This window comes from Trichechus manatus, unplaced genomic scaffold (genome assembly GCF_000243295.1).
Source record: "Trichechus manatus latirostris isolate Lorelei unplaced genomic scaffold, TriManLat1.0 scaffold00007, whole genome shotgun sequence".
NCBI classification, from domain to species: Eukaryota; Metazoa; Chordata; class Mammalia; order Sirenia; family Trichechidae; genus Trichechus; species Trichechus manatus.
Window position 1 is genome coordinate 15,699,473 of NW_004443943.1, and position 70,725 is coordinate 15,770,197.

At 39.1% G+C, this 70,725-nt stretch overlaps 1 protein-coding gene across 3 annotated transcripts; it reads left to right on the forward strand.

Annotated features, from left to right (window-relative positions):
- Positions 1–10,987: 10,987 nt before the first annotated feature.
- Positions 10,988–60,734, forward strand: FAS (Fas cell surface death receptor). Of its 3 annotated transcripts, XM_023739854.1 has the most exons (9): positions 10,988–11,208; positions 31,446–31,614; positions 52,267–52,404; positions 53,173–53,281; positions 54,840–54,901; positions 55,050–55,115; positions 57,055–57,110; positions 58,045–58,069; positions 59,981–60,734. In XM_023739854.1, exons 1-9 carry the CDS (start codon positions 11,179–11,181, stop codon positions 60,304–60,306), a joined length of 981 nt encoding a protein of 326 aa, XP_023595622.1. In that variant the 5' UTR covers positions 10,988–11,178; the 3' UTR covers positions 60,307–60,734. The 3 variants fall into 3 exon arrangements, with proteins under 3 accessions (XP_023595622.1, XP_023595624.1, XP_023595625.1); XM_023739856.1 differs by lacking the exon at positions 55,050–55,115; XM_023739857.1 differs by lacking the exon at positions 57,055–57,110 and having other exon boundaries at positions 59,981–60,118.
- Positions 60,735–70,725: the final 9,991 nt, after the last annotated feature.

A 70,725-nucleotide genomic window follows, 5' to 3' on the forward strand; every position in this document is an offset into this window, starting at 1 on the left:
GAGCAGGAGAAAAATGTAAAACAAAATTCAAATTCACAAACCAGACTTACTGATCTGACAGACTGGAGGGACCCCTGAGACTATGGCCCCCAGATACCATGATAATCAGAGCTGAAGCCATTCCCGAAGTCCACCTTTCAGCCAAAGATCAAACAGGGCTTTAAAACAAACAATAACAACATGAGGAACATGCTTCTTAGTTCAGTCAAGTATACAGACCAAATGGGCAACATCTGCCCAAAAGCAACAAAGAGAAGGCAGGAAGAGACAGGAAAAGTGGATGAATGGACACTGAGAACCCAGTGTGGAAAGGGAAAGGGGGACAGTGCTGACACAGTGCGGGCATTGCAACTAACGTCCCCAAACAATTCGTGGATAAAATTTTTTGAATGAGAACATAATTTGCACTGTAAACTTTCACCTAAAACACAAAAAAATTTTTAAAAAAAGAAAACAAACCCACTGTGTGGAATCAATTCCAACTCCTACCAACCCTATAGGACAGAGTAGAACTGCCTCATAGGGTTTCCAAGGCTGTAAATCTTTATGGAAGCCAACTGCCACATCTTTCTCCCAGAGAGCAGCTGGTGGGCTCCAACTGCGGACCTTTTGGGTTGCAACCGAGTGCTTTAACCACTGTACCACCAGAGCTCCTCTCCACTCTTTACTGGAGGAAAAGTAGGGTTATAAGATGTAGAAAGAAAGGAGGAGCAAAGATTAAATGTGCATCAAAATCTAGTCATTGGTGATAAATTCAACTCCTTTTTGTTTTATGTTTAGAAGCATTGTCTACTGCCCAAAACACTGAAAGACAGAGGGACGGAAAGCACAATTCAAATTATAGGTTCTTTAGCTGCTATTAAGATGACTCTAATGGGCTATGAGAGCCCTGGCGGCACAGTGGGGAAGAACTCGGCTGCTAACCAAAAGATCAGCAGTTGGATTTCACCAGCTGCTCCTTGGAAACCCGATGAGGCAGTTCTACTCTGTCCCATAGGATCGTTATGAGTCGGAATCGACTTGAAGCCAACAGGTTTTTTTTTTGGTTTTGGGAATGGGCTATAAGCCCTGTTAGTGCAGTTGTTAATCACTGGCTGCAAACCAGTGGTCAGTGGTTCAAACCCACCAGCCACTCTGCAGGAGAAAGATGTGGCAGTCTGCTTCTGTAAAGATTTACAGCCTTGAAAACCCTATGGTGCAGTTCTACTCTGCCCCACAGGGTCGCTACGAGTCAGAATTCGACTTGAGGGCAATAGGTTTGGTTTGGTTTGGAACAGGCTACACTGTTGGGGGAGCCCTGGTGGCACAGTTGTTAAGAGCTTGGCTGCTAATCAAAAGGTCGGCAGTTCAAATCCACCAGCCGCTCCTTGGAAACCCTACGGGGCAGTTCTACTCTGTCTTATAGGGTTGCTATGAGTCGGAATTGACTGGAGGGCAAAGGGTTCGAGTTCATTTGGTACATTGCTGAGGGAGGGGCAGAGGAGGAATGTGAGAGCTGAAACAAAGGGAAGGAAAAAATGGGTCAGTGAGTTTCCAGGCTCTACAGCAGGGCGCTTTGCCAGTCTTGGCTCCTAGGAAAGGAGCCTTGTGATTCATTACAGACCAGATTCCTGCTGACTTCAAAGAGATACGTTCACAAAGAGAAGATGCCAGCACTTAGGAGAGATGAGCATCTGGCTAAATAATCATCAGGAACCCTTCAAATGTAGGCTACGAATCTTTGGATAATATTAAACTCTGGCAAGTGTAGGCAGCAATAACCTTAACAATAAAGTTTGAGGAAAGAAAACATGGTGGCCTAAAATGAGACTGATTTGCCTTCCTTCCTTTCCTCCCTCCTTCCTTCTTCTTTCCTTAGTTCTTTCCTTCCTTTCTTTCTTCCCCCCAGTTCCTTCCTTCTTTAGCTCTTTTCTTGTTGTTGCTTTTATTAACCTGTCTGCTAACCCTAAGAGATGGAGGAAAGACAACACAAATGCAATTGTTTTCATATTTCTATCAAAAAGTAGGACAAAATTCAAGACCAAATCAATAGGAAAAGGTTAAAAGTGCTTGATTATATACTTTGCTAGCCCTCAAGTTCTGAACTCACTATCAAATGCCAGGTGGATTCAAGAGCAACAGCAAAGGACATGTCAAATGTCTGCATCCTCATTACACTCTTTCTCAAACATGTATAAAGTGCCTGTAAGGCTTTGGGGTGGGCCCTTGTGACATGGAATAGTAGAAGACACAGTTTCTGTTTTCAAGGAGCTTCCAATCTAATTATGGAGATTGACCGACACAGAAAAGGCAAAGCTCAGTTACAAAGTGGCCCGAAGACTGAACTGGGCTTCTTTCCACTTGAAATTTTTATTTTATTTTATTTTTTTAACCAGTTTCATGGCTTCCAAGCTCCTCGCCCTTCTGGTCTTGATGGAAAGAAATTAAAGAGGTCTGTTTTAGGCACCTTAAGAGTTTGGTGTGATGAGTGGGAAATGGGCACAAATTAAAAATAATGCACTTGAAATGTAGAGCTAAGAAGTCAGAGCAAGCCGTATAGGTGTGAAAGTCATCTGGGAAGAGGTGATGGTTGAAGATTTAGGGCATTTTTGAAAGAGTAAGTTGAACAGACTCCTTGGGTGGCACAAACAGCTAAGCACTTAACTACTAGCCTAAAGGTGGGTGGTTCAAACCCACCCAGAGGCATCTTGGAAAACAGGTCTGGTGATCTGCTTCTGAAAGGTCACAGCCTTGAAAACCCTATGGAGCAGTGCTACCGTGTACACATGGGGTCTTCACGAGTGAGAATCGACTCAATGGCGACTAACAACAAAGGCGAACAGAGGCTTGAGGACAATGCTTTAGTGAGCCTAGGATGCTGACCATGACCAGTGTGAGGGCAGCAAGGAAGCAAATGCCAGGGAAGAATGAGACCTAGGACAGTGGTGTCTGGTAAACCAAGGAAGAGAGGCATTTTGGGAGGCAAAGAGAGGTTAGGGATGACTATCATAATCATTAGTTTCATGCATGGTCCCCACTCATTTGTAAAGTCCATGAACGCAGGGACTGGGCATCCTGTTCACAGCTATTCCCCAGGGTCTAGCACAGTCTCTGGTCTATCTAGCACAGTCCATGGCACAGAGTTGGTACTCATAAATATTTGTTCTATTAAGGAATGACTGTTGGGAGGCCGACTTAAACTTGAAGTCCCCATTCTGGCTAAGAGTATGTTTCATGCAATTTAAAGTCAAGAACAGTTCGAAGGCAATGCATAAGTAAGAGCATGATAGATCAATTCCAAATGGATTTGGATTTACCTCAAGTATAAAATTTAAAAAGAGAACTTTCACATATTCCAAATATGTGCAAGATCCTTCACCACTCTGGGCCTTAGTTTCTTCATCTATATAGTGGGCATTATAAGAGGACCTATCTCATAGAATTTTTATAAGCATTAAATAAAATTGTATTTCAAAGCACTTAGAATAATCTCTTGTTCATAGTAAGTGCCTTAAACATGTTAGGTATTATTATTTTAAAAAATCAAAAGCTGCATGTATATTAAGTTAATAGCTTTCAACATAAAAGACAATAGATTATAAGATGAGAGATCTCATTGAGCTTAAATTTTTTTTTTTTTTGAGTAGAGAAAAATTAAGACATAAAAGGCAGAGTATGTGGCACAGAACTGTACCATACATGTCCCCACGACAGAAATTTAAAAAAAAAAAGGCAGAGATTCAGAGGGGGAAATTCATGGACATTTATGGTCACATTATTCTGATTGGCTGAGGGAATCAGCAGGCCTCCAGCCAATTTTCTTTCTCGTCCCGGAAATAAATGCTAAGTGTTTGAAAATGAACTAGGTTTTGCTTCAGGAGGGTGGCTCTTTTCCTTGATAGGAAGAATTTATTTATGTAATCTAAGCAGATTTGTTTCTACCACATGAAAGTTTGGCCTAAGTAGTATAATATTAAGCTAAATAGAAACTGGAAAAAATATATTTATTATGAGATTAGTTTTTTTATTTTCCTACATTTTCCATCTAATATCACTAAAGAGATGCTTAAATAATACTAATACAACTGGCCAAATATTAAAAGTTGAGTCAGCTTGTTTTCATCTGTATGATATCAAGCCACTGAATTGATGGATTGCTTTCCCAAGCTGACAAGACTTGTCACCTCAAGTGTCCTTTCCAATGGTGGCATCGGCATCACCCATGAGCTTGTTAGACAAACAGAATCTCAAGCCCCTTCTCAGATCTACTGAATCAGAATCTGGATTTTAACCACTTCCCCAAGTGATTTATATGCATGTTAAGTTTGGAAAAGCACAGAGTTAGAGTTTGGACTTTTGAGCACACAATCTTACTTCAATCCAATCCAATTTCCATGGGTAAGAGCTATGATTCTTAGAAGAGGAAATGGCAAAATTTCTTTCTTGATGGAATTAGTGCAATAAAAAAAATCCCCTTAGCCCAATATAGTAAGATTTTAGTACATAAAGTCTGAACTTTATGGTAATAAGAAGACAAAAGTATGCTGTTAATCAACAGGAAACCATGCACTCAACAGAACAACCAAAACAACTGGGTTTGTACTTCCTTGAGGAGAGTTTACTTCTTAATTGTCTGGCCATTGATGTAACTTTTTTTGCAGAGGAAGTGGATTCAGCACGAACGTTAGGCCTCTGCCAACTAGTAACCACGTGACCTTGGTCAAGTTGCTGCAATTTTCTCATCTGTGAAATGGAGATGGAACAGGACCTACTTCATGGGGTAGTTAGTTGTGTAGCTTGGATGAGTTAACAGATATGCAAAGAACACACAGCTATCCCTAGCATTGTTGCTGTTGGGTGCCTAGTCCAGTGGATTCCGACTCATCCCATACCCACAACCCCGTGTGACAGAGTAGAACTGCCCTAAAGGATTTTCTTGGCTGTATCTTTACATGAACAAATCACCAGGTCTTTAATACCATGAAGAGGCTAGGTGGGTTCTAACCACCAACCTTTAGGTTCGTAGCCAAGTACTTAACCATTGTGACACCAGGGCTCCTCATATATAAGCATTGGATATTATTAATGATACCTTATGTTTGTTTGATTTAAAATTCATCACTCCTTAAGCTATTCCTCCTAACATATTTACATGGTTTCAATAAAAATAAATTTAAAGACATTAAAAAAAAAAGTTGATAAACGCTTTGGACGACTTGGAAGTTCCTAGGGGATTTCAAAGCCTGGTGAGGAATGCCTGCTCAGTATCATTCTTCAATGTGGAGGTTGCTGTATAAGTCTCAATGTCCTCCTCAGTTTACTACGACTAGAGAGTCGGACTGCCTAGATATCCCTTCTGCTTGGATAAATGATAAGATTGCAGGTTTGTGAAGAGATTGTGGGAAAGTTTTGGATGGCAAAATGCCTCTTCCTACCTTGGGCGAGGAGAGGGTTACTATCACCCTTTTCCATGCAGTGATTCTAGTCTGTTTATAAGTAGTGTTCTTGTCAAATTACAGGAAATTATCAGGTCAGTGAGAATGTCTAACTATTGGAAGCTGTTCTAAAGTGGAATGAACCTCCTCATGAGGTAGTGGGAGCCAGGTGCTGGAAGGTTTCAACTGAGGTTGGTGCTTGCTCTTAAGGATATTGCAGAGGAAGGTCTAGTTGAAAGTGGGAGGTGTTAATCTGATGTCCTCAAAGGTCTCTCTGTGACTGTAGGTTGGAGGCTATTAGGAGTGTGTGGGAATAGCCCAGGCCCCTAATGAGATTCTACATTGAACTTGTATTTATTAAAAGCTTCAACTTGTTAAAAAGAAACATTTAAGACTCTGCACAGTTTTTGCCAACCTATTTTGGTATTTGTGTTGATTTTTCTTTTGCTTTAATATACTAAAAGAACTTCAAAAGATGTAGCCCAGTCTCCCCCAGCCAGGTCTCTCTTGACCTCCAACAGCTCTTGTTCTAAGTGTACATGAATCTCTGGGGTCCACTGTCCCCTTGCTCCATGCTTCTTTTTTGGCACTTTCCAAAAGAAATCCAATCCAACCAGCATATTATGATGGTGCACAGGGAGAGGACTCATCAAACAGGGAACCGCAAAGAGCATTTCCTTGGGGGAAAAAAAATCCCATCAGACAGGTTTTTTACCAAGCTCTTCCTCTTGACCCCACATTGGCCTCACTTCCCTGGATCCTACCTCACCCCACTCATACCTCATCAAAGATCCTCACCCCGACTCTAAACCTCACACCCGTTTCTTAGGCAGGGCAATTTTGCTCAGTCTCAGCCTCTCCAAGCCAGCAGAGTCAGACCCACTGTGGTACTCAGGAGAGTCATCCTACTTAGAAGGCAGTGTGGGTATGGGAGGAGGGTTGTCAGAAATTTTAACCCATTTTGAATTAATACACACCACTTTTTTTTTTTTTGGCATTTCCCATTATGGTTTTAGGCTACTTTATAATCATTTAGGCACATCACAAAGTAGGTCATTGGGATCATTGTTCTTTTCTTTTTCAGACAAGACTGTCTATTTAGTGGCGTAGAACCAATAAATGAACCACAGACATAGCACAACCTGGGCCTGCAGTTTGCATTTAGTTATTCGTGAATCCATGGAGTATCTGTCTAAATGGCCAACTTATACACAAAGAGAGAAACGTCTCTCTGTCTTCAGACCTGACTCTGATCAGAGGTGACAACAAACCACTATCAGGTCAGGAAGCAAAGAGTCTGATCCAAGATTCCTTTTTAGTTCTTTTTCAGAAAGTTTTTTAAAATACAATTTTCTTCCTGAAGAAACCAAGACGACGGGCTGCAGGCAATGCTACGCGGTCTACCTAGTAAGGAGGAGAGCAGTTCAGGTAAATAACAGGCACTGAGATTGGTGACTGTGGGCAAGGCCTATGCAAGTTGTCACCTATAAAAGATGTTGGTGATCAACATGGTCATGAGAGGACCCTTTGCAAACTACAAAAACAGAAGAAAATACAATTACAAAATGCAAGACAAACTCCCAGACAAACCATTATTGCTGAAAGAGTTCATGTTTACCAGACCCCTAATTATTTGTAATTTGTTTCAAAGCTTATCTTGAATCTTAAGATCAAGATCAATACCTTGTTAAAACCAAAACCAGCTGCCATTGAGTCAATTCTGACTCATGGCGACCCCATGTGTGTCACAGTAGAACTGTGCTTCATAGGATTTTCAATGGCTGTTTTTTTTCAGAAGTAGATCACCAGGCCTTTCTTCCGAGGTGCCTTTGGCTGGACTCAAACCAACAACCTTTCAGTTAGCAGCCAAGTGCGTTAACCGTTAGCACCACCCAGGGACTCCAATGTCGCAGTAGGGTTTATAAAAGCAATTAAGTCTGATTATTTCACTTAATTAAGACGACAAAGTTGAAACGTCCATATATTGCATTGAGGTTAAAATACAGATTGGGACAGACTTGGGAGCAATCCTCAGTTCTACTGCTTCCCAGCCACGTGAATGGGGCAGGCCACCTAACTTTTCTGAGTCTCAGATTTCTCATCTTAGACAGGGCCTGGTGCATTATAAAGACTCAGTAAATGAGTACTAACTGAGGGAGCAGTAGTAGGTTGTGAATCTAAAGAGAGGTGTGGAAAACAAGGTGGTCTCCCCACACTCGGCAACAGAAGATGGTGGTCGTTTGGTGTCCCGGCCAGAAACACTGAAACAACAAAGCCTGTGGAGTCAGTCGGCTCACCTGCTGTTCATGGCATCCTGAACCCTGATTTGGATTCCATTTCTCTGGGCACATCTTTCCTAAGAAAGAGGCCCATCAAGGGCCTGCCCTGGACATCTTTCTCAAGCCTGTTGGAGGGCAGGCCTCGTGCTGGGTACTTAGCGAACCAGTCCTCCAGCACTGGATGAGGCTTGGAAAGTTACAACAACTGCCCTCCACCCAGTGCTGCTCTGATACCTTCTCTTGCTATTTCTCATCTCCTCCCTTCCAGTCTCCTGGGGAAGCGCTGAGGCCCAGATTTATTAGTCTTTTCTCTAGTGGTCACTGGAGGACAGACAGCAGGGTTACTCTTACAGGAGAGAAGAGAGACCACCATGCCTTAAGTCAAACTTCCCAAAAGTAAAGTACTTTAACACTGGTGGTTTGGGAAACAGTTTTTGACAGTATGCAGGCAAATATTTTGTTTCAATAGTTGTGTATCGATTTTTATAGATACCTTCTATGTTTGGCAAGGAATGCTGATTTTCCATTTATGGTTATAATGTAATGTTTCATTTGAAAATAAAATTAAGAAACAAAGTGAGTTGATTTAAAAATATGTATTAATTAAATGAAAGTACAAGTAGAACACAGAAATGGCAAAAGGGTGGGATGTGAATGGTTGAGATTCAAAAAATAATACTTTAAACCAAGCCCCCATCCCCTACCCCCACCCCTCAAAAAACAAAACAAAACCAGTTGCCGTCGAGTTGATTCTGACTCCTAGTGACCCTATAGTACACAGCAGAACCGCCTCATAAGGTTTCCAAGGCTGTAATCTTTACAGAGGCAGACTGCAACATGTTTCTTCCACGGAGTGCTGGTGGGTTCGAACCACTGACCTTTCAGTTCGCAGCTGAGCACTTAACCACTGTATCAACAGGGATCCTTAAACCAAGCCCACCCAGAGCCAGATCTCATCTATCCCAGATGAGCACCTCTTGAAAAGTGGTCCCTAGCTTTCTATGTGCTGAACGCCTGCTGGGAGGCACGCTTATCAAGTGTGGATTCCTAGAATATCTATGCTTTTAGGGCACCCCGAGATACAGAAAATTGGATTATTAATCCAGGGCCTGCAGAACAGCTGATTTTTCTGTGCACTTACTGCCCTACATGCTCTCTGGATCCTAGATGCTACAGTTTAAACTTTCTTTAATGCATTGTCTTTTCTAGGTTACTATACCATTTTTACAGTGGGAGAGACTGAAAGATTTAATAACTTGCTCCACATCTCAGATGAAGAATGGTCAAAATTTCTAGCCTGATCAGCCAGGCTGCAAAGCACATTTGCTTGGGCTGAGTTGCTCTGGCCTTCAGGCCCAAGAACAGGCACATACAGGAAGTAGTATAGGAAAGAAGGTTGTAAGCTACTTGCCTTTCTTTCCATCTGAACCGTGGCCACAAATTAGCATTTTGTGCCTGTGAAGGAAGAGCAATGTAAAAGTAGTAACTAGGTATTCATTGAGGGTGCTAGGTGCTTTGCATACATCATTTCTTTGACCCTGTAAGAATTAATATAATCTCAAAACCAAACCAAACCCGTTGCCATCGAGTGGAGTCTGACTCATAGCGACCCTATAGGACAGAGTAGAACTGCCCCATAGGGTTTTCAAGGAGTAACTGGTGGATTCAAACTGCCGACCTTTTGGTTAGCAGACGAACTCTTAACCACTGCATCACCACGGCTCCATATAATCTCAAGGAGATGAAGATGTTTATATGATCAGGTTCACAGGTTATTTATCCAAATCAAACTCTCCCTCTTCTCTCTTCCCTTCTCCAAGAACCCATATTCCCATTAACTGTTTAAAAACAAAATTCAATCTGCTTAGTCACTTGGCTGGAGTCTGCTGGCGCAGTGGTTAAAAGTTTGGCTGCTAACCAAAAGGTCAGCAGTTCGAATCCACCAGCCGCTCGTTGGGAATGCTATGGAGTAGTTCTACTGTGTACTATAGGGTCGCTGTGAGTCAGAATGGACTCCACAGCTACAGGTTTTTCACTTGGCTGATGCAGGCTCTGACGCCCTCTACTGATAGAAAGTCTTTGGTAAAAGTAACGTCCCTGGATCTTCAGCCATCACCACAGGATTGTTTAGGCAATTATCCTTACATGAGCCTGGTATTGTAATTGCTAATTTGTAACATAGGAACCCTGTTGGTGCAAAGGTTAAGTGCTTGGCTGCTAACTTAAAGGTTGGTGGTTGGAATCCACCCATCTGCTTCCATTTTGCCCACTCTACAAACTGCTTCCAGACTTAAGTACATTAACATTGTCATTATACTAACGTTCCTTCTGTAAAAATCATGCAGAATTATTTAAGCAGATATCTACTTTTCCAAAACAATAGTAACTTTAAATGGTGTTAACCAGACCGCTAAAGAGTTATAAGAATTTTTTTTTTTTTTTTAAGGAAACTGGCCAGGAAATGAGTAACAAAGGAGAGGAAGTAATTGTGAACAAATGTTACAGCTGGAGCTGTGTGACTTGTCATAGTAGTTAACTTTGTTCTCTTGAGAAATGAAAGTTAAGGGTCCCTCCTTCCTCAGAATCCCACAGCACAATTTCTGAAAATCTTTTCACATAATGTAGTTAGATTGGGACTCACAGCGATCCTATAGGATAGAGTATAACTGCCCCATAGGGTTTCCTATGCTGTAATCTTTATGGGAGCAGATCGTCAGGTCTTTTCTCCCCCGGAGCTGCTTGGTGGGTTCAAAGCGACAACCTTTGGGTTAGCAGCTGAGCGCTTAATCATTGCGCAACCAGGACTCCATTTTCGGTAAAATAGTTACCAGTTCATGCACCGTTTATGGGTTCCTGCAAACGCCTCATATCGCATACACAATTACGAGAGTTGAGTGACAGCCAGGTTTTCCCCTTTGATTCTCCCCAGCGATTAGCCAAGGATCTCCTGCACCCAAGTAGGACGTGTGTTCTTTGCGCTCCGGTCTCGGTTCATAGCTCTCCCCAAATTTTCTATTTTGAATTCCAGCAGAAGGGTTGAGGATGGGCAGCTTGTGCCCTCTCAGGGTCTTCACCTGAACCGAGCGCGCCAGCGGACCCGGAAACGCCCCGGAACGGGGAATGCCTATTTGTGCTCTTTCCCCGCCCCACCTCCCGGTCGCGCACAGACCGAATTGCTGATTCAAAGGAGCCCTGCCCCGATAGGGCAGTCCCCGGCAAAGTTTGTCCCCACCCCCCCACCACCTCCCGCTCTCCCCAGGAGGCGTTTTTTAAGTTGTCTCTCGGAAGAGGAACACACAGATGCTTAGAGACGCTTCTGGGGAGAGAGAAGTAAGCAGCCTGGAGTTACTGTGTCCGAGCGCGGGCAGCGGAGCCTGGCCGGGAACAACCTCCCAGGCCGGGGCTGGGCGGGACTGTCACTTCTCGAGAATCTGCTCTGAATTCGAGAGGCCCTTTCACTTCGACAGGCGGATTGCTCCACTGCCATGCCGGGGCTCTGGGTCCTCCTGTCTCTGGTGAGTCCTCCCGCCCGGGTGGGGAGTTCTGCCGGCTCGGAACAGGGACGGGCGGGCGCCGTACGCCCTCCGGGGCAATGGCCTCGGCGGATGCGCGCGTGCGGATCGGGGCTGAGGCCCGCATTTGACAGACAGGCTCCCCGGGGCGGCTAGCACTTTCTCTCCCGCCGGGGTGATCTGGAAGCGGGGAAATTCCCTTTCTGGGGGCTTGATGGAAATGTGGACCCCGCGGGGCAGGCGGAGCAGCTCTGGGCGCTACCTCGGTGGGCTGTCCGCGCCACAGAGAAGAGGTGGGCGCGGGGGGAGTGGGGCTGGCAGGGCCTGGGCGGTTTGGGGGTTTCTGGAGGGAGATACTGGCCGGGGAGAGGAGGGCATCTGCTAGACCAGTCCTTACTTGTCAAATCGAAGGGGTAGGTGTGTGCGCGGAGAAGCCAGCGAGCGTTGAGACAGCCTGCGTTCTTGGGCGTTTCTGACTGTTCTCAAAGTTAGGGAATCAGTCAGCACGGAGGCGATGGTTAAAGCTGAGGCTTCAGAAGGCACCGTTTTCTTCTTGAAAAAGTTATCTTGGGGCTAAATACGCCTCAGGAGGCTTGTTTACCTTCTATTACAAAAGAGAAAAAGAAACTTTTTTTTTTTCCTTCCGGGAATCACTCTCCCTAAGACTGTGAGTCACTGTGGCAGGGTTTTTTTTTTTTTTTTTTTTTTTTTTTTTAATTCTTATTCTTCTTTTTCTTTCATCCTTTCTTAGCTTGCACTCCCACGGTGGTTTCTGAAACCTGTGATGGGAGAAAGCCTTGGCCTCCCTCCTTTGGTGTACCTATACCTACTGCGCATGCTCGCAGGCGGCCGTACAAACTGAAGGTTTATGGCAATTTGAAGCCATTTTTCCAACCGCACGTGCTCACTTCTGTCTCTGTGTCACATTTTGGTAATTCTCGTAATATTTCAAAATTATTTCAAAAATAATTTTCATTATTATTTTATCTGTTATGGTGATATGTGTTCAGTGATCTTTCATGTTACTATAGTAATTGTTTAGGGGCGCCACAAACCGCGCCCATATAAGATGGCGAGCTTAATGGATAAATGTTGTGTGTGTTGTAAAATCGGCTGTTCCCCTGTCTGTCTCCCTTTCCTCAGGCCTCCCTATTTCCCTGAGACAGACAATATTGAAATTAGGCCAAGTAATAACCCTAAAATGGCCTCTAAGTGTTCAAGTGAAAGGAAATGTCATACTTCTCTCACTTTAAATCAAAAGCTAGAAATAATTAATCTTAGTGAGTAAGGTAGGTCGAAGGCTGACACAGGCTGAAAGCTAGGCCTCTTGCATCAAACAGCCAAGTTGTGAATGCAAAGGAAAAGTTCTTGAAGGAAATTAAAAATGCGACTCCAGTGAACATACCAATGATAAGAAAGAGAAAAAGCCTTATGGCTGATATGGAGAAAGTTTTAGCGGTCTGGATAGAAGATCAAACCAGCCACAGCATTCCTTTAAGCCAAAGCCTAATCTGGAATAAGACCCTAACTCTCTTCAATTCTATAAAGGCTAAGAGAGGTGAGGAGGCTGCAGAAGGAAAGTTTGAAGCTAGCAGAGGTTGGTTCATGAGGTTTAAAGAGAGAAGCCATCTCCATGACATAAAATTGCAAAGTGAAGCAGCAAGTGCTAATGTAGAAGCTGCAGCAAGTTACCCAGAAGATCTAGCTAAGATAATTGATGAAGGTGGCTACACTAAACAACAGATTTTCAATGTAGATGAAACAGCCTTATATTGGAAGAAGATGCCATCTAGGACTTTCATAGCTAGAGAGGAGAAGTCAATGCCTGGCTTCAAAATTTCAAAAGACAGGCTGACTCTCTTGTTATGGGCTAATGTAGCTTGTGACTTTAAGTCGAAGCCAATGCTTATTTACCATTCAGAAAATTGTAGGACTCTTAAGCATTATGCTACATCTACTCTGCCTGTGCTCTATAAATGGAATAACAAAGCCTGGGTGACAGCACATCTGTTTACAAAATGTTTTACTGAATATTTTAAGACCACTGTTGAGACCTACTGCTCAGAAAAAAAGATTTCTTTCAAAATATTATCACTCGTTGACAATGCACCTAGTTACCCAAGAGTTCTGATGGAGATGTACAAGGCGATTAATGCTGTTTTCATGCCTGCTAACACAACATCCGTTCTGCGTGGATCAAGGAGTAATTATGACTTTGAAGTCTTATTATTTAAGAAATACATTTCATAAGTCTATAGCTGCTATAAATAGTGATTTGTAAAATTTACTGTATAGACAGTAAATTGAAAACCTTCTGAGAAGGATTCACGATTCTAGATGCCGTTAAGAACATTTGTCATTCATGGGAGGAGGTCAAAATATTAACAGGAGTTTGGAAGAAGTTGGTTCCAGCCCCCATGTATGACGTTGAGGAGTTCAAGATTTTAGTGGAGGAAGTAACTGCAGATGTGTGGAAATAGCAAAAGAACTAGAATTAGAAGTGGAACTTCAACATGACCGATTTGCTGCAATCTCATGATAAAACTTTAACAGATGAGGAGTTGCTTCTTACGGATGACCAGAGAAAGAGGTTTCTCGAGATGGAATCTACTGGTGAAGATGCTGTGAACATTGTTGAAATGATAAGAAAAGATTTAGAATATTACATAAACTTAGTTGATAAAGCAGCAACAAGGTTGGAGAGGATTGACTCCAATTTTGAACGAACTTCTGCTGTGGGTAAAATGCTATCAAACAGCATCACATGCTACAGAGAAATCTTTCATGAAAGGAAGAGTCAATTGATGCAGCAAACTTCATTGTTGTCTTATTTTAAGAAATTGCCACAGTCATCCCAACCTTCAGCAACCACCACCTGATCACTCAGCAGCCGTCAACATCGAGGCAAGACCCTCCACCAGCAAAAAGATTATGACTTGCTGAAGGCTCAGATGATGGTTAGCATTTTTTAGCAATTAAGTATTTTTTAATTAAGGTATGTACATTTTTAGGCATAATGCTATTGCACATTTAATAGACTACAGTGTAATGTAACCATAACTTTTCTATGCACTGGGAAACCAAAAAATTCGTGCAACTTGCTTTATTGTGATATTTGGTTTATTGCAGTGGTCTGGCCCCAAACCTGCAGTATCTCTGGTGATATATAGGCACATAGCCCTATTCTTTACCGTTATGTTTCTCTTGCCATCTCTCTTCCCTGCTGGAGTTAGTTTTCTCTTCCCTAGTTTCCGGGCATTATTTCTCTGGCACCTAACAATAAATAAATTTGAAATCCCAAAACATTAACAAAGTTCTAAAGAAGACAGAAGAGTCAAACGTACTTTAGGAATTTGTGTGAGAAAGTTATAGGTACTGCTTTTACTTTTTTAATAACACATGGCCCACTATAAGGGTTGCTGTTGTTGTTGCTAGATGCCATCAATTTCATTCCAACTCATAGTGACCCTGTGTACAACACAACAAAACACTGTCCAGTCCTGCACCATCCTCACAATCGTTGCTATGTTTGAGCCCATTGTTGCAGCCACTGTGTCAATCCATCTTGTCAAGGGTCTTCCTCTTTTTTGCTGACTCTCTGCTTTACCAAGTATGATGTCCTTCTCCAGGGACTGGTCCCACCTGATAACATGTCTAAAGTACATGAGACAAAGTATCACCATCCTCACTTCTAAGGAGCATTCTGGCTTCTTCCAAGACAGATTTGTTCATTCTTCTGGCAGCCCATGGTATATTCAATATTCCTTGCCAACACCCTAATTCAAAGGCATCAATTCTTCTTCGGTCTTCCTTATTCATTGTCAAGCTTTCGCATGCATATGAGGCAACTGAAAATACCATGGCTTGAGTTGGGTGCACTTTAGTCATCAAAGTGATATCTTTGCTTTTCAACACTTCAGAGAGGTCTTTCACAGCAGATTTGCCCAATGCAATGCATCATTTGATTTCTTGATTGCTGCTTCCATGTGTGTTGATTGTGGATTCAAGTAAAATGAAATCCTTGACAACTTCAATATTTTCTCCGTTTATCATAATGTTGCCTATCAGTCCGGTTGTGAGGATTTTTGTTTTCTTCATATAAAGGTGTAACTCATACTGAAGGCTGTAGTATTTGATCTTCATCAGTAAGTGCTTCAAGTCTTCTTCACTTTTAGCAAGCAGGATTGTGTCATCTGCATACCGCAGATTGCTAATGAGCCTTTCTCCAATCCTGGTGTCTCATTCTTCTTCATATAGTCCAGCTACTTGGATTATTTGCTCAGCATACAGATTGAATAAGTGTGGTGAAAGGATACAACCCTGACACACACCTTTCCCCTTGTTCTGTTTAAATGACTGCCTCTTGATCTATGTACAGGTTCCTCATGAGCACAATTACGTGTTCTGGAATTCCCATTATTCGCAATGTTATTCATCATGTGTTATGATCCACACAGTTGAATGCCTTTGCATAGTCAATAAAACACAAGTAAACATCTTTCTGGAAGTCTCTGCTTTCAGCCAAGATCCGTCTGATATCAGCAGTGTCATCCCTCACTCCACGTCCTCTTCTGAATACAACTTGAATTTCTGGTAGTTCCTTGTCAATGTACTGCTGCTATCGTTTTTTAATTATTTTTAGCAAAATTTTACTTGCATCTAATATTAATGATATTGTTTGATAATTTCTGCATTCTGTTGGATCACTTTTCTTTGGAATGGGCCCAAATGTGGGTCTCTTCCAGTCAGTTGACCAGGTAGCTGTCTTCCAAATTTCTTGGCATAGATGAGTGAGTGCTTCCAGTGTTCCATCTGTTTGTTGAAACATCTCAATTGGTATTTTGTCAATTCCTGGAGCCTTGTTTTTCATCAATGCCTTCAGTGCAGCTTGGATTTCTTCCTTCAGTACCATTAGTGCTTGATCATATGCTACCTCCTGAAATGGTTGAATGTTGACGTATTCTTTTTGATACAGTGACTCTGTGAATTCCTTCAATCTTCTTTCCATGCTTCCTGTTTCATTCAATATTTTCCCCATGGAATCCTTCAATATTGCAACTCGAGGCTTGAATTTTTCCTTCAGTTCTTTCAGCTTGAGAAATGCTGAGTGTGTTCTTTCATTTTGGGTTTCTAACTTCAGGTCTTTTACACATTTCATTACAATCTTTTACTTTGTCTTCTCGAACTGCCGCCCTTTGAAATCTTCTTTTCACCTCTTTTACTTCATCATTTCTTCTGTTTGCTTTAGCTACTTGATGTTCAAGAGCAAGTTTCAGAGTCTCTTCTAACATCTATTTTGGTCTTTTCTTTCTTTCCTGTCGTTTTAATGATCTTTTGCTTTCTTCATGTATGATGTCCTTGATGTTATCCCACAGCTCATCTGATCTTTGGTCATTAGTGTTCCATGCATCAAATTTATTCTTGAGATCGTCTCTAAATTGAGGTGGGATATACTCAAGGTCATACTTTCACTCTTGTGAGCTTGTTTTAATTTTCTTCAGCTTCAACTTTAACTTGCATATGAACAATTGATTGTCTATTCTGCAGTTGGCCCCTGGCCTTGTTCTAACAGATGATATTGAGGTCCTCCATAGTCTCTTTCCAAAGATAAAGTCAATGTGAAATACTGGTGGCATAGCTTCCAGCATCACAGCAACATGCAAGCCACCACAGTACAACAAACTGACAGATGAGTGGTGGCCTAAAAGGGTAGTCCTAGCCTGTCTAGGACTAAGGCCAGGCAACCACTAGCAGTTAGCTTTGTCTCCTACATTTCTTAGAGCTGTTGTCTTAAAACAATGTTTGAGAGAGAAGAGAGAGTGTTTGGAAAAGAAACCAAGGTATTTAAAAGGTATAGTTGGGAGAGAAAATAAAGAACAATTATTTAATATGTAGGTTGCTGGGTTGTACAAACGGTTTGTGCTTGGCAAATAACTGAAAGGTTGGTGGTTTGAACCCACCCAGCAGCACTGCAGAAAAAAGGCCTGGTGATGTGCTTCCATAAAGATCACAGCCAAGAAAACCCATGGAACAGTTCTACTTTGTAATACATAGGGTCTCCATGAGTCAGAATCAACCCAAAGGCAACAGGCTGTAAAGGTTAAATGTCTAATTTAATCATTTTCCTTACATCAATATAAGAAACATAAAATGGGGTTACAGTGTGTTTCTATTTATTTTTGTTTTTAAATGGGCTTTACTTATCACAAATGACTTGAGAAATTTTATGAACACAATAAAATTATGAAATGTAAATTAAAACATTAACAACCAGGATGGAAAAACACAAATGATGGCAAAATTTTGAAGCAAAAAATAAATTGATGCACAGAGACCATTGGGGTGTCCACTACTAGCTACAGGTTAGATGAATGAAAAGTCTTCAATTTTTCACATCCACAACACAATTACTGTTCTTAGTGGCAAACTAGAGTTTTATTTGGAAGAAGAAATTTTATTTCTTGCACTGAGTTGTGGGGGAATGGGGAGGTGAAATAGAGTCAAAAAGGAACTGGGATTTAGATGTTGCCTCTTACTAAGTCTCTTTGGGACATTAGACAAGTAATTTACTTCTAAATAACTCTTAGAGTGGAAGTGTCATTATTTTAAAGGAATCTCTCTGAAGGCTACTAGAATGCTTTAAGGAAACCAGATTACTTAGTAACCTGTACAACTGGCAGTTGGAGAGAATTTCTAAGAGATGGTCAGAAACCTGAATAAGGAAATCCCCCCCTTGAAAGCCCCTAGTGAGTTAAGTGCCTTTTGGTGATTTATCTTGAGTCTCCAAAAAGTCCCTTAAAGAGCACATTTTGTAACCCATTACAAAATCATAAGATTATTTGCTTATGATTAAAAATAATAATAATAAAGAATGGAAGGGCATAATTTAAAACTTGATCCATAAGATAAAAGGCAAGCTGAAACCAAACTTAAAACTGTAAATCTATATTTCTTCTTTTTTAAACATCCAAATTATAGAAAAACTGAACACATGATGTGAAAACAAAAAGTAAAACTAATAAGGAAAAAATAAAGTCACTAATGATTCCATTTTTAGTTTTACTTATAACCTCCTAACCTTGCCTACACACATACATCATTGCATGTTTCATCAGTGCTATTTATAGTCTGCTTTTATTTATTTATTTATTTTTTAATATTAGTCGCCACTATTTAAATGTTGGAGTCCCTGGGTGGTATAAATGATTAACATGCTCAGCTGCTAACTGAAAGGTTGGAGATTTGAGTCCACCCAGAAGTGCCTCAAAAAAAAGGCCTGGTGATCTGCTTCCAAAAAATCAGTCACTGATCTTCAACAAAGGCCCAAAGTCCATTAAATGGGGGAAAAGACAGTCTTTTTAACAAATGGTACTGGCAAAACTGGATGTCCATCTGCAAAAAAATGAAACAGGATCCATCCCTCATATCAAACACAAAAACTAATTCAAAATGGATATAGATCTAAATATAAAACCAAAAACTATAAAGATCATACAAGAAAAAATAGGGTCAACATTAGAGGCCCTAATACATAGCATAAACAGGATACAAACCATAACTAACAAAATACAAACAACAGAAGATAACCTAGATAATGATCTTCTAAAAATTGAACACTTATCAAAAGACTTCACCAAAAGAGTAAAAAGAGAACCTACAGACTGGAAAAAAAATTTTGTCTATGACAAATCCAACAAAGGTCTAATCTCTAAAATCTATAGAATACTTCAGCACCTCTACAACAAAAAGACAAATAATCCAATTAAAAAATGGGCAAAGGATATGAACAGACACTTCACCAAAGAAAATATTCAGGCGGCTAACAGACACAAATTCTCGTGATTGCTAGCCATTGGAGAATTGCAAATCAAAACTACAATGAGATACCATCTCACCCCAACATTACTGACACAAATCAAAAAAACAGAAAATAACAAATGCTGGAGAGGCTGCAGGGAGACTGGAACTCTTATGCACTGCTAGTGGGAATGCAAAATGGTACAACCATTTTGGAAAACGATACGGCACTTCCTTAAAAAGCTAGAAATAGAAGTACCATACAATCCAGCAATCCCACTCCTGGGATCTGTCACACGAATAGACATATGCACACCCATGTTCATTGCAGCATTACTCACAATAGTGAAAAGATGGAAACAACCTGAGTGCCCATCAACAGATGAATGGATAAACAAACTATGGTACCTACACACAATGGAATACTAAGCAATGATAAAGAACAATGATGAATCTGTGAAACATCTCACAACATTGAAGAATCTGGAGGGTACTATGCTGAGTGAAATAAGTCAGTCTCAAAAGGACAAATATTGTGTGAGACCACTATCATAAAAACTCATGAAAAGGTTTACACACAGAAAGAAACAGTCTTTGATGGTTACAAGGGAGAGGAGGGGTGGGGACAGAAATACACTAAACTGACAACAGATAAATGGTAACTTTGGTGAAGGGTAAGGCAGTGCACAGTACTGGGGAAGCCAGCACAACTTGATCAAGACAAGGTCACAGAAGCTTCAAAAACACATCCAAACTCCCTGAGGGACCAAATTAGTGGGCCAAGGGTTGGGGACCATGGTCTTCGGGGTCATCTAGCTCAACTGGGATAACAAAGTTTATAAAGAAAATGTTCTACATCCTACTTTGATGAGTAGTATCTGGGATCTTAAAAGCTTGTGTGCAGCCATCTAAGATACTCCACCGGTCCCACCCCACCTGGAGCAAAGGAGAATGAAGAAAATCAAAGACACAAGGGAAGGATTAGTACGAAGGACTAATGGACCACAACTACCACAGCCTTCACCAGACTGAGTCCAGCACAACTAGATGGTGCCCGGCTAACACCACCAACTGCTCTGACAGGGATCACAAGAGGGTCCCGTACAGAGCTGGAGATAAATGTAAAACAAAATTCCAACTCACAAAAAAAGACAGACTTACTGGTCTGACACAGTCAGGAGAAACCCCAAGAGTATGGCCCCCAGAAACCCTTTTAACTCAGTACTGAAGTCACTCCTGAGGTTCACCCTTCAACCAAAGATTAAACAGGCCCATTAAACAAAACGAGACTAAATGAGCACACTAACCAAGGGGCAAGAACGAGAAGGCAAGAGGGGACAGGAGAGCTGGCAATGGGGAACCCAAGGTCGAGAAGCGGAGAGTGTTGACATGTCGTGGGGTTGGCAACCAATCTCACAAAACAACATGTGTATTAACTGCTTAATGAGAAACTAGTTTGCTCTGTAAACCTTCATCTGAAGCACAAAAAAAGAAAAAGAAAAAAAAATCAGTCACTGAAAACCCTAGAGCACAATAGAGCACAGTTCTACTCACACACATGAGGGCTCCATGAATTAGAATTGATTCATGGGCAACTGTTTTTTTATTTAAACGTTGGGAGATTTTGGTTTCTCTTTTTAAAAAAAGGACGATCTGGGCCCACACCTTGCAAGGCCCCTACTCCAATGGAGCTCATGACTGCCCCTTTGGTCCACGCAGGCACACTCCAGTTAATTCGCCCCTTCCACTCTTCATTGTATATTACACCTGGCTGCTTTACTGTTATTACCTAAGTGGCCCCTCAGGGCCTTTAAAGGCTCTAGGATTGTAGTTTAGGATGTGGTGGCCCTCAGATTACCAGTTTGCAAAGATGACTTTTCTTCTTTTTAGGTTTATTTTGGAAGCCTTACGGTTTCCCCATGAAAAGTAAAATTCTGATTTGCCAAGTACAGAACACTGATGCTGTTAGTCTATAAAACTCTTCTCTTCTAGTGTATAAAGGTAGTAGCCTGCTAATCTCAGGTTTTGCTTCCTCTAGCCCAGTTTTTCTCCAACTGTGGTAAGCATCAAAATCACAGGGAGGCGCTTGTTAAAGAACCCACTCTCAGAATCCTAATTCATTAGGTCTGTGAGGGACCTAAGTATCTACTGTGTTGTTGTTGTTGCAAGGATCCCTTCATGATTCTGGTACCTGTCAGAGTTTTGAGAACTATTTTTCTAATTCCAGCACTAAGCTTAAAATTGAACCCCAGGTAGACTTTTCTAGGGTCTTTCATTTTATGTATTGCTTGGTCAGTCACAGGCCTCACCAGTCCCTTATTCCCACTGCCTCAAGTATCTCTCTTCTGGTCTTTCCAAAAGTTGGCCTTCAGGAAGAGAGAGGACATCACTGGAATAAGAAACTTCGTGAATTTTTATTTACACACTTGGAAAAAAAAAAAAACGAATGAATTTTCACTTATCTCTTTCATGTAGAAAATTATTTTGCTTTATTTTTATTTCAGTTTTTCCATAAGTACCTATTATAAAATATCATTACTATTGCCCTAATTTTTGCACAAATATATTAAAGATGTGTTATATAATTGGAAATTATGAACTATTATAACAGTCTTTTTAAAATTTCTTTTTCCTCGAGTGTTGATAAATAATAAAAAGTCTGAAAAGCAAGAAATGAGCAGAATTAGTCAGCTGAACTTCATTTCTTGCTCCATTTCTTGTCCTCAGCAGCAGAAGACCATGAGATTTCAACCCAGCCTAGCAGGGGCCATTAAGAGCGGGAAGAAGCAGTTCTGGCCCATATGGATACATTGATGATCCCAGTTCTAAAAATCCTTGGAAATGTCCTGTCTATTTAGCTCAGTGATGGTTGACGATGAGAAATCCTCCTTGGGTCAGCTCTAAGAGAGCCCAGATGCATATGCATCACTGCTGTCCTTCAAATCAAGACTGTGAGGGAATCAAGAGGCTCTAGTTCTGGGCCTAAATCTCTTGAACTAGCTGTGTGACTGCAGGCAAGTCACTTTGCCAGTTTAGGGTATAGCTTCCTCCATCAGATAAGGGGATTGGGTTGGGTCATCTCTAAAACACTTTCTGCTCTAAAAATGTGATTATAATGAGACATCATATTTCAGTTTAAATGTGTGAGGTCTTAGGAATTAACTGGAGACTTTGTTGGTGTCAACACCTTTGTTTTTTAAAATCCTCACTCTTGTTTCTACCATCCTCCCAGCTCCCACACTGCCTCCTGTTACTCTTAGCTGAATTCTGAGAGATTTGTGTGCTTGGGGAGGGGAACTTTTTTCTCCAAACCCATAGTCCATCCATTCTCATCAATGTACTGCAGTTAAGCACCAGGGGTTTAAATTTCTACTTTACTATCTGAGATGTCTTTCATATCTCTATATCAACATGCATTTTGAAGTGAAATTTTAAGTATTTTATTTTATTGTACTTGTATAATAGTATAGGTATTATACTTGTATAATAAGATACAATTTTTAAAATACCAGCTGAAAATATAAAATAATATGCCTAAAATTTTAAAACCAACTTTCAAAAACTCATACATTCAAATGAATGTCTTTTTTCCCCACAGGGTAGTCTCCATGGGTGACTAAGCAATCAGTCTGCATTACTGGAATTTTTCAGTCAGTTTGTAAGCCACACAAGAAAGTCAGCCTATGTGCTTTGTAGATGTGTACAAATGAATGCTAATCTAAGAAATATATCTATTTACTCACAGTTCGGTAATAGCACAATGAAATGCTAAATTCTGAGATTCATTTTGTTTGTCTTATCATCTCATAACAGCCCAAGAACTCAAGTGTTGTTATTTTCTCCATAGAAATCTATCAGGTCTCGTGAGTATTCTTTAAGAAAAACAAGATTAAATGCGAGATAGAATTTACTGCAAACTATAGTTACCAGTTTGTGCTGATTTGTACAATGTGCTTTTGATTTCATAAATTAAAAAGATAAATTCCCGTTAGTGTGACACATCTCTTTGTTCAAAGATTTTACTTCAAAAAGAAAATGGAATTTTCTTCAAAAACAACATTGCTATTATGAATGGTGATATACTTCATCTCAGTGGGCCAAACATAAATAAGATAGCCCTAGTAATAATAGGTGAAAGAAATAGCCAATTAAACAACGGTTAATGTTTATTATGAAGTTCAATTTAGTAAAATTATAAGACCACTAAAAAAACCTAGAAGAGCGAAAAGATTTATATGAAAGGGTAAATGATAATTTAAAGACTAAAAAAATTCACTTTCCAAATGCTAGGTAAGCTATTGTGAATTCGCTACCATTATTACCCATTATTTTTCTAATCTCATTAAAAAAGAATAACACGAATGATAAATCAACATAGATTTACATAGGCTTAACACAGTCCTGCCACCTCTAAATTTGCCCCATTGATTATTTTTATCATACAACTAACACATGTGCATTGTAGAAAAACCAGATGAGCTACACAAAATGAAGAAAAAAAGTCACTCATAGTATTGCCAACTAGAAATGAATACTAGGAACATTTTGATGAGTTAAAAATAATTTTGGCTCAATGTTTTTTCCTTGAAATTTTCCTCTTTTGCTCCTTTTCCTTTCACTTTCTTAAACCCTAACCCCCAGTGTTGAATTGTCTGGTGCATTTTTCTGCAGTAGCTGAGCACAATTGTCACCTTGAATAAACTCCCTTCTGAGCTTTGATTAGAAGTAAAATACTTCACAGTGATGACTGTAGAGCTAATTGCTGTCACGATAACGTGTTAATCCATTTGCAATCTCCTGTCTGTGCTGAGTATTGAAAAATCTCACTGACTATTCCTGTTCCAGTCATCTGTCGACTCAGTCTTTTTTTTTTTTTTAATTTTATTGTGTTTTAGGTGAAAGTTCACAGCACAAATTAGTTTTTCATTCAAAAAATTTGGGACATTAATTGCAATCTCTGAAATATGTCAGCACTCTCCCCGTTTCCCTTTCCACTGTGGGTTCTTGGTGTTGATTCATCCAGTTTTCATGTCCCTTCCTGCCGTCTTCTTTTTGATTATAGGCAGGTGTTGCCCATTTAGTCTCATATACTTGATTGAACCAAGAAGCATGTTCCTCATGCATGTTATTGTTTGTTTTATAGGCCTGTCTAATCTTTGGGTAAGGGGTGAACTTTGGGAGTGGCTTCAGCTCTGACTTAGCAGGGTATCTGGGGGCCCTAGTCTCAGGGGTTTCTCCAATCACCATCAGACCAGTAAGTCTAGTCTTTTTTTTGAATATGAATTTTGTTCTACATTTTTCTCCTGTTCTGCCCAGTACCCTCTATTGTGACCTCTCTCAGAACAATCTGTAATGATAGCCAGGCACCATCTAGTTCTTCTGGGCTCAGGCTGGGGGAAGCTGTAGTTCATGAGTCTATCAGCCCTTTGGACTAATATTTTATTTGTGTCTTTGGTTTTTTTCATTACCCTTTTCTCTGAATATGCTGGGATCAATAGATGTATCTTAGATGGCTGCTCACAAGCTTTTAAGACCCAGATGCTACTCAACCAAAGTAGAAGGTAGAACATTTTCTTTCTGAACAATATTATGCCAATTGACCTAAATGCCCCCTGAGACAATGGTCCCCAGCCCTCAGCCCCAGTAACTCGGTCCCTCAAGGTGTTTGGATGTGTCTAGGAAGCTTCTATGACTTTGCCTTGGTCAAGTTGTGCTGACTTCCCATATATTGTGTGTCTTCCCCTTCACCAAAGTTACCACTTGCCTACTATCTAGTTAGTGATTTCCTCTCCCTACCCCTCCCTGCCTTGTAACCATCAAAGATTGTTTTTTTCTGTGTGTAAACCTTTTCTTAAGAAGCCCTGGTGGCGCAGTGGTTAAAGCGATCGACTGCTAACCAAAAGGTCGGTGGTTCGAAACTACCAGTGGCTCCGTGGAAGAAAGATATGGTCGTCTGCTTCCATAGAGATTTACAGCCTTGGAAATGCTATGGGGCCACTATGAGTTGGAATCAACTTGATGGCAGTGTTTTTTTTTTTTAAACCTTTTTTTTGGTTTTTATAATGGTAGTCTCATACAATATTTATCCTTTTGTGATTGACTTATTTCACTCAGCATAGTGCCCTCCAGATTCATCCATGTTGTGAGATGTTTCACAGATTCATCATTGTTCTTTATCATTGCTTAGTATTCCATTGTGTGTATGTACCATAATTTGTTTATCCATTCATCTGTTGATGGGCACTTAGGTTGTTTCCATCTTTATGCTATTGTGAATAATGCTGCAATGAACATAGGTGTGCTTATGTCCATTCATGTGATGGCTCTTATTTCTCTAGGATATATTCCTAGGAGTGGGATTGCTGGATCGTATGATATTTCTATTTCTAGCTTTTTAAGGAGGTGCCATATTGTTTTCCATAGTGGTTGTACCATTTTACACTCCACCAGTAGTGCATAAGAGTTCCAGTCGCTCTGCAACTTCTCCAACATTTGTTACTTTCTGTTTTTTTGATTCATGCCAGTAATATATTGGGGTGAGATGGTATCTCATTGTAGTTTTGATTTGCATTTCTCTAGTAGCTAATGATCACGAGCATTTCCTCACGTGCCTGTTATTCACCTGAATGTCTTCTTTGGCGAAGTGTCTGTTCATATCTTTTGCCCATTTTTTAATGGATTATTTGTCTTTTTGTTGTTGAAGTGTTGAAGTACTCTATAGATTTTAGAGATTAGACCCTTGTCAGATATGTTGTAGCCAACTCATGGTGACCCTATGTGACAAAGTAGAACTGCTACATAGAGGTTTCTAGCCTGTAATCTTTAAGGGAGCATATTTCCAGGTCTTTCTTCTACAGAGCCTTTGGGTGGGTTCAAACTGCCAATCTTTCCATTAGCAGCTGAGCACTTAACCATTGTGCCACCAGGGCTCCTTTCAGGAATATTAGACATCTAAAAAGATAAGACATTTTTTCCAATTGTGATATTCTTATTTTTTAAGTATATTTTTATTTCATTAGATTTCAGAAATCAAAGGGATATTTATTAAAATGCATCCTAAAAAGTAAAGGTTTAGGGACAAAAATTTTTAAAGGAAAATATGATAGTATACTTAAATTTATACTTTTGTTGGTTCGAACCTACCCAGCAGCACCACAGAAAGAAAGGCCTGGCAATCTGCTTATGTAAAGATTACAGCCAAGAAAACCCTATGGAGCACTTCTACCCTGTAATACATGGGATTATCATGAGTGGAATTGACTTGAAGGTATAAGACAATAACAACAACATTGTACCTGTACTATAATAGAGAGAGGTATCTGAAGTCTTTCTAGTAAATTTGACAAATAGTGGACATCAGTATCAAAAGAGAGTGCTGGCTTTAATAAAAATCTGAAGCAGACTTCACTGATGATAGTGTCCCACGTCCTGGCCTGTGCCATTAATTTACTTCTAGACCTTAGCCATAGATCCCCACACGCCTATATGCGCACACATGCACAAACACACACACTGACATGTGGCCACATTCCTCATTATTTACCATCATTGGAAGTAAATTAAGAGTGCTCCAGCTTTGTTTATTTTACAATACTATTTGCATGGAATTTTCAGAGACTCCTTATATGACTGTAATAATACCCGTTAACCAAACCTGTTGCCCTCAAGTAGATTCTGACTCATAGCGACCCTATAAGATAAAGTAGAACTGCTCCATAGAGTTTCCAAGGAGTAGCTGGTGGATTCGAACTGCCGATCTTTTGGTTAGCAGCTGTAGCTCGTCGTTGCTCTTAACCACTGTGCCACCAGGGCGCCTAACTATAATAATAGCTCTTATTAATTTTTATTTTTAATAACTCTGGGACATAATATAGTCACATTGATACTTTAAATTGGCATATAGGATTCATTTAATAGTCCCCTATTAAATCAGAATTGATCTTGTTAAAAAATTAAAATAGTTGCAAGGATTAAGAGTTTGAAGAAAAAGCCTGGAGGAAAACAGAGAACTCTTTTTGTGAATTTTGTTCTCTTCCAATGCACATACTCCATGCACTGAGCACACTGTCCTCGGGACATTAGTTTCTGTTTTCTCCAGCTGCATGTGAGCAGAATTGACCGAGTGCCCTTGGTATTCAGTGAAACTTTCTGGTCTTAGTGTCCCCATTTGATGTTTCTGGTCCCTTTCTGCTTTGTCATTCCAGCGTTCTGTGAGATTGCAGCATCTCTGGTTGTAGTAACTGTAGGATCCCACTTTGGCCCTAAGACTTAAAGAAGTTAACTTGTGAGGTTCAGGAGACACTGCTTTTTACTTCTTTTAATAACTGCTGGTAATGTTTTGCTGAGGATCTCAGGTATTTGTCCATTTTTGCAAAGTCAAGTTCCCATAAAGCCTCTGGTGTAACCTGCCTAGAAAGCCCTTCTCCAGATGTCCATCCACACTGCCATCAAGCCACTGCCCAAATGTCATCTTATCTGATGGCTTTCCCAGACTACTCTTTCTAAAACAGCACTGCCCACATCTCAAACTGTCCGCGTCCCCTAAGTTTGTTTTATTCATTTAAATAGCATTTGTCCCTCCATAAGGAGCCCTGGTGGTGCAGTGGTTAAGTGCTTGGCTGCTAATGGAAAAGTCAGCAGTTTGAACCTACCAGCCGCTCCACAGGAGAAAGATGTGGCAGTCTGCTTTCATAAAGATTACAGCCTTGGAAACCCTATGGGGCATTTCTACTCTGTCCTATAGGGTCTCTGTGAGTTGGAATCAACTCAATGGCAGTGGGTTTGGGTTTGGGGTGTCCCTCCATGACACATTTTTTTTGTTTTTTGATCATCTGCCTCCACTTGCATATAAACCCTTTGAAAGCAGAGACTATCTGTTTGTTCACTGTTCTATTGCGTATAGTAAGTACTCAGGAAGTATTTGCAGAGTACACATTGAGGTTTCTCTGATTTTTTAGTCTTTATTATGATGGAGTTTGAAAATAATTTTTATTCTTCACTTTTTTTTCCATTTATTAATTGCCTTAATTTATCGACTTTTCAAATCTTTGGTTTAACCCATTTTTCAGGCCTTTTCAGCTTTTCTGGAAAAAAAAAAAAAAATCAAACATTCAGAGAATTTAGTTCTTTGTGGGTTTCCTGCCTTGTTACAGTAAAAACGCCCCAGTTTCTGCCAGGAAAGTTAGGGTTAAATCTTGCATACTGCAAACCTGAAGTCATGCAAAACTTTATAAAAAAAATACATATTGTAGCAAGCTATATGGAGAGGTGCTTGTATCACATCATGAAACAGTCACAACATACTCTTCAGACTCATCTTTCTATTTTGCACTTGACATAATTCTTTGACGTTAACTGAGTAACAAAGTTTTCCTGTAATTCAACTCTGCAAAGCAGGCGTGATTAAATAAGTGATGGGGTTGGGGCTGGTATCTGTGGTTCATGGCGAACATATTTTGTCTCTTCACTGCTCTACTCCTGGTTTCTCAGATTCTGAATGTATTTTGGACATTGGACTTTGATTTCTAATCAGAAATGTCAAAGCTAAACCAAAATGAATTAGGAAATACAGTGTATTTCTTTTAGGCAGCTTGAGTAAGTTGAGTATATGTACATTTTTCCAGAAATAGCACTAATGGCTAAAAATCAATAAATGTACTGTTCCCCCTGAATACTTGACCATTTAAATTAGGAATGTGGACTTGCTCATAATACTATCTTATGAATACTGGGTAAAATTAGCATACGAAGGAGGACAGGACATGCATGCACACACACGTTCTATTGGATATCAAGTCTGAGTGCCTTTAATGTATGAATTTTGACTAGTCTAATCCCTCTAAATCCTTTTGAATTTAATCTGTGATTTTTTTTTTTTTTTTTCAGTTTCTGGTAAGAAACCAGAATTGAAAGACAAGGAAAACAAATAATACTTCCCTATTAGCACTTTTCTTCACAACATTGAAGGTGGCTGGCAGGAGAAAAGAATTGTTCCTACTCAGTTTGATTGTTTCAATTCAGTTTCAATTATCTGTTGCAGACAGGACTTACGGATTTCTTCTAACTACAGAGACATTTTCACACTGGTTTGAAAATTTCCATGTGTTGGCAATGTCTGGAATACCAAACTTTGTAAAATTAATCCTTGACTGTCAAATAGAACAATGAGATTGTTGTGGAATTGTTGCTGTTGATAGTTGCTGTCCAGTCCATTCTGGCTCATGGCGACCCCATGTGTGCAGAGTAGCACTGCTCCATGGGGTTTTCAAGGCTGGGATCTTTTGGAAGGAGCCCAAAAATTTGAATCATTTCCATTTGAACAAACAAATCAAGATTCAAATTTTTAGGATTTTCAATTCTATTATTATTTACCTCGATTGCTATAAGTGATAATGCCCAAGTAACTGACGCTTTCAATCCCATGATTATTTCCTAGAGTTCTCAATTCATTTACCAACCACTAGGTATTGATTCTCTGATCCAGAAGAACAGCTAGTGTTAGCAGGATGACAGGATGACCTTCTACTGTAAAAAGTGGTGAACTGTTATCCTGAAAAAACAATTGATGCTAATAAAGATTTTTTTGTTCCAAGCTGTATGTTGTGCCTTAGAAAAGATTACAGATTTGAATGTGTTTTGAAAAATAAGTCATGCAAATATAAAGTATAGAACAGCCCCGAATTATTAATGCATTATACTTCACATGTCCATGTGCAAATCTGGTTTTTGAAACTTAACATTCATTTTCCATTATAATCAGTGCTATTCTTCTCTGTATTCTCAGAACCTGGAACATACTAGTGTTCAAGAAATGCCTGCTGGATTGAAGAGGTGATGGTTTAGTATAAAGCCTGAACATTTAGGCATAATTTTTCTGATCTGTGTGCCAGTTCCATTTGTTCCATACATGTAATTGTTCATATATTGACAATGAGCTATAGTCTATGTTAAATTCACCAGTTTGGGTAGGGGAAAGAAGACTGTAATAGGAGTTAGGAGGCTTCAACAAGTTCTAGCTCTACTACCTTTTGCTAGTGAGTACACCTGGACAAGTGAGATAATTTCTTGGTGTTTTGATGTCATTTTCCTGCTTGGAAGTCTGGATATTAGAAATGCATCCATCCAAGGAGCAAAAGTGGACAATCACATCACTGTCATCCCTCCTTCCTCAGTGAGAGGCCCCATGGTATCCTGTGACCCAAAGGAGGTACAGGCATTGGTGACAGAGAGGGAAAGGTTAACAGGGAAGAGGTGGGGGCTCCTATGGCAGTGATTTATAAGTGTGGAACATTTAGTTCTTGACTCAGAAGATGTTGGTATTATTGCTATACAATAAATAAATAAATGAATAAGCTATGCCACGAAAACTTTGAAAAATAACCTCTGGAAAACAAAACTTAAAACTAGTAGTTAATTTGTGTGTGTGTCATTCGAAATAGAATTTACATATGTTATATAAGAGGAGAGATTATTTGACTTTATGTTTAGAGAGACAAAAAATAAATACTTAGGAAACTCAAGTAAGGAATCAACCACAACTGTTGATTCAGTGGCCATATATAAAAAGGGAAGAAGTAGAACATGCTATAAGCTAAATACTGGCTTTGGTAGACTTTATCACATTTTATCCTCACAACAATCCTTTAAGACAGAAAGTACTGTTCTTACTTCACAGATGAAGACATTGAGACTCAGAGAGGTTTTATAACTTGCCTAAGGTCACACAGTTTTGGTAGCAGAGCTGGGTTTCAAACTCCAGTCATTTCTAAATTTCATACTTTTTCCTGCTCCACTCTGCTGCCTCTCACTGGAACTTGATGATGATGATGATACCATTTATTAGGCATTTCTTTATTACGTGCCACGTACTGAGTTAAGAGCATTACATGTATTATCCTTTTACATTCTCACAACAAAACTATGAGGAAGAGGTGATTTTCACTTTATAAATAAAGAAACCGAGACTCAGAGAACTTAAGTGACTTTACTCCAGTCACAGGCTTGGTAAGTGGAAGCCAGTGTTCACTTTTAAGTCCAGCTCCTTGGCTCCTACCATCCATGATGCTGTTCCCAGTGTGGCTAGAGAACCTGAGGCCTTGGCTGCCATGCAGTTGATCTGCTCCTTTCTTGGACGTGAGTCAGGAAAAGGACAGAGCCCACACTGGCTTTGGCTGTGCCACGGCAGATACAGCAATTTTGGGTAGGTTATACCTGTTTGAAGCCCTAGTGGTGCAGTGGTTAAGAGCTTGGCTATCAATCAAAAGGTCAGCAGTTTGAATCCACCAGTCACTCCTTGGAAACCCTATGGGGCAGTTCTACTCTGTCCTGTAGGGTCGCTATGAGTCAGAATCGACTTGACAGCAACAGGTTTTTTGGATATACCTGTTTACCAAGTGGCTTAGTTCAGAAGTCAGTAAAATGTTCTTTATGATTTTCTTTTATAGATATTCACCTTGATTGCTGGAAGTGATAATGCCCAAGTGAATGCTGTCAACCATAAGGGGTTGGAATTGACGAAGAATATTACTAAAAAGGATGCTGGATGCAGGAAAGGCCTGTATCTTGCATCCCCAAATCATGAGCAGCACCTATGCTGTCAGCCATGTCCTGCTGGTATGTTTCTCAAAATGTCCAGAGTTTAGAATGAAAATCAGGGCGAGGAGTAGAATATAGTAATAATAAATAAAATATTTTCAGAGCTTTTGGTTCCCCTGCATTATAACATTACAGAAGGGAAAAAAATCTATGAGATTATTTTCCTAAGACCAGTTTAATTCATCTTTATCACACTTGGTTGATGTGGTATGAATAAATATAATTTACAAATGACATATACCTCTGAAATGAGAGGATTTGTCTATTTAGCTCCATTTTTTAGGAGTAAAGGAACACTCATTTGTGAGCGTTGAGTTTTTACATCAGAACTGATGATCACAATAATTGTGACACTCTGAAAGCAAGGGATTTCCACCCTTCAGAGATGTGTCTCAGCACTTCCCTACTGTCAAAAGTTCTCTAAGAAAGCTGTTTGTCCTTGCACTGAAGCTTGCAAAATACATTTGAATTTTGCAGTTGAATAGCTAGATGAGTTAGAAAAGCAACGGACAAAAACCAACATTTTCAAAAATCTGTTAATTTGAAATGCAAAAACAGTTTCACATTGGAAATCCTTCAGACACTAGCAAGGTAGAAGCTAAGAAAAAGGCAGTGGTGCAAACTTTTTCTCAACTTGGAGTAGAGTTGGCATTATTTCATACAGATATAGATCTCTCTCAACAGCATGGTAAAGAAAGACAGGAAGATAAAGGAGGGCAACACATGGGTTGATAGAACCAGAGAGGACGTGGGAGGTCTTATGGTTGACCTCCCAGTCTTCTAGCACTCGGACTGCAAACTTGAGTGGGCCCTGTTTACAAAAAGACTTAGCAGTCTCCTTGGCCTCCTGTCCGTATTTTAATAACCCTTATGGAAAACCTCTGTTATAAACTGGCCCATTTATACTTAAGACAATTTACATTTATCCTTTACAAAAGGGGAATAAAGAATGATTTCCTAGCTTTTTTATAATGTGATGAACACGAGCAATTTGTCCCATGGATTGAAATCTTTATTCAATTTTTATTTTGCAATCAATTTTTAGAAAATAAGATGCAAATTAAAAACAAAGTAATATGTTTTACATAGTAAACTGTCAAGGATTTTTGTTTGTTTACTTTTTTTTGTTTTGCTTTGTTTTATTTTTGTCTAAGAAGTGACCTCGGCCCTAGTGAGTTTGCTTTTCAGATGAGAACTCTCATATACCACTGTTGGAGTGTAAATTGTTAAAATCTTTTAAAAAAATTTGGACATATGGGTCAAAAAATTGAAAATGTTCCTATTCTTGGACACAGTAGGTTAACCCACTTCTAGGAAAATGTTTTAAGAAAATAATCAAAAATATAGGCAAATATTATATGCACAGCATTTCATTATGGTACCTAAAAATGTGGGATCTGTTAAGTAAATTATGTAATATCCAAAGGCTTGAATATTATGTATCAAAGTCATGTTTTGTGATATATTTCTGGTATAATCCTTTAAGTGGTTTCCATTCGATCGGCCTGCCGGATAACTGACTCTCTCCACCTCCTCTCTAAACAATCCTGAATGGTGTTCAACACATGATGAACACGCATCCCACTTCTATTCCATCTTGTTGAGGTTTAGGTTTATCAGTATTCGAGTTGCATCCAGATCTGTCTATGCTTATTGACTTTGTTACATTAGTATATAGTTTAATTAAATCAATGATTTACTAATGCAGGGAAAAAGGACAGATTTTGTTACTTTGAAAGCTAGGCTGAATGCTTTGGAGAATTTCAGTAAAGGTGAGTTGCTAACTTATTGTTGATAAACTGGGTGAGGGCAAATAACTATAAAATACCAAGTAAATTTTTAAAAATCCAGAAAAATTTTCATACAGATTATTGGTATGTTAACTTCTTTTTTCATAAAAAAAAAAAGAAAGAAAGAAAAGGGGAATTCTGGGAACATGGTGCAGTAGACAGAAGCACGACACCGTCCCTCCACAGCAAAAACCTGAAAAACTAAAAACAGAGACAAATGTCAATCTTGGAACCCTAAGCATTAAATGAAGAGATAAAGAACTCAACCAAGCACAGAATGGTACAAGAAACTGACAGAGAACAGACAGCAAGAAGAGTTACGAGCGGAGGTCCCCTATCAGCTAATGCAGCATGGATTGACCATCTTGGATCATGATGGAGATCAGTGGATAGGGAGAAGGGGAAAGCAGGTTCACGGAGCTCCCAGCAGGAGACAGAGCACCTGGTAACCAGAAAGACATGCTTTCCCACCCCACAACCTGCCTCCCCCTGCTCAACCTTCGCTGCTTCCCAGCTAGCTGGTCCACTACTTCCCAGCAGGCCAATTTGCTGCTTCCCAGCAGGCGGATTCCCAGTTTCCTGGAGCGCTGATCCAACGCTCCCCAGCCAGCTGCGACCACGGCACAGGAGGTACTGGTTCCGTGTTGTGCAAATTCACCCCACCCACACCGGCTGGCTCCTTCAGTGCCATTTCCTTGTTGCTGGTACTGCTTTTTTCATCCTCTTTTGGTTTCTTCCTTGCCTCTCACCTCCTCTCCCTCCTTTCTCTCTCCGTGTGCTGTATTTTCTTCTTCTTGACACACTGTGAAGCCCTGCTCAGCTGCGAAACTGCTTCCCTGAGCTCTTTCCCCAGTTCATGTGGCCACGCTGGTGTGATCACTGGGGGCTCTTTTTTTATTTTTTCTTTTTCTTTTTTTGGTTTGTTTTCTGTTTCTTTTTTCCTTTTATTTTTCTTCATTTTTCAGTTTCTTGTTTCTTCTTACTTACCTTCTTTTACTGTCTCCTGAGTACCTGGCACTATGTATCATCTCCACCCCTTATAGCCGGTCTATACTGCACAGCTTGGGAGCTGCTCCATGGTCTGTGCAGCTGCGCCTGTGAGATCCCTGGGGGCATTTTTTTAAATCAATTTTTAATTAAAAATATTTTTTCATTAGTTTTTTTAAATTAATTACTTTATTTTTTCCTTTCTGTTTTTCTCCATTTCTCAGTTTCTTGTCTCTCCACTCCAAAGGCAAGCTCCCTCAGCACTTTTTTTTTGCTCCTGTCCCTCTCTCCTCTCTCTCTTCTTTTCCATTCTCAACCTAGATCCACACATCACAACCTCCCCATTCCCTTACCTCCTGCCTATCTACACCGTGTGCTGAATATTTCACTCCTGAGCAGCACAGGCACAACCTACTGGAACCTTCTCTGTGCTGACTACTAGTTCATCTTGTCAGCCCAAGTACGTGCCAAAAACAGCCCATCCCAGCCTGTCCCCGTCAGTTGGACCTGCCCTCCTGCCCTGCTACACCAGAGCTGGGTGACTGGCCCCGCCCACTGGACAAGGAGGTGACAAATATCATGTCCACAGATGAGCAAACAACAAAGAACACACAGCCCACCTGCTTGGACGTAACTAAACCAACAAAAAAGCAAGACAAAACGAACAAATGTACAATCAATAAACGAAGAAAATAACTACTGAATGTCCCAAAGACAGCAGACAATATCAAAACATTTAAAAAAATAGGACAGGATGGTTCCAATAGGCATCCAAAATAAAACACAAGATGACTTTCCAGTAGAAGAAAAGGCACTAGAACTACCTGATAGGGAATTCAAGTCTCTAATATTCAGAGCTATCCAAGAGTTGAAGCAAAAAGCAGACAAAAATGAGGGGAAAAAATAGACAAATTCATGGAAAAGGCAGACAAATTCATGGAAAATACAGACAAAAAAAGGAAAAATTCAGGAAAATAATACAGGAACAAAATGCTAAAATAAATTCACAACTAGAAATCATACAGAAACAACAATTAGAAATCCAAAAGATAAAAACAAGATTTCAGAAACCGTGTCATAGAAGAGTTGAGGAACAGGTTTGAAACAATGGAAGACAGGATCAGCAAAATTGAAGACAAACACTTGGATACAACTTTGAAGAAAAATCAGAAAAAAGAAAAATGAAGAAACACTGAGAATTATGTGGGATACAACCAAAAGCAAAAATGTGCCTGTGATCGAAGTTCCAGAACAGGGGGAGAAAACAGAAAACACAGAGAGGATCATTGAAGAATTGCTGACAGAAAACTTCCCTAATATCATGAAAGATGAAAAGCCGACCATCCAAGAAGCTCAACGAACCCCATATAGGATAGACCCCAAAAGAAAATCACCAAGGCATATCATAATCACACTCACTAAAACCAAAGACAAAGAAAGAATCCTGAGAACAGCTCGAGAAAAATGAAAAGTCAAATACAGAGGGGAAACAACAAGACTAAACTCTGAATACTTGGCAGAACCCTGTAGGCAAGAAGCCAATGGGATGACATATATAAAACCTTGAAAGAAAAAAATTGCTGGCCAAGAATAATATATCCTGCAAAACTCTCGTTCAAATATGATGGTGAAATTAAGACAGTTCCAGATGAACATAATTAAAGAAATATGTAAAAACCAAATCAAACTTACAAGAATTATTAAAGGGAGTCCTTCGGTTTGAGAACAAACAACATCAGACGACAGCCTGAATATAGGACACAAGATCACACCAGCCATATACCAACCTAGGAAATGAACTCTCAAGGACTGTTCAAAACCAAAAGATTTACAGCGGGGAACCAGATAGGTTAATCTGCAAATGACAACAACGTCAGAACAATAAAAGATGGAATAAATGGTGTAGGTATAGAACTTTCTAATGGAGAGAAAGGCAAAGCAATACCAAGTAATAATAGACTGGTTCAAACCTAGGAAGATAAGGGTAAATTTCAAGGGAAACACAAAGAAAGTTAACAAACCTACTCATCAAAATAAAGAAGAAAAACATAAAGTCTCATTAAAAACAAAATCTACAAAAACAAAAGAAATGAAAAAAAATCCATGAACAAAAGGAATTCAGCAAGGACAGTAAGAGGAACAAAGAAATCGTCAGCACCACAAAAAAAGCACTACAAAATAACAACAATAAACTCACACCTATCAATAATTACAGTGAATGTAAATGGCCTAAATGCACCCATAAAGAGACAGAGAATGACAGAATGGATTAAAAAAACAGGATCCGTCAATAGGCTGTCTACAAGAGACACACCTTAGAAACAGAGACATAAATTTATTAAAAATCAAAGGATGGAAAAAAATGTATCAAGCAGCTACCAAAAAAGAGGAGTGACAATACTAATCTCAGATTAAATAGACTTTAAAACAAAATACACCATAAAAGACAAAGAAGGGCACTCCATCATGATTAAAGGGACGATCCATCATGAAGACATAACCATAATAATGCACCAAATAACAGAGCTCCAAAATACATAAAACAAACTCTAAACAGCACTGAAAAGAGAAATTGACAATTCCACTATAATAGTAGGAGACTTCAACACACCACTCTTGGTAAAAGACAGAATGGCTAGAAAGAAACTCAACAAAGATACAGAAGATCTAAAGGCCACAATCAGCCAACTTGACCTCATACACATATATAGAATGCTCCATCCAATAGCTGCAAAGTACACATTCTTTTCCAACACACATGGAACGTTCTTCAAAATAGACCACGCCTTAGACCACAAAGTAACCCTCAACAAAATTCAAAACACTGAGATAATACAAAGTATCTTCTCTGATCACGACACCATCAAAGTAGAAATTAACAACAGGAAGAGCAAGGAAGAAAAATTAATTACATGGAAACTAAATAACACCCTGCTTAAGAACCACTGGGTAATAGAAGAAATCAAAGATGGAATCAAAAAATTCCTTAAATCAAATGAGAATGAAAACACATCATACTAAAACCTTTGGGATATAGCAAAGGCAGTGATCAGAGGTCAATTTATAGCAATAGACACACACATCAAACAAGAAGAAAGGGACAAAATCAAAACATTAGCTACACAACCTGAACAAACAGAGAACAGCAAAAGAAGCCTACAGCCACCAGAAGAAAGGAAATAATAAAGATCAGAGCAGAAATAAGTGAAATAGAGAATAGAAAAAAATAGAAAGAATCAACAAAACCAAAAGTTGGTTCTTTGAAAGGATCAACGAAATCGACACACCACTAGCCAAACTGACAAAAGAAAAACAGGAGACGACACAAATAACCCAAATAAGAAATGAAATGGGGACATTACAACAGATCCAACTGAAATAAAAAAGATCATAACAGAGTATTATGAAAAAATATACTCCAACAAATTTGAAAATCTAGAGGAAATGGACAAATTCTTAGAAACACACTACCTACCCAAACTACCACAAATTGATGTTGAAAATCTGAACAAACCCAAAACAAGAGAAGATATTGAAAAGGTAATAAAAAAAAAATCCCAGTTAAAAAAAGCCCTGGCCCAGATGGCTTCACTAGAGAATTCTATCAAACATTCAGAAAAGAGCTTACACTAGTACTACTCAAATTATTTCAGAACATTGAAAAGGAAGGGATACTTCCAAATTCATTCTATGAAGCCAGCATAACCCTGGTACCAAAACCAGGCAAAGACACCACAAAAAAAGAAAATCACAGACCAATATCTCTTACGAATATAGATGCAAAAATTCTCAACAAAATTCTAGCCAGTGGAATTCAGCATCGTATAAAAAAAAATAACACACCACGACCAGGTAGGAGTCCTACCAGGCATACAAGAATGGTTCAGAATTAGAAAATCAATCAATGTAATCCACCACATAAACAAAAGAAAAGAAAACAATCACATGATCATCTCAATTGATGCAGAAAAGGCATTCAACAAAGTCCAACACTCATTCCTGATAAAGACTCTCAATAAAATAGGTATAGAAGGCAAATTCCTCAACATAATAAAGGGCATCTATGCAAAACCAACATCCAACATCATTCTAAATGGAGAGAAGCTGAAAACATTCCCCTTGAGAACAGGAACACGACAAGGATGTCCTTTATCACCACTCCTATTTAACATTGTGCTGGAAGCCCTAGCTAGAGCAATAAGGCAAGAAAAATAAAGGGCATCCAAGTTGGTAAAGAAGAAGTAAAACTGTCCCTATTTGCAGATTATATGATACTATATGTATGGAAAACCCTAAAGACTCCATGAGAAATCTACTGGAACTAATAGAAAGATTAAGCAGAGTAGCAGGATACAAAATAAACACATAAAAATCAGTTGGATTTCTATACACCAACAAACAGAAAGATGAAAAGGAAATCAGGAAATCAATACCATTTATAATAGCCCCCCAAAAATAAAATACTTAGGAATAAATCTAACCAGGGATGTAAAAGAACTATACAAATAAAACTACAAGACACTACTGCAAGAAACCAAAAGAGATCTACATAAATACAAAAACATACCATGCTCATGGATAGGTAGATTCAACATTGTGAAAGTGACAATTCTACCTAAAGCAATCTATAAATACAATGCAATCCCGATCCAAATACCAACAATATTATTTAAAGACATAAAAATAATAATCATTAATTTTATATGGAAAGGGAAGAGGCCCCAGATAAGTAAAGCATTATTGAAGAAGAAGAATACAGTAGGAGGACTCACACTAACTGACCTCAGAACCTACTATATACAGCTGCAGAAAACAGCTTGGTACTGGTACAATGATAGATACATTGACCAATGGAACAGAATCAAGAACCCAGAAGTAAATCTGTCCACCTACAGTCACCTGATCTTTGACAAGGGCCCGAAGTTCATCAAATGGGGAAAAGACAGTCTTTTTAACAAATGGTGCTGGCAAAATTGGATGTCCATTTGCAAAAAAAAAAATGAAACAGGACCCATACCTCACACCATACATAAAAACTATACATCAAAATGGATCAAAGACCTAAGTCTAAAACCAAAAACTATAAAGATCATAGAAGAAAAAATAGGATCAATGCTAGAGACCCTAATGCACAGCTTTAACAGGATACAAACCATAACTAACAACATACAAACTCCAGAAGATAAGCTTGATAACTGGGATCATCTAAAAATTAAACACTTATGCTCATCAAAAGACTTCACCAGAAGAGTAAAAAGAGAACCTACAGACTGGGAAAAAACTTTTGGCTATTACAAATCCAACAAAGGTCTAATCTTTAAAAGCTACAAGAAAATCCAGCACCTCTACAACAAAAAGACAAATAATCCAATTAAAAAATGGGCAAAGAAAATGAACAGACACTTCACCAAAGAAGACATTCAAGTGGCTAAAGACATATGAGGAAATGCTCATGATTGCTAGCCATTAGAGAATTGCAAATTAAAACCACAATGAGATACCATCTCACCCCGGCATTACTGGCACGAACCAAAAACACTGGAAATAACAAATGTTGGAAAGGCTGTGGGGAGATTGGAACTCTTATGCACTGCTGGTGCAACAAAATGATACAATGATTTTGGAAAACGAAATGGCACTTCCTTAGAAAGCTAGAAATAGAAATACCGTATGATCCAGCAATCCCACTCCTGGGAATATATCCTAGAGAAATAAGAGCTGTCACACGAATAGACATATACACACCCATGTTCATTGCAGCATTGTTCACAATAGCAAAAAGATGGAAACAACCTAGGTACCCATCAACGGATGAATGGATAAACAAACTATGATACACACACACAATGGAGTATTATGCAACAATAAAGAACAATGATGAATCTGTGAAGCATGTCACAACATGGATGAATCTGGAGGGCATCATGCTGCCTGAAATAAGTCAATCACAAAAGGACAAATATTGTATGAGACTGCTACTATAAAAACTCATGAAAAAGTTTACACACAAAAAGAAATAATCTTTGATGGTTATGAGGGAGGGGAGGGTTGGGGGTGCAAAAACACTAAATAGACTATAGATACGCGGTAACTTTGGTGAAGGGTAAGAGTACACAATACTGGGGAAGACAGCACAACTTGTTCAGGGTAAGGTCATGGAAGCTCTGTGGACAAATCCAAACTCCCTTAGGGTCATAATTACTGGGCTGAGGTCTGTGGGGACCATGGTCTCAGGGAACATCTAGCTCAACAGGCATGACATAGTTTATAAAGAAAATGTTCTACATTCCGCTTTGGTGAGTAGCATCTGGGGTCTTAAAAGCCTGTGAGCAGCCATCTAAGATACTCCACTGGTCTCACCCCTTTGGGAGCAAGGGAGAATGAAGAAAACTAAAGACACAGGGAAAGATTAGTCCAGAGGACTAATGGACCACAACTACTATGGCCTCCACCAGACTGAGTCCAGTACAACTAGATGGTGCCCAGGTACCACCACTGACTGCTCTGACAGGGATCACAATAGCGGGTCCGGACAGAGCTGGAAAAAAATGTAGAACGAAATTCTAACTCAAAAAAAAAAGACCAGACTTACTGGCCTGACAGAGACTGGAGAAACCCCAAGAGTATGGCTCCTGGACACACTTTTAGCCCAATAATGAAGTCATTCCAGAGGTTCACCTCTTAGCCAGAGATTAGACAGACCCATAGGACAAAATGAGACTAAACGGGCACACCAGCACAGGGGCAAGGACTAGAAGGCAGGAAGGGACAGGAAAGCTGGTAATAGGGAACCCAAGGTCAAGACGGGAGCGTACTGTCATATCATGGGGTTGTTAACCTGGGTCATAAAACAATATATGTACTGTTTGATGAGAAGCTAGTTTGTTTTGTACACCTCATCTAAAGTTCAATAAAAAAAAAGGAAGAAAGAAAGCAGGAAGGAAGGAAGATAAATGAATTTATAGGTGATATATTGCAGGTATAACTTAAAGCAAAAAGAATCTGGAATTCTAATAACTGTTGTACATAACAGGATTGATAAATATCTTTGTTAACTAGTGATGCTGTAACAACAACAACAAAATGCTATAAGTGGATGGCTTTAAATTGATTTTCTCACAGTTCCAGAGGCTAGAAATACTAATTTAGGGTATGGGGAAGGGGGAGGTTCTTCTTTGTTTATTTCAGATTCTAGTAGCTACCAGCAATCCTTGGTGTTCCTTGGCTTGTAGATGCACCTACCATTTGTGTCCATCTTCGTATGGCATCTTCCCCCTCTGTGTATCTCTGTGTCTATTCTTCTCTTTTTATAATTCAGAAGTGATTAGGTTTAGGATCTACCCTACTTGGTATGAGCTCAGTAAAATAACAAAAGAAAACCTTTACACCGTCTCCTTACTTATCAACACAGTTAGGTTCCAAAGACCAGGTTGTTATGTGAAATCGGTGTTATTTGAAAATGAAGGATGACCACATCAGATCACAAAATGGAAGGTAACTATATCATTACATAACTGCCAAATTACATCATTACATAATTGCCAAGTTACATCATTACATAACTGCCAAACCACTGAGAATCAAGGCTCAGCCAAGCTGACACATAACCTTAACCGTCAAAGCCAGCATTACTGTCGCTTCGCACCTCGGTGTTCATTACTGCAAATGTACGTCGTTAATGCACAAAATAGTCGGATAGTAGATTTTTTACTATTTATGGTATATCACAAACATATTACATACACACATACACTCACATGTATACATGTATGTTTATGTTTTTATAGGCCAGGAATACACCAAAATTATAATAGTATCTCAGAATAGTTGATATATAGTGCTTTTTATACTTTCCTGCCTTTGCCACATTTTCTACATTGAACATATGTTACTATTATACTCAGAAGAAAATTACCTTAAAATCTCATTTTTAAGAAAACAACCACTCATTATTTATATTTTTATAAATTTAGGTTTTATACTTTGGAGAAAAGAAAGAACCTGTGAGTTACTGTATCCCTCTTATGCCGGGAGGCACCGTGCTAGACACATTCCACATGTTAGTTCATTAAACAGGCCAGTTCATTTAGATACCATATGACTTCACCAGCAATAAAATAAAATTGTACTTTGGCTGGGTTTTCTTTAAAATACTGTTATAATGTTATATAGCTCTGATACACCATATTTGAATTTGGTTCATGGTATCCACCATTAGCTTTTTTTTTTCAGCTGACAGACTTGTTTTTGTTTTCTAAAATATAATGTTAAATTTAATAATTTGCTTATGCAGTAAATATTTTGCTTTATCAAAAAGAATGCTAATTTTTTTTAAAAGTCATGTACCTTAAAAAGACAGCATAAACTGTATTAGATGTATATAGGAGTGGAACTGATTTTTGCCTATTTTTTTAATTAGTTATGGTACTAATAATTAGTCACTTCTAATGCTTTTCTCTTAGATTTCCGGTTATATTTTCTTCTTCATTCTCTCCTCGTTTGCCTTAATCTGATGATCCCCACAGCACTTACCAGAACCTGGTATTATATGTTTATTCATGCATTGCCTGCCTTTATTGTCTGCCCGTAGCTCAAGAAGGTTAATTCCTTGAGAACCAAGGCTTTGTCTTATTTCCTCCTCTATCTCAAGCTCTTAGAAAGTTAAAAAAAATGAATTTTCCAGAAGAAAATGTTGCACAATGCTTAGTAATAGCAATACACTGACCCACTTTATTTTTAAATTAAATGAAAGCAAATGTGAATATTATTTAAAATTGTATTAAGTTAACAAATTTTATACATCTTTTAAAATTGTGTTTTAGGTGAAACTTTACAGCACAAATTAGTTTCTCATTCAAAAATTTACACACAAATTGTTTTGGGACATTAGTTGCAATCCCTGCAATGTGTCAGCACTCTCTCCCTTTCCCTTCACACCCCGGTTCCCTGTGTCCATTTGTCCAGGTTTCCTGTCCCTTCCTGCCTAGTCTTCTTTGCTTTCGGGCAAGTGTTGCCCATTAGGTCTCGTATACTTAACTGAACTAAGAAGCACTTTACTCATGTGTGTTATTGTTTGTTTTATAGGTCTTTCTAATCTTTGGGTGAAAGGTGAACGTTGGGAGTGGCTTCAGTTCTGAGTTAGCAGGGTGTCTGGGGCTCATAGTCTCGAAGGTTCCTGTAGTCTCCCTCAGACCAGTAAGTCTGGTACTTTTTTGTGAATTTGAATTTTGTTCTAATTTTTCTCGCACTCTGTCCGGGGCCCTCTATTGTGCTTCCTGTCAGAGCAGTCGGTAGTGGTAGCCGGGTACCTTCTATTTCTTCTGGGCTCAGACTGGTGGAGGCTGTGGTTCATGTGGTCCATTAGCCCTTTGGACTTATATTTTCCTTGGCTCTTTGATTTCCTTCATTCTCCTTTGCTCTGAATGTGATGGGACCAATGGATGTATTTTAGATGGCTGCTCACAAGCTTTTAAGACCCCAGGCGCTACTCATAAAAGGAGGATGTAGAAGATTTTCTTAATAAACTATTGTATGTCATTTGACCTAGATGTCCCCCAAGACCCTGGTCTCCAGCCTTCAGTCCCAGTAACTCAGTCTCTCAAGGTGTTTGGATGTGTCTAAGAAGCTTCTATGGCTTTGCCTTGGTCAAGTTGTGCTGACTTCCCCTATATTGTGTGTTGTCTTTCCCTTCACCAAAGTTACCACTGATCTATCTGGTTAGTGATTGCCCCTCCCCACCCTTCCCTCCCTTATAACCATCAAAGATTCTTTTTTTCTGTGTTTAAACCTTAAGTTTTTATAATAGTGGTCTCATACAATATTTGTCCTTTTGTGATTGACTTATTTCACTCAACATAATGCCCTCCAGATTCATCTATGTTGTGAGATGTTTTGTGGATTCATCATTGTTCTTTATCATTGATAGTATTCCATTGTGTATATGTACCATAATTTGTTTATCCATTTATCTGTTAATGGGCACTTAAGTTGTTTCCATCTTTTTGCTGTGTGAATAACACTGCAGTGTACAAGGTGTGCATATGTCTATTCATGTGACGGCTCTTATTTCGCTAGGATATGCTCCTAGGAGTGGGATTGCTGGATCGTATGGTATTTCTTTTCTGGCTTTTTAAGAAAGTGCCATATCGTTTTCATAGTGTTTGTACCATTTTATACTCCCACTGGCAGTGCATAAGAGTTGCAATCTCCCCACAACCCCTCCAACGTTTGTTTATTTCTGTTTTTTTGACTAGTGTCAGTAATGTCAGGTGAGATGGTATCTCATTGTAGTTTTGATCTGCATTTGTCTAATGGCTGATGATCATGAGTTTTCCTCATGTGTCTGTTAGCTGCTTGAATGTCTTCTTTGGTGAAGTGTCTGTTCATATTCTTTGCCCATTTTTTAACTGGATTATTTGTCTTTTTGTTATTGGGTGTTGAAGTATTCTATAGATTTTAGAGATTAGACCCTTGTCAGATATGTCAGAGCCAAATTTTTTTTCCCAGTCTGTAGGTCTCTTTTTACTTTTTTGGTGAAGTCTTCTGATGAGCATAAGTGTTTAATTTTCAGGTGCTCCCAGTTATCTAGTTTATCTTCTGGTGTTTGTGTATTGTTAGTTATGGTTTATATTGAATTTATGCCATGTATTAGGGCCCCTAATTTTTTGTCCATGATCTTTATCGTTTTAGGTTTTATATTTAGCTCTTTGATCCATTTGGAGTTAGTTTTTGTGTATGGTGTGAGGTATGGGCCTGATTCATTTTTTTTACAGATGGACATCCAGTTTTGCCAGCACCGTTTGTTAAAAAGATTGTCTTTTCCCCCATTTAAAGGATTTTGGTCCTTTGTCAAAGATCAGCTGACCATAGCTGGATGGGTTTATGTCAGGGTTCTCAATTCTGTTCCATTGGTCTATGTGTCTGTCCTTGTACCAATAGCAGGCTGTTTTGACTACTGTGGCTGTATAGTAGGTTCTGAGATCAGGTAGTGTGAGGTCTCCTACCTTGTTCTTTTTCAATCATGCTTTGATACCGGGGCCTCTTTCCTTTCAGTATAAGGTTGGCGATTAGTTTTTCCATCTCGATAAAGAATGCTGTTGGTATTTGGATCAGGATTGCATCATATCTGTAGATCTCTTTGTTTAGGATGGACATTTTCACAACACTGAGTTTCCTATCCATGAGCATGGTGTGTTTTTCCATTTGTGTGGTGTCTTTTGGCTTCATGAAATAGTGTTTTGTAGTTTTCTTTGTATAGGTCTTTTATGTCCCTGGTTAGATTTATTCCTAAGTATTGTATCTTTTTACCAAAAACCAAACGTGTTGCCGTCAAGTTAATTCCAACTCGCAGTGACCCTATAGGACAGAGTAGAATCACCCCATAGAGTCTCCAAGGAGCAGCTGGTGGATCCAAACTGCTGACCTTTTGGTTAGCAACAAATGCTTAATGGCTGCACCACCAGGGTCCCTTTATCTTTTTAGTGGCTATTATAAATGTTTTTTTTTTTTTTCCTGATTTCCTTTTTGAAGTTCTCTTTGTTGGTGTATAGGAATCCAACTGATTTTTGTATGTAGATATTGTATCTTGCTACTCTGCTGAATCTTTCTATTAGTTCCAGTAGTTTTCTTGTGGAATCTTTAGAGTTCTGTATGAATAGGATATCATCTGCAACTAGGGATAGTTTTACTTCTCCTTTCCAATTTGGATGCCCTTTATTTGTTTTTCTTGCCTTATTGCTCTAGCTAAGACTTCCAGTACAATGTTAAATAGGAGCGGTGATAAAGGGCATCCTTGTCTGGTTCCCATTCTCATGGGGAATGCTTTCAGTCTCTCTCCATCAAGAATGATGTTGACAGTTGTTTTTTTATAGATGCCCTTTATTATGTTAAGGAATTTCCCTTCTATTCATATTTTATTGAGAGTTTTTATCAGAAATGTGTGTTGGACTTTATCAAATGCCCTTTTCTGCATCAATTGAGATGGTCATGTGGTTCTTTTGTTTTATTTATGTGGTGGAATACATTGATTGATTTTCTAACGCTGAACCATCCGTGCATATCTGTTATGAATCCCACTTGGTTGTGGTGTATTATTTTTTTGATATGATGCTGAATTCTATTGGCTAGAATTTTGTTGAGAATTTTTGCATCTATACTCATGAGAGATATTGGTCTATAATTTTCTTTTTTTGTGGTGTCTTTGCCTGGCTTTGGTATCAGGGTTATGAGGTTTGATAGAATGAATTTGGGATTATTCCTTCCTTTTCTAAGTTCTGAAATAGTTTGAGTAGTACTGGTGTGAGCTCTTCTCTGAATGTTTGATAGAATTCTCCAGTGAAGCCGTTTGGGCCAGGGCTTTTTTTCTTGGGAGTTTTTTAATTCCCTCTTCAATATCTTCTTTGTTTAGATAGTCTGTTCAGATTTTTTATGTTAGTTTAGGTAAGTAGTATGTTTCTAGAAATTTGCCCATTTCCTCCATGTTCACAAATATGTTAGAGTATAATTTTTCATAGTATTCTGTTATGATCCTTTTTATTTCAGTTGGGTCTGTTGTAATGTCCCTCATGTCATTTCTTACGTGGGTTATTTGCTTTCTCTCTTGTTTTTCTTTTCTCAGTTTGGCCAGTGGTTTGTTGGTTTTGTTAATCTTTTCAAAAAACCAATTTTTGGTCTTGTTGATCTTTCTATTGTTTTTCTGTTCTCTATTTCATTCAGAGCCCTGGTGGCATGGTGGTTAAGAGCTCAGCTGCTAGCCAAAATGTCAGCAGTTCGAATCCACCAACCACTCCTTGGAAACTCTTTGGGGCAATTCTATCCTGTTCTGTCTGGTCGCTAGGAGTCGGAATTGACTAGACAGCAGTGGGTTTTGGTTTTGGTTTTTATTTCATTTATTTCTGCTCTAAGCTTTATTATTTCCTTTCTTCTGATGGCTGTGGACTTCTTTTGCTTTTCCCTTTCTATTTGTTCAAGTTATGGGGATAATGTTTGGATTTTGGCCCATTCTTCTTTTTTAATGTGTGTGTTTATTGCTATAAATTGACCTCTGAGCACTGCCTTTGCTGTGTGTCTCAGTGGTTTTGGTATGATGTGATTTCATTCTCATTTGATTCTAAGAATTTTTTGATTCCTTCTTTGATTTCTTCTATTACTCAGTTGTTTTTTAAGTAAGGTGTTATTCAGTTTCCTTGTATTTGATTTTTTTTCCTTGGTCTTCCTGTTATTGATTTCTACTTTTATGGCACTGTGATCAGAGTAGATGCTTTGTATTTTTTCGATATCTCTTTACAGGCACATTTAAGCCATTTACATTCAGTGTGATTATCGATAGTATGATGGTTAAGATTGTGAGTCAACTTGGCTGGGCCATGATTCTCAGTGTTTTGGTAGTTGTGTAATGTTGTGATCACTTCCATGTTGAGATCTGATATGTGATCACTCCCATGATGGGATCTGCTGTGAGTAGCCAGTCAGTTGAAAGGGAGTTTGCTTGGGTGTGTGGCCTGCATTGAATACAAGTGGACATTCTGGAAAGGCTCGGGGGCTTTTTGCTCATGCTGGATCCTGCAGCTGGCTCCTGTTCGTCTGACCTCCGATTCTTGGGACTTGAGCAAGCAGCTTACCTGTGGTCTTGCCTGCCTGTCTTGGGGTTTATCGATCTTTACAGCTTGTGAGCAAGAAACCTGCTCTGTGACCTGCCAATCTTGGGTTCACCAGCCCCTGCGGCTTTGTGAATCAGGAGAAGCCTCTGTCCTGACCCACGGACTTGGGACATTCCAGCCTCTACAACTGCGTGAGCCATTTCCTTGATATACATCTCTCTCTATATATATTTATATGCTTTACTAGTTTTGCTTCTCTAGAGAACCCAGCCTAAGACAGATAGGTATGAGTTTATTACTGTCATATTGTTGTATCATTTTATGTTTGTGTGTGCGGTGCTGATGTTTTTTTGTTCCCCTTACTCTCCTGTGCTGAGTCTCTTTTGTTTCTGGATTTTTTTTTCTTTCTTTTTTCATTTTTATAGATTTGTGTTTACTTAGACTTTATGTTTTTCTTCTTATGAGTAGGTTTTGTGGTTACCTTGAAATTTACACATATCTTCCTAAATTTGAACCAGTCTTTTATTAACTTGGTATTACTTTGACTTCCTTTCCATTTGAAAGTTCTATACCTACACCATTTATTCCCCCTTTTATTGTTTTGACATTGTCTTCATTTACAGATTGATATCTCTGTCTCCCTGTTTTAAGTCTTTTAGCTTTGTTTTATTATTGAGAGTTCTTTACCTAGGTTGGTATCTGGCTGATGCTGTCATGTGTCCTAGACTCCAGTTGTTTGATGTTGTTGGTCTCTAACCAAAGGACTTCCTTTAATATTTCTTGTAAATTTGATTTGATTTTTATGAATTCCCTTAATTTCTGTTTATCTGGAAATGTCCTAATTTCACCATCATATTTGAGAGTTTTGCAGTATACATTATTCTTGGTTGGCAGTTTTTTTCTTTAAAGGTTTTATATATATCATCCCATTGCCTTCTTCCTTTATAGTTTCTGCCAAGTAAGCAGAGCTTAGACTTATTGTTTCCCCTTTGTAAGTGACTTTTCGTTTTTCTCAAACTGATATCAGGACTCTTTCATTGGTTTTGGCAAGTGTGATTATGATATGTCTTGGTGACTTTCTTTTGGAGTCTATCCTGTATGGGGTTCGTTGAATTTCTTGGATGGTCAGCTTTTCTTCTTTCATGATACTTGGGAAGTTTTTGCCAGCAAATCTTTAACAATCTTCTCTGTTTTCCATTTTTTCCCTCTATTCTGGAACTCCGATCATGTGCAAATTTTTGCTCTTGACTGTGTCCCACGTAATTGTTAGGTTTTTCTTCATTCTTTTCTTTGATGTTTCCTCAAAGTGGTGTTCATGGTTTTGTCTTCAATCTCCCTGATTCTGTCTTCCATTGTTTCAAATTTGCTCCTAAAACCTTCTGTTGAGTTGTTCATTTCTTAAATTTTGGTGTTTATCTTTTGGATTTCTGGTTTCTATTTTTGTATGATTTCTAATTATTTATTTTGACATTTTGTTCTTGTATATTTTTCTGAATTCTGTTGTTTTGTCTGTGTTATTCTTGATTTTGGCTATGTTTTCGATGGCTTTATCTTTGTTTTCCATAATTTTGTCTATTTTTTTCCTTGGTTTTGTCTATGTTCTCCTTGATCTCTTTCCTAATCTCTTGGACAGCCCTAAATATTAGTCTTTTGAATTCTGTATCAGGTAGTTCCACTGCCTTTTCTTTTACTGGAAGGTCATCTGTTTCTTTATTTTGGTCACTTGCTGGAGCCATTTTGTCCTGCTTTTTTATATGCTTTGATATTGTCTGCTGTCTTCAAGACATTAAGGTACTTTTTTCTGTATTTATGGATTGTATGTTTGATTCGTCCTGCTTCTTTGTTTTGTTTTGGTTTGTCAGGGTTGGCAGGCTGGGTGTGCGTTCTACTTGCTCATCTGTGGGCACAATAGCTCTCACCACCTTGTTTAGGTGGGCAGGGCAGCAGCAGGCAGGGCAAGCCCAATTCACTGTACACTAGTTTGTCAAGGTGGCTGAGGGCAGACTGCACTGGCACTGTCTGCCTCCTGGTGTTGGTCCAGCGGTGTGGAAGCATTCACATCCCCTCACCAGAGAGGCAGGGGTGTCAGATGGGAAATGGTTGAGTGGCAGGAGGGGAGGGGCAGTGTGAGTCCAGTGCAGTGGCGGGCCTAATCCAAGGATGCTCTAGCTGTGGTGGCACTGCAAGGGCCAATAGGAAGGGGGGTGTGGCGTACAGGGTGGGTGCCCTAGCTCTTGTTGGGAGCTCCATAGAGTTGCTCTCCCATACTCTGTGTCTGAGGTCATTTCTGGCTGTGCTCCAAGATGGTGAAGCTGTGCCATGTAGTTGGCTGTTGACCTCCACTCCATATCTCTCCTCATTCTCTGTTTTTGTTCAGTTTCTTCTTCCATTTGGTGTTGGATCTAGTTCTTTATCCCTTCATTTGATACTTAGGGTTCCAGGGTTGATGTTTGTATCTGTTTTACTTAGTTTTTCAGGTCTTCGCTGCAGAGGGACAGCATGATGTGTCTGTCTAGGGTGCCATACTGGCTCCACTAGCTATATTTTATAAATTTTGCATTATATTAGATAAATATGTTCAGGTTTGCCTATCAAAACTTACTGTGCCCCTTGATGGAAAAGGAATAGAAGGAAGGGGGAAATGAAGGGTAACTGTGATTGCTTACTAGGGGACAGGCCCTGTGCAGTTCTGACAGCAATGTAAAACAAGTATTATTATCCCCATCATGGGGATGAAGAAAATTAGACTTAGAGAGGTTAAGCACTTTGTTAGAGATCTTACAGCTACTAAGGAATTGATCAAAGTCTTTAAAACATGCTCTTTACCTTACAGTACACTATTTCTTATCAATATTTGCAGACTTTGGAAAGTAAAATGAGAAATCAAAGCAAGGTGAATTAGTTAGGTCATCTCAGTGGACAGTGGCAGCCATCACCGCCATGAGTACGTACATATCAAACACTGCACCCTAACCTCTCAAAAAGTTAATCAGTCAAAGCATTGCCCTGGTCACTTGGCCATTCTAACGCTCCTTTTTTTATATGCTCCCATTGTTAATCCTTGTGGTCCAACAGTTAAGTGCTAGGCTTTTAACCAAAAGGTTAGTGGTTTGAACCCACCCAGGAGCTCCATGGGAGAAAGACCTGGCAATCTGCTTCCATAAAGATTACAGCCAAGAAAACCCTATGGGCCAGTTCTATTTTGTCACATGGGTTGCTATGAGTTGGAATCGACTCGATGGCACCCAACAACAACATGTTGGTCAGCAGGTTGCCATGAGTTGGAATCGATTCTAGGCAACTAACAAGAACAACATTGTTAATCAAGTTTCCTGGGTGGCACAAATGGTTTGTACTCTACTACTAAGTGAAAGGTTGACGGTTCAAACTCACCCAGATGGGAGTGCAACTGATTAGATTTTGCCTTTTTTTTTTTTTTAAATTAGTTATGCCACTAATAATTAGAGTCACTTTTAGTGCTTTTCTCTTAGATTTCCCTTTATATTTTCTGTACTTTTCTTCTTCATGCTCTGCTGAGGAAGAAAGACTTGGCAACCTGCTTCCATAAGGATTAACCAAAAAACAAACGAAACCCATGGCCAGAGACCATGGACAGAGTAGAACTGCCCCATAGGTTTTCCAAGGCTGTAATCTTTATGGAAGCAGACTGCCACATCTTTCTCCTTTGGAGCAGCTGGTGGGTTCGAACTGCTGAACTTTCAGCTAGCAGCCAAGCACTTTAACCCCTGCACCACCAGGGATCCTTCCATAAAGATTACAGACAAGAAAACCCTCTGGAAGAGTTCTACTCTGTAACACATGGGGTCGCTATGAGTTGGAATTGACTTGACAGAAACAGATTATTGTTATGCATTCTATTTCGGCAGGCAGATTCCTTCAGTCACTCTTAACTTTGTCTTGGGAGATTTTTTGTCTCTTGACATGATTTATACAATAATCAAGTTCTCTTCCCTTGTAATTATATATCACTAGCCTAACTCCCAAAGAACCTTGGTGGCACAACAGTTAAGCACTCAGCTACTAACTGAAAGGTTGGTGGTTCAAACGAGAGAAAGACCTCCAGGAGAAAGACCTGGAGATCTGCTTCTGGAAAGATTACAGCTTAGGGAACCCTAAGGGGCAGTTCTACTCTGTCATATGGAGTCGCTATGAGTCAGAATCAGCTCAAAAGAACCCAACAACAACAGCCTAACTCCCTCTGTTTTGGCAGGTTTTATGGTCATCCCTGCATGAGCACCTCACATTCAAACACTTGCCCTCCTTTTCTTGGACAGGCACACGGAAAACTGCTGACTGCAGCGTCAATGAAGGAAACCCAAATTGTACACACTGCAAAGAAGGGCAAGAGTACACAGAAATGGAAAATTATTTAGATTACTGCCGCAGATGTAGATTTTGTGATGAAGGACATGGTAAGTATCTTAAAAAGCAATCGAAAGAGACCAGTCATGATACTCCATGTAGAACCATTTATATGGGACAAATCTAAGCAATTTTCATAGAGATAGGAGAATGACTGAATATGGACCCTGTGAATAGGGTCCAGTCAAAACAGCAGAAATGATTTGTTCTCTCTCTTGACTGATGCTTGTGTGATGGCTCTTGTTCTTGGCCAGAAAGATTGTGGAAGCCTGAAGATACATGGACAGAGAAAAAGCCTCTGGACAAAAAAGTCTCTTGTTCCTAATCAGGCTCTAAATCAATGTTTTTCAACCCTGACTGTAAACAAATCAAAATCTCTAAGTGAGGGCTTTGGCACTGGTCTGATTCAACAGGTCTAGGGCAGAACCTGCCATTTTGCATTCCTAGCAAGCTCCTAGGTGATGTCAATACTGTTGGTGCATGGACCACAGTTTGGGCAGCCAGCCTCTAGACTAGAGGAACAGGGGAGCCATCTAGGCAAAAGGTGGAATTGTCTGTCCACTTAAAACCCTGTGAGATGATTGCTGGCCTTGGTTGCTGGATTGTCTGTCCATTTAGACTCTGAGATGACTGCTGGTCATTTCAACTTAGGGTTGCCTGTATTGCATTTAAATACTAGTTGTGTTACTAAAAGTGTGATGGGCATGACTGTTGACATGAGCTGTGGATATCCGAAATCCATTCAGCTCTGGTCATCATTTTCATAGTCCATTTAAAACTAGCTTCTGTAATTAATAGTTTGCAAACTGGTTTTCCAGGCTTAGAAGTGGAAAAACACTGTACCCGAACCCAGAATACCAAGTGCAGATGTAAAGAAGACTTTTTTTGTAGCAGTTCTTCATGTGACCACTGTGCACCTTGCATCACGTAAGTTTTACTCTTTCTCTGATTAAAACACTAGATAGACCTTGAGAGATAATGTCTCCCTAGAGAGAGGAAACACTGGCCGGGAGTCAGGAATTTGGGTTGTAGTCTTGCTTTGCCTCCAAGCAAACAGATGACCATTGGTTTATTCAAACATCAACACACGACATTATTTATTTATTGGCACGTTACTGGCACCAAGAGTCTCAGTCTAGAGGTAAAGGGAGTCAAGAAAAGCAATGGTTATTATGTGTCAACATCATGTGGCAAGCATCAGAAGAGACATGTGCCAGAGCGTTATTTATTATACAGGAAAGCCTTTCAACTCTGTCTGGGGAAATGGGGGCGAAGCTACGACATATGGCTTGAGTCTTGAAAAAAAGAGCACTAGCAGGTGTACACAGACGGAAAGCCCATTTCAGGCAAGGGAACAGCAGCTGCAAAGAGACGGAGGAAGACTGGAGAAGGAGCCAAGACCAGATCATAAAGGGCTTTGGACTTCATCCTAAAGAGCCTGGTTTTGATCCAAAGTTAGAAAACCTGATTGTGCAGCTCACTTTTCTGCTGAGTAAGTGGGTGAGTTTGGGCAGATCACTTAACCTCTCAAACTTCAGTTTACTCACTCATAGGACAGATAAGATTACTTGTCCCATCTGCCACATTTCTGTGAAAATCAAATTGGGTGATATGTGTTGTGAAAGTGGCTTTTGCTTTGTAAGATATTATTTTGTATGAATATAAAGGTTTAGGATTACTATTCATTTGCTTCTCTTAAAACTTGAAATTCATTTTGAGAAACTTCTAAGAGTTCATCTAGTAGGCTTAAAGAGTAGAGACATTATACTTTATGTCTCTTCTTGCTAGAAAAATGTTAAGTTATATGCAGCTACCCTAGTCTCTTCCTTCCAGCCCCGAATGTCTGAGAGGGCCTCATGGTGGAAGGACAGATGTGGATTGGAGGGTGTGGGGCAAGTGCAGGGGTAATTTAATAAAACAATAACAATAATAGTTGTTCTAACTACTTTATAATCTTTAATTTTTTCTCACCACAACCATTTGAGGTAAGTAGTATTATTATCTCCTTCTTATTTATGAGCACACAGGCTCACAGAGGTTAAGTGACTTGCCCAAGGTCAGGTAGTTAGGTAAGGGGCAAAGCCAGGCTGTGAACTCAGACATTCTGACTGTCAGTGTTTGGCTGTCTGAAGACAATCCCACATGAGCCTCTTGAGTCTCCCAATCACCACTTGATGTTAAAACTGACAACCTCTGAAGGCCAGCTGGGTAGCCTCCCTAAGCAGCATCATGTACAGTGGCTATCGTTTGGCCATTTTATTGTTTTATGCTACTTTTTAAAAATTGATTTGGGTCGGTTATGATGCCTGAAGACATTTGTGATCCACATATCTAAATTATATTATTAACTTTTACCAGCTTTGGATGATAATCTAGGACTATTTGAGGGAAGAGATTTGGCAGAGATACAAAGATGAATAAAATGGCACAACTGAAATGATCAAGGAATCAAGGAAATTAGTATTTCCTCTGTATTTTTTTCTAGGTGTGAACATGGAATCATTGAGAAATGCACACAAACCAGTAACACTAAATGCAAAGAAAAAGGTTATTTTTTTTATAGTTATATTCCCCTTTCTCCCATCCCCAAGGTAAAATATAAAGAAAAGCCAATCCCTTTTGATACTATTTCTGAGAGTATTTTGCTTAAAGATTGCTTATTTTCATATGAAATGTCCAATGTTTTAATCCATAGACTCTAAATCTAACTTACTGTGGTTACTATGTCTCCTGCTGCTCCCAGTAGCTGCAATAATTTGTGGTAAGTTCTTACTTTGTTCAAACTGTACCTTGAAATAATATGGGAAGTAGCTGTTCAAAAGAATTTCTCTGTCTCCTACCTATAACAAAGCTCCTATTAGGTAGGTATGGAGTCCCTGGGTAGTGCAAACGTTTAATGCACTGGACTGCTAACCAAAAGGTTGGAAGTTGGAGTCCACCCAGACCTTGGAAGAAAGACCTGGCAATCTACTTCCAAAAAATTAGCCTTCGAAAACCCTAGGGAGAAATAAGTCAGTCACAAAAGGACAAATATTGAATGATCTCACTTACATGAAATAAGCAAGTGTACAGAAATGAAAGATTATTATTAGCTGGGAGGAAGAGGAAGAGATTTTGAGGGCATTGAGTTTATATTAATGGTGGTGGGATAATTTGGAAAAGGATAGTGATAATGGTTGTACTACATGAAGAAAATAATCAGTGTCACTGAGTTATACATGTAGAAATTGGTTCAAAAAAGAAAAAGAAAGAAAGAAAATCCTTTGGAGCACAGTTCTACTATGACACACATAGGGTCACCATGAATTGGAATCTATTTGATGGCAACTTGTTAGTCTACCAGGTAGGTAGCTCTGTTGTATTTTTAATTTCCTGTCACCAAACACCCCCCTGAGAACTGATAAGAATGGATGATAATATCCCTCAGCTATTCTTTCTGAGCAACTGTTTGGAAGCAATGACTGGTATTCCCATCTTCCCTGTGAACAAAGATGTTTTCATCTAGGCAACTGCAGAGTTGGCCAAGAATCAGAGATTGTCCTGTGCATAAAGAGAACACACGAAGCAAGGGGCCTTCCATGGGCAGGCATTGCAGGGACACTTTGATGTACCTGTTCCTCTATCTGCCTCCTCTCCCTTGACCAAATTCAGTGCTTTTTATTCTTAATCCTCCTTACCTTAAAATACTGTGGTGACACATTGTATGTAAGGGTTACTTAGTAAAGTCAGTAGGTAGACCAAAATTGGGTATAATCATAATTACTCTACAAAATTTCTTTAAATCACCCATAAAACAAAGGGCAGGGCCAACTCTCAGTAACTCTGAAGAAACCAGGTTTTCCATCTCTGTTGGAACAAGTCAATGTTTCTTCAGTTTAGCTGAACATAAAGAAGTTCCCTTGTGTTTAGAGATTGTTTAGCTAAACATCCATGCTCAATGTTTAAACTATAATTGTATTCAGAAACTTACAGGTTCATGTCTTCTATCTTGCACTGGCTCCAAGACATACACTCACTGAGCATGTATACCTGAGTTTTTTCTAAGTGTGTGTACTTGAATTTCTGGACATTAAATGTCATTTCCCAACAAGATGATGTCAACTTTCCATATCCTAAAGCTTCTGTGCCCTGCCGTAGCCATGCCATGCAACTCCATTGGTAAGGGTGGGGGTTGGATGGTGAGAGTCGTGAGATAACTCAAAAGCTAGACTCAGGCTAAGTCAGTGTGTGGTAATTGGAAAACTAATTAAGATATGATGTATCTCTGGAACACTTGGGAGTACCTGGGTGGTATAAATGGTTAACATGTTCAACTGCTAACCAAAAGGTGGGAGGTTCAAGTCCACCCAGAGCCACCTCAGCACCTCAGAAGAAAGGTCAGGCAGTCTACTTCCAAAAAATCAGCCACTGAAAATCCATGGAATACAGTTCTACCTTGACACACATGGCATCACCATGAGTCCGAATCAACTTGATTCCAACTATTTTTGTTTGTTTTTTGGCTAGAACTCTTGATCCCACGGGATGGGATTTCCAAAATCAGGACAGTGCTGCCTTGTGTGGAGCTTGGCCACTTTGAGTTTCATCGATGAATTTCTCCTTCTTCCTTTTCACATTTCTCTTAGTGTCAGAGTGTATTCTTATATGCTTCCTACCAGGCTGATAACTTGAGTCTGACAGAAATTTCTTTGAACTTTCAGGGTTGTGGATATATAGAAAGCACAACAGAGAAACCACTGGGTATTTTAAACCTACAGTAAGTGTTGAAACATGCATCAGCTTTCTTTAAAAAGAAAACAGTAGTAATTCAGATTTTATCTATTTTTTTAAGCAAACATTTATTGTATACCTACTTGTGTACAAAGGTTAGAAGGGCAACAAAAATGAATTAAGATATGGTGCTTAATTTATTAGTAAGTTTCTACACAAATAACATAAGAATCAACAAAAGGGGTAAGTGAGAATATGCTCAGTGTGAGTTTAAAAAAGGACATTGCGAACATCTGTGTTCCCTGTTGGTGTGACTCCTGCAGAGTCACCCCTTTGCAGGGCCTGGACAGTATTAGGATTCCATATCTAAGCCTGTATCGGGAGATAGTTCTTAAAGCTCATTATAAAAGCACAGCTCAACTCTCTCCACCTGTTGACCTAATCTCTTGCCACAACTTTTTCCAACATGGGATCAAGTTTTCGAAAAGCAAAAAGATACACTGGGAATTAAGTTCCACTTAATTGAATAATGATTTTTGCATTTGGGGACAGGCTCAGTGGGAGTTAATGTTCTTTAAATCGATATGGTATAAAAATTTCAATTTGAGCCATTTTCTGGTGTCAAAAATAAGGATAATTACAGTGAAGTAACTTTCAGAATGATTATGTTTATTATGCTTATTTTCATGTGTCTGTGAAAAATAATCTTGAGACTTATTCTCAAGAATTTCTTACGTTCCTTGCCTTTGTAAAACGTAAGCCAGCGTTGCTTAGTTTCTGGCAAGGCTGGAGCCTTTCAGAATTAGAATTTCAATGGTAAAAGACCCCCTGTTAATCATTTAGTCTAGTTTCCTAATTTTATACACCAAGCAACTGATTCTACTTCCTTCTGAAATAAGGAAGAATTAGGAGATTATCTTTAGACTGTTCTAAATATATTTTTATTTATCTCTCTCCTTGCCTTCCTTTTCTCTCCCTAGGAAATGAAGCCAATGATTTGCAGAGGTGAGGCTTTTCATATTTTATTTTCATACCGATGGCTTCCTTAGGAGTGATAGGCCAATTTTAAAGTAAAATAATGTTACTCATTTCAGTGACATATTATGGAGTCTTGCTACTTCTTGAACTTACAGTTCTTACTACTTATCATCGAGAGTTTATCAGAGAATTTCTTTAAATTATAACTATCATTCATAGTTACAATAAATCAGGTAGCCACTCTCTAGATTGTAGATACTTGTTATTTTTGGTGATGGGAAAAGTAGCACAGAATGTGGGTGTAATGAGCACAGCCTGACCAAAGTAAAATGCCACTAAGAAGTGCGCAAGAGAAAAGGATGTTTGTGCTAAAGAATATGACATATATAATTTGGCAACAATACCAGCAATAACCAGAAATGAGTGTATGGACACAGATGTAGGTGCATAAGCATATATGTGTCCAGATAGGTACGGGGGAATACATACGTACGCACAGATAGAAATAGCTATATGTACGCATACATACAGATATGTGTGCACACATATATATTCACAGAGGACACAGTTACTTCTCAGACATAACCAAACACCTTGCGAGAATGGTTTTTCTAGGTTTAAAGGCTGAAGTCCTTAGTCTTATGGGACAACTCAGTCAATTGGCACTACAAAGTTTATGTTCTGCATCCTAGTGAGTTGAGTAGCATCTAGGGTCTTAAAGCAGCCATCTAAGATACAACTATTGGTCTCTACTTGTTAAGAGCAAAAGAGAAAGAAGGAAACCAAAGTCTCAGAGAAATTAGTCTACAGGGTTAATAACTTACACAAGCCACAGCCTCATCTACTTTGAGACCAGAAGAACTAAATGGTGCCCAGCTACCACTACCAACCATTCTGATCAAGGCCACAATAGATGGACCCAGATAGAATGGGAGAGAAAACGCTGAACAGAACTCAAATTCTTAAAAAGTCCAGACTTAGACCAGTTGAGACTGGCGGGCTCCCTGAGACTATTGCCCTGAGATATTCTTTAAACCTTGAACCGAAACTATTCCCTGAGGTCACCTTTTAGTAAAATAACAGATTGGCACACAAAATAAAGGATATTACCTGTAAAGTACAATGCTTTATTAAAAAATAATCTATATGAGACCAAAAGGTCAACGATTACTCTAAAGCAAATATGAGAAGATAAGGGGGCAGGGAAACTAGAGCACTGGAAACGGAATAACCATAATGTAATTAAAGAGAATGTTGACACATTGTGAAAAATGTAACTAATGTCACTGAGCAACTTGTGCAGAAATTGTCAAATGGGAACCTAATGTGCTGTGTAAACCTTCACTGAAAACACAGTAAAACATTTTTTTTGAAAAGATCAGGTAGCAATGGGACACTATATTCTAAGGCTTAAGAGAATTTTTCTTCACAACAATTTAGGTACATAATAGAACTCCTGCCTAAACTGATTTAGAGGTTAATCTGAATTGTAGACTCAATTATGATTGATGCAGCCAAGCTCTATAACAACATACGTGATCATATTCAGTTCTGTTTTTTGACTTGCAATTCACAGATAAGATGATCATAAGCCCTTTGCCCGTACTTTTAGATTTGTGAGTCTTTGATCCTCAGATTCATAAAGGAACTTAGGAACAATCTTTTCCAGCCCTATCATTTTACAGATGAGAAAAGAAGATAAAAAGATGGTGTATATCTTTTTCAGGTCATACAGCAAATTACTGGAGACATAGCAGGAGTTGGGATTAGAACTCAGGGTTGCTTTTGTTTTTGTTTTTTTCCCTCAGTCAGCTCTTGAGATCTCTAGAACTTAGTTGTATTCTTAAGTACTATAAGGGGAGAAATAAAGATGGTCTGTAGTAATAGGAATTTCTTTTAGAAAAAACAAATTTTCTGAGACTGTTTTCTATTTTTCAGATGTTGACTTGAGTAAATATATCACTTATATTGCTGAACAAATGACGATAAACCAAGTTAAAGAATTTGTTCGAAGGAATGGTATCAATGAAGCAAAAGTAGATGAAATTAAAAACAACCATCCCCAAGATACAGCTGAACAAAAAGTCCAACTACTCCGTAACTGGTATCAATTTCATGGGAAGAAAGGTGCATATGACACTTTGATTAAAAGCGTACAAAAACGTATTGCAGAAAACATTCAGGACATGATTCAGAAGGACATTACTAGTGATGATGAAAATACAAACTTCAGAAATGAAAATGAAAGACAAAGCTTCGCCTAGCGTGAAAAATAACTCAGTTCTGAGTATGTGCAATCAATAGAAAAATTAGTTTTTGGATAAGCTCGTAATAGCTTGAGGGCTGTAAATATTGCATGGCTTTTTACTGGGTGTATTTTATTTTTTCATTTATTAGATTTGTAAGGCTAATATGTTTACAGGTTTTGAGAATCTGATGATTCTGCCTTCAGGGATGTTTAAAATCTAGTTGGGTAGACAGACATCATCAAGAGAAAACACAATGGCATGTTAAATATTCAAATAGGAGTGTGTGCAAAGGACAATTATTGGGATTATGCTCTACTATCTAAAGTATCTAAAGTATGGAGCCCTGGTGGTGCAGTGGTTAACAGTTTGATTGCTCACCAAAAGGTTGGCAATTCAAACCCACCAGTCCCTCCTTGGAAACCCTATACGGCAGTTCTACTCTGTCCTTTAGGGTCTCTATGAGTTGGCATAGACTCGACGACAACGGGTATATCACAACCTAGGAAACCCTATGAGGACGTTCTACTCTGTCGTATAGGGTCACTATGAGTCAGAATCAACTCAGTGGGCACACAACAGTGTACACACACACACACACACGTATAAATATGATCAAACCATATATGCTTGTTACCTGCTTTTCACTCAACAGTGGGTCATGGACATTTTCCATGTTAATAAATATAGATATATAATTCCTTTTTGGGGGGTATATGATATTTCACCGTTTAGAGGTACCGTACTTTATTAAAACATAATGTCATCATTTATTTTGCTAAAAACAAATTTTATACAGGAATGTGAAGACATTTATCCACTATAGGCCATCAGCGCTTTGATTCTTACTTTATTTTTGTTTAACCTTAAAACTCAATGGAGAGGTGCAAGGAGGCAATGACCCAGAAACCATGCACTGCTAGGATGGCAGGCTCAGGTGAACATAGTGCCTCTAGGTGGCTGGGAAAGGGGAGGCTTCAGATGAAGATAGAAGGAGAACAGGTTAATGCTGAAAATTTACTTTTCAAGGTAGCTATATATTTGGGTCAGAGCCTTGGTGGCACAGTGGTTAAGAGCTCAGCTGCTAACCAAAAGGTCGGCAGTTCAAATATTTGGTCAGACCTGTCTGAGACTTTAAGCCTTTCAAATTTTCAACCATAATACAAATCTCAGCAAAGTTCAAGGGTGCAGGTTCTGGAGCTGCCCCCAGCCAAAAGAGAGATTGTTCCCATGTTACTCAATGCTGGCCAACCTACTAATGAGGAAGTGACAGGTAGGAGGCAGAGGAAGGGAAAGTAGTTAGAGAGGAAGAGAATTAATTTCATTGAGTGCTTATTATGCACCATGTCACATGCTTATGCAGAAAAAGCATTTGACAAAGTTCAACATCCATTCATGACAAGAATTTTCAGGGAACTAGGACTAGAAGGGAACTTCCTCAACCTGTTGAGGGACAACTATAAAAAGCCTACAACTACCATAAAGAATAATGATGAAGTCCCAAAAAAGACTATAACGTGGATTAACTTGGAGGTCATTAGGCTTAGTGAAATAAATCAATCAATCACAAAAGAGCAAATACTGTATGATCTCACTATTGTAAAAAGACAAGAATAGGTATACATACAGAAAGCAACATTCTTTGGTGATTACCAGGGATGGGAGGGAGAAGAAGGGTGAATCACTTTCTAGATAATAGACACTTGTTAGTTTTGGTGATTTGGTTAAGGTAATAATGAGTAAGAGTGAAGTCATCACAACCTAACCGAGCTAAAAAATGACACTAAGAAGTACATAAGAATAAGGGACAATTTTGGTAAAATCCACAACATATACACTTTTGCAACAACAGTAATAACAATAAAAAAATATGTGTGTGGTTACATAGGTAGATATGTATGCTTATATATGTGTAGGTAAGCACACATGAATATATGGGCATGCATATATAGTTGTTTCTGTAGGCAAATGTAGAAACGTATATACATGTTTGGAAGTGCTGCATATATATTCATATATATAAAATAAAGCACATAGGGGGCACGGTTATGAATACTTCCTAGACATAACCAAACACCTTGTGGGATTGGGTTACCGGGTTTGAGGGCTTAGGACCATAGCTCTGGGAGGCAACTTGGTCAATTGGCATAACATAGCTCATAAAGTTAATGTTCTACATCCTAGTTTGGTGAGTAGCATCTGGGGTCTTAAAAGCTTTCAAGCAGCCATCTAAGATACAACTATTGGTCTCTATGTGTCTGAAGCAAAAGAAAGAAGGAACGCAAAGACTCAAAGAAGAAACTAGTCTACAGGACTAATAGTCTACACAAACCATAGCCACCTACTTTGAGACCAGAAAAACTAAACGGTGTGTCTGGCTACCACTACCGACTGTTCCGACCAGAGACATAATAGATGGTCCCGGATAGAATGGGTAAAAAATGTAGAACAAAACCCAAATTCCTAAAAAAAAAGGCCAGACTTACTGGACTGGTAGAGACTAGAGGAACCATCACCCTGGGATACCCTTTAAACATACTCAAACCACCCCCAGAGGTCACATATCATAAAATAAAAAATGGCTCATAAAATAAAAAATATAACCTGTGAGTACTGTGCTTCTCTAAACAATTATCTAAATGAGACCTAACAGTCAACACCTACCCTAGACCAAAGATGAGAGGGTAAGAGGGGACAAGGAAGGTAGGTTAATGGAAACAGAACAACCAGAATGGAAATAATGAGAATGCTTACACATTGTGAAAAGTGTAACCAATGTCACTGAATACTGTGTATAGAAATTGTTAATTTAGAACCTAATTTGCTATGTAAATTTTCTCCAAAATCACAATAAAATATTTTTTTAAAAAACTACAGCTAACATCACAATTATGGGGAAGGATTGAAAATACATTATCTGAATATTCCTTTCAAAGGTCCTGTGAACTGGGTTCTGATATCCCAGTTTTACAGATGTCAATTAACTTGTCCAAAGTCACACATCCAGTAAAGATCAAAGAATCCTAAAAAACCAACAGGCTATTTTCAAGCAAAATTGCAACCTTTAAAGGTCTTACTTAGATTCTAAAATTAGTCTAACTGCTCCCTACCTTGAGGTTTGAGTTTAGATAAAATAGAACATAAGCAGCAACTTTGAGATGTTCTGACACCAAAAAATCTCAGATTCACTCTGGAGGCTGCATCAGACAGTTCCGCAAAGATGTGGTTTGGGAGACATGTTTTGAGGGGAGTAAGGATGAGGTTATTGGACCAGGATTAGCCTCATTTACGTGTTCATTCATTCATTCAGTAAATGCTTGTTGCACTTCTACTCTGTACCAGGCATTGTGCTAGGCTCTGGGTCTCATAAGCCAAAATAAACACATTGATCTCCTGGAGCCTACAGTCTAGAGACAGACGTTAATGGAATGGTGATGCAATCAAATGCTAAATCACAACTGTGACAGAAGCTATTAGAAGAAAAGACAGAGGGTAACATGACAGGAGGATTGGACCTAGTGTGTGAGGTCAGGAAAAGTGACCAATGATCTGAAATCCGAAGGAAAGAAAAGCATGCAAGAGGCTCCACAGCAGGAGCAAGCATATAGAGCAGAGAGACGAAGGAAGAGCAGTGTGGCTGAGCAGGGAGACCAAGGACAGCCAGGCAACCCGGGATGGTGGGAGGTGCTGACTGTGGCGTTTAGTATTTCCTCTATATTTTTCCATTTGAGACAGGGGAGGGACCCATGAAGATTTCTAAAACTAAGGACAGGTCAGTAATTGGCAATTTGCATAGATGCCTGGGGTGTCTTAAACAGATTTTTAGTTATCTTGAGGGCTGATGGTTTTATGTCTGTCTGGCCAGACAGCACTGGCTGTTTGGGGTTTTCTGGACAGTCTGTGGTCTGTGTGATGTATCCGCTCAATGACAGGCTCTAAGATAATTTCTGTATGAGTTTGCAGAGGTCAGTGTGGTGAAGTGGAAGGGAGGAAAGGAGTCCCCTCATCTCTGCATACTCCAGGGAATGGGGGATGCTGGTGTGTCCCACTCCCCAATGCTGAGATAAAACCTTGGCCCTGGAATGTCCCACACCCGCCACACTGTCAGTGAGACCTTGAGGGCAGAACTGTGTCTCATTCATGCTGTGTCCCAGTAACTAGCACTGCCAAGCCCAGGTGCTCCATAAATGTGTAGGGAACAAGTGAAAAGATCCCTTCTGCAGGCAACTTTCCTTCTGTACAGAGGAGAAAAGGAGCAAACACAAAAGGGATTGGGGGAGGAGAGCCAACCTGGCACCCTAGACAGACACACCATGCCATTGCACTGCAGCAAAGACCTGAAAAACTAAGTAAAACAGATACAGTCATCAGTCCTGGAACCCTAAGCATCTAATGAAGAGATAAAGAATTAGATCAAACATTGAATGGAAGAAGAAACTGACAGAAAACAGAGAACAAGGAGAGAGATGGAGTGGCGGTCCCCTGCCAACTAACACAGTACAGTGTTGTCATCTTGGAACAGAGCCAGCAATGACCCCAGACAGGAAATACAAGAAGGCAACTTCACAGACATCCCAATAGGAGACAGAGCACCTGGTAACCAGAGAAACACGCTTTCCCACTCCTCACCTTTCTGCCCTATATGCCACCTGACCCTCCTTCCCACTGGCCCCCAGGTTCCCCCTGCCCCCACCCACCAGCTACCCTTTTTTTTTTTCTTTCTCTCTCTTTTATTTTCTTTCTACCCCCACCTAGCCTCATACACTATCCCCTCTTCCTGCCAGCCCCCGTCATGCCACTGTGGCTAGAATACCCCCAGTGCTCAAGCCCACTGCCACACCGGGCCCACATCACTCCTCCCCTCCTGCCAACCAACCATCTGCTGAATAGATGGAAGCAACCCTGTACCACTCCCCTTTTGACACCTCTGCCCATCTGGCGAGGGGCTGTGAATGCTCCCACACTGCTGTACCAACATCAGGAGGCAGACAGCACCCACATAGTCCACCCTCAGCCACCTCGCCAAACCAGTGTACAGCTAAGTGGGCTTGCCCTGCTGCTGCTGCCCTGCCCACCTGGACAAGGTGGTGAGAGCTAGCGTGCCCACATATGAGCAAGCAGCAAAGCACGCCTGGCCTATGCACCCTGACACATCAAAACAAAACAAAAACGCATGACAAAACAAATGAACATCAATAAATAAAGAAAACAATACCTTAATGTCTCAAAGAGAGCAGACAATATCAAAACATATAAAAGCAGCACAAGATGGCTCCAGCAAGTGACCAAAATAAAGATAACCTCCTGGCAGAAGAAAATGCAGTGGAACTACCTTATACGAAATCCAAAAGGTCAATATTTAGGGCTCTCCAAGAGACTAGGAAAAAGATTTTAAAAAAAAAAAAAAAAACACACAGATGAAATCAAGGAAAAAATAGACAAAATCATGGAAAACACAGACAAAACCAACAAAAACATAGCCAAAATCAAGAAAGACACAGAAAAAGCAATAGAAGAATTCAGGAAAATATACAAGAATAAAGTATAAAAATAAATAAACAATTAGAAATCATACAAAAACAGGACCTAGAAATTTTATTTATAAACAATAAAATTTCAGAAATGCACAACTCAGTAGAGAGTTTTAGGAGCAAATTTGAAACGATAGAAGACTGAATCAGTGAGACTAAAGACAAATCAATGGACACCACTTTTTTGAGGAAAAATCAGAGAAAAGAATGAAGAAAACTTAAAAATTACGTGGGACATAATCAAGAGCAAAACTTTGCGAGTGATCGGAATTCCAGAAGAGGGGGAGAAAATGGAAAACACAGAGAAATTTGCTCAAGATTTGCTGGCAGAAAACTTCCCAAATATCATGAAAGATGAAAAGCTGACCATCCAAGAAGCTCAACGAACCATATATAGGATAGACCCCAAAAGAAAGTCACCAAGACATACCATAATCACACTTGCCAAAACCAAAGACAAGGAAAGAGTCCTGAGAGCAGCTCAAGAAAAACTAAAAGTCACTTACAAAGGGGAAACAAGAAAACTAAGCTCTGATTACTCAGCAGAAACTATAAAGGCAAGAAGCAATGGGATGACATATATAAAACCTTTAAAGAAAAAACTGCCAACCAAAAATGATATATCCTGCAAAACTGTCTCTCAAATATGATAGCGAAATGAAGACTTTTCCAGATTAACAGAAATTAAGGGAATTCGTAAAAACCAAACTTAGAAAAATATTAAAAGGAGTCCTTTAATTAGAGAACCAACAACATCAGACAACAACTGGAATCTAGGACACAGGACAGCATCAGCCAGATACCAACCTAGGTAAAGAACGCTCAATAATAAAACAAAGTTTAACTACTTAAAACAGGGAGACAGAGACATCAATCTCTAAATGACAACAATACAAAACAATAAAAGGGGGAATAAATGGTGTAGGTATAGAATTGCCAAATGGAAAAGAAGTCAAGGTAATATCAAGTAATAAAAGAGTGGTTCAAACTTAGGAAGATATGAGTAAATATCAAGGTAACCACAAAGAAAGTCAACAAACCTAATCATCAAAATAAAAAAGAAGAAAAACACAAAGACTCAGTAAACACAAAACCTGTAATAATGAAAGAAAAAAGAAATCTCAAAACAAAAGGAACTGAGCACAGGAGAGTAAGAGGAACAAAGAAAACATCAGCACCACACAAAAAAAGCACAACAATATGACAGAAATAAACTCAAATCTATTGATAATCACACTGAATGTAAGTGGATTAAATGCACCCGTAAAGTGACAAAGAGTGGCAAAATGGATTAAAAAAATGACTCATCAATATGCTGTCTATCGGAGACACACCTTAGACACAAAGATATACCTATATTAAAAATCAAAGAATGGAAAAAAATATATCAAGCAAACAGTAACAAAAAAGGGCAGGAATGGCAATACTAATCTCAGATAAAATAGACTTTAAGGCAAAATCAACTATAAAGGACAACAAAGGATATGATGATTAAAGGGATGATTCCACCAAGAAGACATACCTTAATAAATATCTACACACCCAACAACAGGGTTCCAAAATACAAAAAACAAACTTTAACAGCACTGAAAAGTGAAATAGACAGTCCCACAATAATGGTAGAACACTTCAACACACCACTCCTGGTAAAGGACAGAACATCTAGAAAGAAACTCACCAAAGATACAGAAGCTCTAAAGGCCAAAATCAACCAACTTGACCTCATAGACATACAAAGAACACTCTACCCAACAGCATCAAAGTATACATTCTTTTCCAAAACACATGGAACATTCTCCAGAATAGACCACATTTTAGGCTACACAGCAATCCTCAATAAAATCCAAAACATCAAAATAATACAAAACATTCTCTCTGATCACAGTGCCATAAAAGTGGAAATTAATAACAGGAAGAGCAAGGAAAAAAAAAAATACATGGAAACTGAATAACACCTTGCTTAAAAACAACTAGATAAGAGACAAAATCAAGAAGGAATTAAAAAAAATTCATAGAATCAAATGAGAATGAAAACACCTTTGGGGCACAGCAAAGGTAGTGCTCCAAAGTCAATATATAGCAATAAACACACACATCAAAAAAGAACAGACCAAAATGAAAATGCTAACCCTACAACTCAAACAAATAGAAAGAGAACAGCCGAAGAAGCCCACAGGCACCAACAGAAAGGAAATAATAAAGATTAGAGCAGAAATAAATGAAATGGAGAACAGAAAAACAATAGAAAGAATCAACAAGACCAAAAGTTGGTTCTTGGAAAAGACCAACAAAATCGACAAACCACTGGCCAAATTGACAAAAGAAAAACAGGAGAGGAAGCAAATAACCCACATAAGAAATGAGATGGGAACATTACAACAGACCCAACTGAAATAGAAAGGATCATAACAGAATACTATGAAAAATTGTACTCCAACATATTTGAGAGCCTAGAGGAAATGGACAAATTTCTAGAAACACACTACGTACCTAAACTAACACCAGCTGAGATAGAAAATCTGAATAGATAACAAGAAAAGAGATTGAAAGAGGTAATAAAAAACTCCCGACAGAAAAAAAAAAAAAAAAAAAGCCCTGGCCCGAATGGCTTCACTGGAGAATTCTACCAAACATTCAGAGAAGAGCTCACATCAGTACTACTGAAACTATTTCAGAATACAGAAAAGGAAGCGACACTGACAAATTCATTCTATGAAGCCAGTATAACCCTGATACGAAAGCCAGGCAAAGACACCACAAAAAAGAAAATTACAGACCAATATCTCTCATGAATATAGATGCAAAAATTCTCAACAAAATTCTAACCAATAGAACTTATCATCACATCAAAAACAAAAAATACACCCCAACCAAATGGGATTCATACCAGCTATGCAAGGACTCAACATTATAAAATCAATCAATGTAATTCACCACATAAATAGAACAAACGAATCACATGATCATCTTAATTGACACAGAAAAGGCATTTGATAAAGTCCAACACCCATTCCTAATAAAAACTCTCAATAAAATAGGAATAGAAGAGAAATTCCTCAATATAATAAAAAAGGGGTCCTGTACATCATTCTCAACAGAGAGGCTGAAAGCATTCCCTCTGAGAACAGGAACCATACAAGGATGTCTTTATCACCACTCCTATTTAACTTTGTGTTGGAAGTCCTAGCTAGAGCAATAAGGCAAGAAAAACAAATAAAGGGCATCCAAATTGGAAAGGAAAAAGTAAAACTATCACTATTCGCAGATCACATGATACTAGACACAAAGAACCCCAAAGATTCCACACAAAAACTACTGGAACTAATAGAAAGATTCAGCAGAGTAGCAGGATACAATATCAGTTGGATTCCTATACATCAATAAAGAGAACGATGAAAAGGAAGTCAGGAAAACAGTATCATTTATACTAGAGCCTAAAAAGACAAAATACTTAGGAATAAATCTAACCAGGGACATAAAAACCCATACAAAGAAAACTACAAAACATTACTGCAAGAAACCAAAGGAGATCTACATAAATGGAAAAACATACCATGCTCATGGATAGGAAAACTCAACATTGTGAAAATTTCAGTTCTACCCCAAACAATCCACAGATATAATGCAATCCCAATCCAAATACCAACCACATTCTTTAACAAGCTGGAAAAACTATAAACCAACTCTATATGGGAAAGAAAAAGGCCTCAGATAAGCAAAGCATTGTTGAAGAAAAAGAACAAAGTAGGAGGCTTCACACTACCTGATCACAGAACCAACTATACAGCCACAGTAGTCAAAACACAGAACTGAAGCCTCTCCCAAAGTTCACCCTTCAGCCAAAAATTAGGCTAGGTCTATAAGACAAACCATAACACACGTGAAGAATGTGCTTCTTAGTTCAATCATGTATGAGACCAAAAGGGCAACACCTGCCCAAAAGCAATGACAAGAAGGCAGGAAGGGACAGGAAAAATGGACAGATGGAAATGGGGAATTGAGTTGTAGAAGGTGAGAGTGTCGACATCACAGGGATTGCAATGAATGCCACAAAACAATAAAAAAAAAAAAAGATATTCAGTTGGCTAACAGACACATGAGGAAATGCTCGTGATCATTAGCCATTAGAGAAATGCAAAACAGAACTAAAATGAGATACTATCGGTCTTAGTTATCTAATACTGCTCTAACCGAAATACCACAAGTGGATGGCTTTAACAAAGACAAATTTATTCTCTCACAGTCTAGTAGGCTACAAGTCCTACTGGTACAACTGGTACTGGTACAACGACAGACACATAGACCAGTGGAACATATTTGAGAACCCAGATATAAATCCATCCACCTATGGTCAGCTGATGTTTGACAAAGGACCAAAGTCCATTAAATGGGGAAAAGACAGTCTTTTTAACAAATGGTGCTGGCAAAACTGGATGGCCATCTGTTAAAAAAATAAAACAAGACCCAAACCTCATACCATACACAAAAACTAGCTCAAAAATGGACCAAAGACTTAGATATAAAACCTAAAATGATAAAGATCATGGAGGAAAAAATATGGACAATGCTAGGGGACTAATACACGGCATCAACTGAATACAAACCATAACTAACAACGACAAACATCAGAAGATAAACTAGATAACTGGGAACTCCTAAAAATTAAACACTTAAGCTCATAAAAAGACTTCACCAAAAGGATAAAAAGAGACCCTACAGACTGGGAAAAAAATTGTGGCTACAACATATCCAACAATGGTCTAATCTCTAAAATCTATTAAATACTTCAACATCTCAACAACAAAAAGACAAATAATCCAATTTAAAAATGAGCAAAGGATATGAACAGCCACTTCACCGAAGAAGACATTCAGGCAGCTAACAAACACATGGGGAAATGCTCACA

Bases quoted from the DNA above. Each gene is read 5' to 3' on its own strand.
- FAS (XM_023739854.1), top strand. From the start codon at position 11,179: ATGCCGGGGCTCTGGGTCCTCCTGTCTCTG. The intron at 53,282-54,839 runs GTAAGTTTTACT...ATTTTTTTCTAG, and splicing joins CACTGTGCACCTTGCATCAC to GTGTGAACATGGAATCATTG. The intron at 55,116-57,054 runs GTAAGTTCTTAC...TTGAACTTTCAG, and splicing joins AGTAGCTGCAATAATTTGTG to GGTTGTGGATATATAGAAAG.